We start from the raw sequence: 60948 nt of genomic DNA, 5'->3' as shown, positions 1-60948 counted from the left end.
CACAGAGAAACCCTGCCTCGAAAAACCAAAATAAGTAAGTAAATAAAAATAAAAATAAAATAAAAAGAAAAAGAAAAGAAAAGAAAAAAAGGATTTCAAGGGATGCATCCATGAAGCAGGCTTGGAGATGAGCTATCCTAGAAAAAAAGGGTGAGCAATGACTTTCAGCACTAAGATCCATCCCCAGAGAGGCCCCTCCCCCTTCCTGGTAATCCTACAGACCATGCGATTTAGGGGTTATTGCCCTCCGCCATGCCTGCTGCTCAGCAGTTACTTTGAGTTCCAGTTTGATAAGCTGAAACTTCCTGTGGTGGGAACTTTAGGGAAGAGGAAAGAGCTGGTCCATTCCTGTTTAGGAGGTTTGGGGAGGAGGATGGCTAGAGCTTCGTGTACATGGCATGCCCTGTGGCTCCTGCAATGGATACAACTGTTCTTGGGACCTAGTCCTGCTCCTCCAGCCTGGGCCTTGAACCTGGACCCTGTGACGCTCACCATCTATGCAGGTCCCAATGGCAGCCACTTTGGATTTTCTGTGGACTTTCACAAGGACAACCATGGGAGGTGAGTACCAGGGGAAAAAGGGGTGTTGAGAGAAGAATGCCTCCGATCATTGCCTCTGTGGCCTCTCCTTCCCTAGTTGAGCAAGGTGGAGTCTAGTGTCTGTTTGGGTCCAGCTCCTGTCAGGAATGCTGGGGAGGGACAGGTTCCAGTGAGGGAGCCAAGGAAGGATACCAATGGGGAGATGAACATTGAACAGAAAAGGTCAAAGCTTATGTCTTCTTTGTCCCCAAGGGTCAGTGATATGACTCACTTTACCCTCAGCCAGTCATCCAAAATGGATTGGCCAAGATACAAGTGCCCACCTACTGCGTCTTGCTTTTCTCCATTTTGAACCTCATCTCTTTCCAAATTATAGGTATTTGAAAAGAAGTAATAAATTACTAACAGTCAGCATTGATCAGGCTTTGAGATCAAACTGCTAAGATTCCTGGCTCATCTTCACAGCTGTGTTTAGCCTGAGTGACTTTACTGTGATGGACACTGGAATGCCCAGTGTCAGGGGAATAGTAATGACTGTTCTCAAGGACAGGTGTAAAGAATCATCTCCTCTGCCTAAAAGAGCCATTTCAACAAAAGCCAGGCCCCCTTCCCAAGATGGCTTGCATCCAGTTACTGTCTGTCCATGAAGGAAAGGGATCTGGGGTTGCCTCAACTCTGACAATTCTGTAGCTAGGTGTGGTGGCACATGCTTGTAAACCCAGAGAGGCTGAAGCAGGGCTTTACCACAAGTTAAACATCCAGGGACACATAACAAGAATCTGTCAAGTAAAGAAAGAAAAACTCCTGAGCTGGGTGTGGTGGCGCAGGCCTTTATTCCCCTTTAATGGGAGGCAGAGGCAGGCAGATCCCTGTGAGTTCGAGGCCAACCTCATCTACATAGTGAGTTCCAGGACAGTCGGAGCTATATAGTGAGACCCTGTCTCGAAAAAAACCAAAACCAACCAACCAACCAAATAAACAAAAATCTCCTGTCTTTGGAGCTGTTGAGTGTTCACACAGGGCCTGACACTCAGTTCAACTCCTTTCCCCAAGCATGGGTCCTGTGGGCACAATTTAATAAGCATCCTGTTGTTTATTAACTACACACTTTCACAAAAGCGTATGGCTGAGGACGTACTAAATACCTGTCATACATTTATTGCATCTACTCTTCCAACAACATAATTGCTTGATACTATCCCTACTTTACAAACGGCAGAACTGACTTAAACTTAGGTCTGCTAGGATCCTCAACACTGTCAGCACCACACATCCCCACCTGAGGTTGCAGCATCCTTCACCATTCAAAACAGTTCTACTAAGGGATCCATTAAGTTAGACAAGGCAAACAGTTTGTCTGGTTCTTGTTGGGAGGGAGTGGGGGGGGGACATCAGTGTATGAAGCATAGCAGGTGTTTTCAGTAAGGATTTTGTTGTTGTGGTGGTGGTGGTGGTTGTTTGGTTTTTCGAGACAGGGTTTCTCTGTGTAGCTTTGGTGCCTGTCCTGGATCTCGATCTGTAGATCAGACTGGCCTCGAATCACAGAGATCCGCCAGGCTCTGCCTCCCGAGTGCTGGGATTAAAGTCGTGCCCCACCACCACCCGGCTTCAGTAAGGATTATTAAACCCTTCCTGTCCAAAACAAACCAACTGGTTTAGTCCTAGGTGAATTTCCTAAGAATACAGTTTCAGCTGCCCCTAAAATGAAGAAGTTGGCCTTAATGGGGTAACTGTGAGGAAAGATGGTCCATAGGAGACCTATGCCACACCTCTTTCCTGGTACTGCTGGGGTGGTGGGTGGCAGGCACCGGGCAGGATAGAAAGACCCTGAGCCCTGCTCACCCAGCTTGCCTACACAGCGTGTCCATCGTGGTGGGCGCCCCCAGGGCCCTAAGCGAAAGTCAGGAGGAGACTGGTGGCGTGTTCCTGTGCCCCTGGAAGGCCAGTGGCGGCGAATGCACCTCGCTGTCCTTCGAACTAAGTGAGTCTCCGGCATGGAGGGGAAAGGGGGAGCCAGGTGGAAGTGGATGGTGGGGCTCCAGAAATCCACCCTTTCTGTGTCCTCCAGGGGATGAGACCCGTCACGTAGGCTTGCAGTCTTTCCAAACCTTCAGGACCGGGCAAGGACTTGGGGCATCGGTCGTCAGCTGGAATGACGTCATTGTGGTAGGCACTGTGGACAGGTCACAGGGAGCAAATCCAGGCCAGCGACACGATGGGGGAAGCCCGAATATCGCGCCCTTCCCCATTCTCCTGTGACTCTGCTCTAGGCCTGCGCCCCCTGGCAGCACTGGAATGTCCTAGAAAAGAACGATGAGGCAGAGAAGACGCCAGTGGGTGGCTGCTTCGTGGCTCAGCTACAAAACGGCGGCCGCGCAGAGTACTCGCCCTGTCGCACCAACATCATGAGCTCGGCTTACGCAGAAATTTTTGGTAAGCGCTGTTCCGCCTCTGGCTCCGCCCTCTGATAGCTGCAAACCCCGCCCCGCCACCAACCTCGCGCCCTGAGAGCCCGGCCCTCGGCTACGCCCCGCCCCCTGAGGTCACGCCTCCAGGCCCTCCCGGCACCCGCCCCGCAAAGTTTTGCTTGCCCACGCGGGATTCCTGGCTAAAGCGAGAGCTCCCGGAGCCGACCCTTGGCTGACCCCCCCCACTTGCCTCTTGTAGGCCCAGACAAGCGATACTGTGAGGCCGGCTTCAGTTCTGCGGTGACCCAGGCAAGTCGCAGGCAAGAGCAATAGAGAGCTCGGCCTGGAGGCTGAGGCAGGGGGATCGCGAGTTTGAAGCCAGCCTGAGCTACAAAGTGAGACTCCTCTTAAAAGGAGACGGGGTGGCGGGGAGAATGCGAATGGATGAATATGAGAACATCATGCAGCCCGGCAGGCGATGGTGGCACACACCTTCAGTTCCAGCACTCAGTTTGAGGCCAGTCTGGTCTACAGAGTGGGTTTCAGGACAGCTACGGCTACACAGAGAAACTGTGTCTCGAAAAACAAACAAAACAAAAGACCATCATGCAGGCAAAGTGATTTTGGGTTGTTCCAGAATAGGGGTCTCTCTCACCACCGGGACTTCCCTTTCAGGATGGCGAGCTAGTGCTTGGGGCCCCTGGCGGCTACTATTTTTTAGGTACGTGCCCAGTAATCCAACCCACTCTCATCTTGTGATTTGGGGAGACCCAGGCGTCTGGGGCCCCACACCTCCTGTCCCTGTGCCCTTCCCAGGTCTCCTGGTTCGGGTTCCAATTGCGAATATCATCTCTAGTTACCAACCGGGTACCCTTTTGTGGCATGTTCCCAATCAGCGCTTCACCTTTGACTATGGCAGCTCAGTGTACTTCGACGGCTACCGGGGTAACCTTGGCATCTCCTTTCTAGGCTTCCCAGAACCCAAAAAGTCAGGTCCCACCCCTGTCCGAGGTTTTCTGCCAATCTTAACTAGTCCCCAGCGCAAAAGCACCCCGCCCCCGGTTCCCGCCTCTTCCCCCACACCTGTCCAACTCCCATCCACGTTGGCTCTCCCTTCTCTGCTTGGACTCAAGTAAGACCTCGAGCACGCCTCAGTTTTTCCGCCTGCACAATGCAGTTTGTACTGATAACCTCGGTACTCATGACCCTCCTTCCCTGACCGAGGTCTTCCTCCTTGCTTTAAACGCTAAACTGTGCTGTTTTCAGGGTACTCGGTGGCCGTGGGCGAGTTCGATGGGGATCTGAGCACTACAGGCAAGGAATGCAGTTAGGGGCGGGTGGGGAGCCCTGGGGCAGGATCACCTCCGTACAATTTCTCCTGGGTCCCTGTGTGAGGATAGAGTAAGTGGTTTCTGAGGATCTGATTTGCTGAGCCTTGCTCTTCCCAGAGTACGTATTCGGTGCCCCCACTTGGAGCTGGACCTTGGGAGCGGTGAGTGACGGCTCTCCCACCGCTTGACATTCCGAACGCCCTGATCCTAGAACTTTTGTTTACCCCACACACACACTCGCCAATTCCCTGCCCTTTCTCAATGAGAGTGGGAAGTCACAGAGGGAGCATGAGTGACGCACTTGGGTATGTTTCTCCATGCAGGTGGAAATTCTGGACTCCTACTACCAGAAGCTGCACCGGCTACTTGGAGAGCAGGTGGGAGCAGCGGTGGCCCCATGGGAGTGGCCAAAGTCAGGGAACTAAGACACACCCCTAAAATAGTTCATAGGATCTGAGGGTGATGTCTAACAGAGGATGCTGAGCTCAGAAGCACAGACTAAAATTCTCTTCATCCTGTAGGTGGCTTCGTATTTCGGGCACTCAGTGGCAGTCACTGACGTCAACGGGGACGGGTAAGAAGAGGGAACGCCCCTTACCCAGTTGGGTCCTCAACTGCCAGCAGCAGGAGTTACCCTCATCTTGTCCCAAGGGTAGCCCAGAACTGCCCTCGTTCCTAGTACCTTCCTAGCTCAACGGCACCTAACCTTGCCCATCTGGTCCACAGGAGGCACGACCTGCTGGTGGGGGCTCCATTGTATATGGACCACAGGGCTGATCGCAAGCTGGCCGAGGTGGGCCGTGTGTATTTGTTTCTGCAGCCTCAGGGCCCCTATGTTCTGGGCACACCCACTCTCCTGCTGACTGGCACTCAGCTCTATGGGAGATTTGGATCTGCCATTGCACCCTTGGGTGACCTCAACCGGGATGGCTATAATGGTGAGTGGAAGAGCTGCTGTGTTTGGCCTTAAGAGGGTCAATAGCCCTAACAAAAAGATGAATTTAAGGCAGAGTACACCTGTAATCCCAGTACGAGAGAGGCTGAGATCTTGGGCAGCAGGAGCCAGGAAAAGCTTGACTGCTGATTAGAAAGTGGGTACCAGGGTTCAAGGAATCCAATTAAGGCAGTTTGTCTAGGTCCCAACACGATGACCCTTGCATGTAGATTGGGAGAATGGAGTTAGAGATGCAGTGACGTTGCAGTGTATTTAGGGCTTGGACTATTAAGGCTGGATGGGAAATGGAATATGGAGTCGGGATGAGAAGGGAGTTGAGTGGAAGTGGGGAGCAAGGAGGTCCGTGGTTCACTTCTGGGTTAGCTGGTTTTGAAGGGCTTGGGACTATTGGGTGGAAATATGGTGAGAACTGTGAACTGTCACAATTGACTTTGCACACTTCCGCTCGAGAGGGCTGAGGGTGAGATAGAGACCGGGAAGCGTGCATAGGATCCGGAGCCTGGGAGTTAAGAGGAGGCCCAGTGTAGAAGCCTGGGAAGCGAAAGAGCATTCAGGGAACACCCCGAGAAGGTGGCTCTGGGAAACAGTGTTCAGACAGATGGGAAGGAAATCAGGAGATTGGTGGCCCAAAACTCTGAGAGAATACTTTAAGCAGGAGGGAGGGATGGGCCGAGTGGCCCCCTCACTCCTGAAAGGTACAGTTAGATGGGACCAGGAAAACATCATGGGCTTTAGCAAGGATGAGCTCCTTAGTGGTGGTGTCAAGGACCAACCCAGGCCAGTATGGTGGTGTGTACCAGTAATCCTAGCACCCAGGAAGTGGAGGCAGGAGAGACAGAAGTCCTGCTACCTAAGACCCTCTGCTACCTAAGAGGCTGGAGAGCATCCTGGGATACATAAAACTCTCTGTCAAAAAACAAACAAACAAACAAACAAACAAACAAAAAAACCACTCAATAAGGGCACCTTAGGGCCCAGAAGATCACTGGGGCCAGGTCCAGGGCATGGACAGAGGTAAAGCACTCAGCAGGCAGTACAAACAACTCTCTCATCAATTTGGCTGTGGAAAGGGGAGCCATCATGGACTGAGGATGGGGACCGTGGGAAGATCATTTTAGGAAGAGTGGAAGTGTAATGAATACAAAGGAAAAATAGCCATGTTGGGAACTGGAGGGGGTCAGCCAGATGAGGGTCCCTATGATGCCTGGGGATGCAGACACTCCATCCAGAGGCAGGAGATACCAATTCGAAGGTCCCCTGGAGAAAGCAGGAAGACAGTGGGTCCCTTACCAAAGGAAACGGGGCTGACAGCCTGGCAGAGAGGAGACAGAACCAGGTGCTGTGGGGAAGTCCACAAGATGGTTGAGAGGCCCCAAGGGTCCCAAGGAAGGCTGGGCATTTGGAGGCCACAGTGCCCTTCTGCTCTGTCTCCTGCAACCCTGAGCTGAATTAGCTCCAGATAGAATCTGGCCAGGCGGACCCAAAACTGGCCATGGGACAAGAAGGCTGCAAAAATTAACAGTGAATCAAATGGTCAGTAAATCCATGAAGACCAAGACCAGGACAGAGACGGGGCCCTGGACTCCAGGACACCATTGTGGTCAGAGGCCTCTGTTTGCTTTTTGAGACAAGGTCTCACTGTGTAACCTTGCCTGGCCTGGAAATCTCCATGTAGATCAGGCTGGCCTCAAACTCGCAGAGATCCACCTGCCTCTGTGTCCTGAAGGCTGCGGTTAAACACTTTTGTTTGAATTATGATTATGGTGATCAAGACATACTGTAAACAAAATCAGAAGATGAAGGGAAGACGGTTAAAACACACAGACGTGATCTAAGTTAGTTATATATGAAAAGAGCTCATAAAATCATGAGGCTGCTAGCAGATGTACTCTCAAGGAGGGTCTTAAAGGCACTGGTGTTGATAAACTATGATATGGCTGTGAGTTTGTTTGCTCCCTGAAGGTGAAACAGAGTTACCGTCTGGAAAACAGGTTCCAGCTAGTTTTTATTTATTTTTCAGTTTGGTTTTGTGTTTTGAGACAGGGTCTGACTATGTAGCCCTAGCTGGCCTGGAACTCTGCCTTCAGCTCTGCAGGGCAGGCGAGCAGGAAGGATCCAGGTCTCCCTCTAGTGGGGACAGCCTGGAACTCATTATGTACATCAAGCTGGCCTTGAACTCAGAGAGATCTGCCTACCTCTGCCTCGTGAATGTTGATATTAAAAGTGTGCACTAGCATACCAGGCCTACTTTTTTTTTTTCCTTCCATTACTGGGAATTAAATCTAGGACCTCACACAAACTAAGAAGTTTGCTGGCCTGGTCTGGGCTCAGTTATTTAATCTTCTTCTAAAATGGGAATTAAGAGCAGGGTTGTGGCTGAGCTAATAGCTTGCCTAACATGCATAAGCATAAACCAGGTGTGGTGGCGCCGGTACCAGTCCTCCCAGCACAGAAGAGGTGGAGGCACGAGGGGCAGAAGTTCAAGGTCATCCTCAGCTACATGAATAATTAGAGGCCAGTTTGTGACACATACCACCCTGTCTCACGGGCATATTATTGAACACCTTTAATCCCAGCACAGGGAGGCAGAGGCAGGCAGATCTCTGTGAGTTTAAGGCCAGCCTGGTCTTCATAGCAAGTTCCAGAACAGCCAGGGATACACAGAGAGACCCTATCTCAGAAAAACCAACCAACCAAACAAACAAACAAAAAACCAAACCTGTCTCAAAGTAACAATACTACTCCTAATTGTCAGGAGTAAATGGAGTCTTAGTGCGTTTCCTTGATGTGGGGACAGTGAGGAGTGTTGGAGCTTTAATACCAATTGTTAATACTTGACTGATCTCTCTCCTGCCTCCTCCATACAGACTATGTACCCTTCTGGTCTCCCAGGGCCTCCCTAGAGAAGACTCAAGAGAGATTGGCAGCATCCCCTGGGGAGACCCGATCACAAACAGCCACACTCTTTCTCTCCTTCCAGATGTTGCTGTGGCTGCCCCCTATGGGGGTCCCAGTGGTCAGGGCCAAGTGCTGGTGTTCCTGGGTCAGAGCGAGGGGCTGAGTCCACGCCCCTCCCAGGTCCTGGACAGCCCCTTCCCCACAGGCTCGGGCTTTGGTTTCTCCCTCCGTGGCGCCGTAGACATCGATGACAATGGATACCCAGGTGCCTGTGCTTTGCATCCAGGCAGTCAGGACAGGCCTCTGAGCACTTGCTGGGAATGCAGAGAGACCAACAGCTGGAGCTTCATGTCTCACCTGGCACCAGCTGTGGGCTCTAACTTGTCTGTGTGGCTGGGATGCTGGGGTTCGGGGGCAGAACCTCGGGGGCGGGCAGGGGGGGGGACGGTGATGGTGTGGAGAACTTTTTGGAAGATAAAGACTCGCTCTATGCCGGCTCTAATGGCCACTTCTAACCCTTCTCCCTGTGTCTATAGACCTGATTGTGGGAGCCTATGGGGCTAGCAAAGTTGCCGTGTACAGGTGAGCACTGGCTGGGGGGAAGGACCACATCATCAGAGGAGGCTGGGTCAGGAGGGACACACTGGTGAGCCTCCTCTGATCCCATCAGAGCTCAGGCTGTGGTGATGGCCACTGTCCAGCTGCTGGTTCAAGACTCCCTGAATCCCACCGTGAAGAACTGCGTCCTGGAACAGACCCAGACGCCAGTCAGCTGGTGAGGAGGAGGAAGTCACAGACTTGGCAGGGTTTGGGACCTCAGAGAGGCCCCACCCCCCAAACCCGCCCTCATCTTTACAGCTTCAACATCCAGATGTGTGTGGGCGCCACCGGGCACAACATTCCTCAGAAGCTGCGTGAGTGGCCCGGAGGGAGGGTTGGAGGAAGGAAGGTCTGGCTGTCCCCACTAGAGGGAGACCTGGATCCTTCCTGCTCGCCTGCCCTGCAGAGCTGAATGCAGAGTTGCAGCTGGACCTGAAGAAGCCCCGCCAGGCCCGCCGAGTGCTGCTGCTGGCCTCTCAGCAGGCCAGCCTCACCCTGAGTCTGGACCTGGGTGGAAAAAACAGAACTATCTGCCACACCACCATGGCCTTCCTTCGAGTATGCTCAGGCTAGAACGGGCGGAGCTGGATGTGCAGGGTTCTCCCCGCCAGGCCGTTCAAACAGTCCTAGGACTCAAGCAAAGGGTGTGGGTGGGCGCAGGAGCAGGCTAGCCTGACTCTTGCCCTCTGCTAGGATGAGGCCGACTTCCGGGACAAGCTGAGCCCCATTGTGCTGAGCCTCAACGTGTCGCTGCCCCCGGGAGAGACTGGAGGAGCCTCTGCTGTGGTGTTGCATGGAGAGACCTATGTCCAGGAGCAGGTGGGGTCAGTGGGACAAGCAAGAACTGGGCAAGATCCCTGGTAGGGTGATTAAGATTGGGGAAGAGGCCGGGTGGTGGTGGCGCACACCTTTAATCCCAGCACTTGGGAGGCAGAGCCAGGCGGATCTCTGTGAGTTCGAGGCCAGCCTGGGCTACCAAGTGAGTTCCAGGAGAGGCGCAAAGCTACACAGAGAAACCCTGTCTCGAAAAACCAAAAAAAAAAAAAAAAAAAAAAAAAAAAGATTGGGGAAGAGGTTGTAACCATGAATCCCAAACCTTGAAGTCACCCCCAAATCCTGACGTAATTCTCCGAGTCTCAGTGACCCCCCCAACATTGTCGTAGATTGGTAAACCCTGCTATCCCAGAACTTGGGCATCGTCCCAAACCTTTATACACACTCCATCCCATGCTCCCTAAAGTCTGAAGGGACCCCTGGAGCCACTGTTGTTCTGAGCTCTGAGGTGACCCCTAAACCCACAAGCCCTCAGCTTGCCCACACATCCTATTGTGTCTCCTAGACCCGGATCATCCTGGACTGTGGGGAAGACGACCTGTGTGTGCCGCAGCTCCAGCTCACAGCCACTGTGTGAGAGGGTCTCCCACTCTACCCACCCTGTCCCTCCATGCCCCAGGAGACCCACGCCTTACCTGAGTCCCCTCTCCCCCTCCTGGCCTCTAGTCCTAAACCAAGCACTCCCTCCACACACAGGGGGAACTCCCCACTTCTGATTGGTGCTGAGAATGTGTTGGAGCTGAAGATTGATGCAGCCAATGAGGGTGAGGGAGCCTATGAGGCAGAGCTGGCTGTGCACTTACCTCCGGGTGCCCACTACATGCGGGCTTTCAGCAACATTGAGGTGAGGTGCTACCCCGGGCATAGCCAGCGGGCAGCAGGCGTGAGAGCCTTGACTCTGACCTCCCACCCAAATCTTCACTGTTCCTATGCTCTACTATAAAGATGTTTTCAGCTTTTAGATGCAATGCCTGTAGGTGTGACGTGCATATGACAAATGCTGGCTAATGGTACAAATTCGGAGAACCCTGTTACAAAACCACCAAAAGGCTCAGGAAGCCAGTGTTAATTAGAACCCCTTTAACATCTACTGGGGAGCTGGGGTGATGGCTCAGTTGGGAAGGTTCCAGCCACCCAAGCAGAGAACCTGGGTTTGGATTCCCATGGGAAAGTCAGGTATGGCAGTGTGATCCTGGAACCCTAGTGCTGGGGATTTAATGATGGGTGGTGCTCATTGGCCAGGCAGGCTAGCCACATCCCTGAGACCCTGTCTCAATAAATAAACATAGAGAACTACTGGGGAAAAATACCAATATCAAACTCTGGTTTCCTCATACACACACACACACACATACATACACACACACACACACACACACACACACACACACACACACACACACTTGCTGACTTAGTCTTTTCCCATAATATTGGCAGGCACTTACACAGGAATTGTTAAAACTAAGTTAAATTCAATGTTTGTGCATGCATGTGTGTGCACAGTGTGCAAGCGTGTATGTGATGTGTGTGCACATGCCTGTGGAAGCCAGAGGCCGGCCTTACGTGTCATTCACTTTGTTTTTGTTTGTTTGCTTGCTCGTTTTTTGAGACAAGTCTCTCACTGTCTGAACCCGAAACTCCCAGATTCAGCTAGACTGGTTGGTCAGGAGCCCAGGGAACCTCCTCTCTCCACCTCCCTGGCGCGGAGATGACAGGCATGTGCCCCCACACCCGCTTTTCCTGTGGCTTCTGGGGACCAGACTCAGGTCCGATTTCTCACGCAGCAGGTACTTACCCACTGAGCCAGCTCCCCAGCCCGCTGTTTTCATCTTCTGAGAAAGAGTCTCACTCTGAAGCCATACTGGCCTGGAACTCACTAGTTAGTCCAGGACAGCCTTGAACTCTTGATACTTCTGCCTCGGCCTCCCAAGTATTGGAATTGTAGGCATGAGCCACCACACTCAAGTATGTATAATGTATATGTGTGTGTGTATACTATGTATGTATATATACATATACACTTATATATATATATATATACACACACACACATTATGTTCAGTGTGTGTGTGTGTGTGTGTGTGTGTGTGTGTGTGTGTGTGTGTGTATGCATGCTTTCACCACAGTGAGCATGTAGAGGGGTCAGAGGACAACTCATGGGAGTTAGTTGTCTTCTTCTATCATGCAGGTTCCAGGAATTGAACTGAGGTTGTCAGGTTTGGTGGCAAGCCCCTTTAACCAACTGAGCCATCTTGACAGCCCTGAACAGATTTTTGTTTGATTTGGTTTATTTTGAGACAGGGTTCTCTCTGTGTAGCTCTGGCTGTCCTGGAACTTGTGCTGTAGACCAGGCTAGCCTCGAGCTCAAGAGATCCACCTGCCTCTGCCTCCCAAGTGGTAATGAAAGGCTGTGTGTCGCCATGCCTGGTTTTATTTTGTTAATGTCATTTATAGCAGACATATTGGACACCCCACCCCCACTGCTACTCTTTTCCAACTGTCTGTGAATCTCTTCCCCAGGGCTTTGAGAGGCTCACCTGCACCCAGAAGAAGGAGAATGAAACCAGGGTGACACTGTGTGAGCTGGGCAACCCCATGAAGACGGACACCCGGGTAAGGCCTCCATGATGTGGGCCTGGGGACAGCCTGGTGTGTGTGGGGGGCTCTCAGGTGGGAGTCGGGAGGTCTTCCAACTCTAGCTACATCTTAGGGTAGGTGGGTTCCTGGGGGTATGGAGGGGGGATAACAATGGTGGCTGTGGCGGGGGAGTCCTGGACCCAGAGTGCACACTGGGGTAGTGACTTCAGTGCTTCCCTCTTCCAGATAGGAATCACCATGTTGGTGAGTGTGGAGAACCTGGAAGAGGCTGGACAGTATGTGTCCTTCCAGCTCCAGATCAGGAGGTACTGAGCTGGGCAGCATGGCTGTCCACCACCCTTCCAGCTGACCCTCGTGCGGAAACCCTTCCGAACGGAAAGACCTTCCCAAGTCTGTCCCCTTTCTTCCTCCGTGACTTGTTTCTGAGTCTCGGGGTCCTAGAGGACATTCTTTTTTTTTTTTTTTTTTTTTTTTTTTTTTTTTTTTTTTTTTTTTTTTGGTTTTTCGAGACAGGGTTTCTCTGTGTAGCTTTGCACCTTTCCTGGAACTCACTTGGTAGCCCAGGCTGGCCTCAAACTCACAGAGATCCACCTGCCTCTGCCTCCCGAGTGCTGGGATTAAAGGCATGTGCCACCACCGCCCGGCTCCTAGAGGACATTCTTTCTCCATCTAACTTCAGTATAGCGTGCTGTTGGGGATGGAATTAACTCCCCCTGAGCTGTCTAAAATTCTGGATCCACTTCAAAGGGCTGGTGTCCCTCAATTTCTTCTTCTCCCCTTCTCCCCTCCAGCAAGAACAGCCAGAATCCAAACAGTCAGGCTCTGCTGCTGCCTGTGGCAGTCCAAGCAGAGGCCACCGTGGAGCTTCGAGGGTGAGAGACCATGCATGGGAAGGGGACAGGGCACAGGGGGCGATATTGCTCCCGGGAGGAGGTGGGGTGTAGTTTATGGGTACAGTTCATGATTAGCACATGGAAGACCCTGGGTCCCATCCCCAGTATCTTGTAAAACAAAAGGGTAAAGTTTGAGGGGTCCTGGAGGATCACCCCACTCTGGGGTCTTGGGCACTTGCAGGAATTCCATCCCTGCCTCCCTGGTGGTGGCAGCAGAAGAAGGTGAGAGGGAGCAGGACGGCTTGGACAGCTGGATCCCCAGGGTGGAACACACCTATGAGGTAAGGAGGAGCCTCTGGGTAAGAGTGGGGTGAGGGAGGTCCTGGGAGCTGCAGGCTGGCCTTGAGCCACAGCACCCCACTGTCTCCACACCCCTCAGCTCCACAACAACGGCCCCAGCGCCGTGAGTGGCCTCCGACTTGCCATCCACTTTCCCAGCCAGTCCCAGTCCTCGGACCTGCTCTACATCCTGGATGTGCAGACCCAAGGTGGTCTCCTTTGCTCCTCACAGCCGACCCCTAAGCCCCTTAAGGTGAGGCTCTGGGCGAGGGAAGGAGCCGTGAGGGGGACAGATCAACAGCCAGAGCAGGGTCTGGGTGTGGATGCAGACCCTGGAAGCGAATTCACTGCGCCCCTGTCCCCCCAGCTGGACTGGACGCTACGCACTCCCAGCCCTTCCCCGATTCGCCCGGTCCATCACAAGCGCGAGCGCAGACAGGCGTTCCTGCAGGGACCCAAGCCGCTGGGGCAGCAGGACCCAGTTCTGGTGGTGAGAAGACTCAGCGGGCACCGGCTGAGGCCCTCAGGATCCAGAGGAGATGGGAGGCAGGGGGAGTGGTGCGGGGGTGATGCTGGACTGGCGCTTGGCAGAATGGGCTAGGGGACACGTGGGTGTTTGTTTTTTAAGTTTTCTTCTAAAGAAAAGCCAAAGCAAGCCGGGCCTGGTGCATGCTTTTAATCCCAGCAGAGGCAGGCGGATCTCTTTGAGTTCGAGGCCAGCCTGGTCTACAGAGCGAGTTCCAAGACAGCCAAGGATGTTACACAGAGAAACCCTGTCTCGGGGGGAAAAAAAAATGCCAAAGCAATATCACAAAAGTACTGAATACTGCAGGCTATGGGTGACCCCTGCCTTCGGGCCTCGTCTAAGTATCCCTGGGAATGTTGAGCAAACAGTATGTAGGGAAACTATCTGAAGCTCGGCCGGAGACTGGCGCTCCCTGACCCTCCTGGTTCTGTGTGTTGAGTCCTTGATTGATGGCGGATGATTGACAGGAGGGCCTGGGGACTTACCACCCGTCTCCCTCAGAGCTGCAACGACTCAGCGCCCTGTACGGTGGTGGAATGTGAGCTGCGGGAGATGGTGCGCGGGCAACGAGCCATGGTCACAGTGCGGGCTATGCTGGGGCTGCCTAGCCTCCGCCAGGTGGGGGCTGGACGCCGGCGGCCGGGGCCCGTGGGGCGGGGCAGGAGTTTGCCCTGGGCTTCAGCAGGTTCACACTGGCCTTTCTCCCCCGGGCGGGGCGGGGCGGGGCAAAACCCAGGCAACTCAGAAGCTGGGAGTCCCGGGCTTGGATTGCTGCCACCTCCTGGACTGGAGTGGCTGCGGTAAGCGTCTGTCACCCCGCCCCCGACAGAGGCCGCTGGAGCAGTTTGTGCTGCAGTCGCATGCCTGGTTCAACGTCTCCTCCCTACCCTACTCGGTGCCGGTGCTCAGCTTGCCCAGCGGACAAGCTCTGGTGAGCAGCCCTAGATCTCTCGCTGTCCGCTACCAGCCAGCGTGGGGCGAGGCCTCTCCAGGGCTGAGGGGCGGGAAGTCTGTCTGAGGTTGAGGGGCGGGCTCTCAGCAGGACTGAAGTATGGTTACTAGGAGATGGCTTGGCTGGGCATCCTCCTCTCTGGTCACAGCCCCCCTGAAGTGACATCCAGTTTGCTCTCAGGTGCAGACACTGCTGCTTCGGGCCTTGGAGGACAGGGCCATTCCTATCTGGTGGGTGCTGGTGGGAGTCCTGGGCGGTCTGCTGCTGCTCACCCTGCTGGTTTTGGCCATGTGGAAGGTGAGGCTGGAATCGGGGCTCAGCGTTCCTAGGTGGTCACAAGCTAGGAGACCAGGGATACGGGACCTGTCTCATCTACATGTCCTTTATTAGAATGTCACTTTTCTGAGGACTTGTGCTGGGCACGTACCATCCCTCCCATCCCCACGAGCAGGACCCCTGAAATCCTCAGGTCTGCAGACCCCTCCCCCACTGTCAGGGAGTTAAAGGAAACTGAGACCTGCCCTCAGAATCAGAACTCCCTGACTGCTATGGGCGGGGCTCCTAGCTGGGTTTCTGTTGCAGTGATAACAATACCATGATCAGTAGAAACTTGGGGAGGAAAGGGTTTATTCATCGGACACTTCACAGTCAGCGACAGAAGCCGAGGCAGGAACTGAAGTCGAAACCTTGTAGGACAGATGCTTAAAGGCTTACTTCCTTACCTACCTTTCTTGGCCCAACTGCCCAGGCATGGCACCACCCACAGATGGCTGGGTCCCCTACATCAATTAGCAATTAAGAAAATGTCTCACAGGGGCTGTAAGGATGAGTGGGCTAAGAGTACTGGCTTCTCTTCCAGAGGACCAATGTGCGGTTCCAGCACGCACATGGCCACAACCCTGTTTAACTCCAGTGCCAGGGGATCTCACAGTTTCTTCATGTTTCTTTAGTGCCAGGCATGCATGTAGTGCACAGACACATGTGCAGGCAAAATCAAAATGCCCATACACATAAAATAAAAATAATTAAATTTTTATTTTTATTTATTTTTTATTTCTTTTTTAAATTACACTCATGATATTCATTAATTACACTCATGATATTACATCTGTGGTATTCATTGATTACATTCACAGTATTCATTCAATAACTATATTTATGATATTCATTAATTACATTAATTGTATTGATTTATTACATTCATGATATTATGCCCTGATACTACAGTCCATTTGTGGGGCTTTTCCATCACACAAAACAGAGATTCTGTACTTAGGAAATCATTGTTCTATATTCCTTTCTTCTCCATCTTGAGAATTAACTTTTTAAAAAGGAAAATGCTTCAAAGACATGGCTACAGGCCAGTCTGACCTGGGTAATTTGTTTGTTTGCTTTTTGAGGCGGGATTTCTCTGTGTAGTCCTGGGTGTTCTTTTTTTTTTTTTTTTTTTTTTTTGGTTTTTCGAGACAGGGTTTCTCTGTGTAGCTTTGCGCCTTTCCTGGAACTCACTTGGTAGCCCAGGCTGGCCTCGAACTCACAGAGATCTGCCTGGCTCTGCCTCCCGAGTGCTGGATTTAAAGGTGCGCGCCACCACCGCCCGGCTCCTGGGTGTTCTAGCTCTGTAGACTAGGCTAGCCTCAGACTTAGAGGTCGGCCTGCCTCTGCCTGCAGAGAGCTGGGTTTAAAGGCGTGCGCCACCAGGCCCTGCTGACCTGGGAAATTTTTCAATTAAGGAGATCTTATCTCAAAAACAAAAACAAAACAAAACAACAACAACAACAACAAAACAGAGGCTGCTGAGACAGCTCAGGGGATGAAGGTACTTGCCAACAAGCCTAATGACCCAAGTTCTAACCCTGGGATCCGTATAGCAGAAGGAGAGAACCGTTGACCCCCAAAGATACACACACATCAATAAATAAAATGTGATTTTTTTTTTAATTTATGGGGGAAACATCTCCCAATTAAAAAAATCCCCATTCTCATGCTGGGGCTGCAGCTCCACTGCACGGGTTTTGAGGCAGCTGGGTTTCTAGCAGATGTGTCCTCAGTGGTTGTCTGGGGTGTGTAGCCAGTCTCTGTGCCTGACTCCAGCTCCTGTGCCCCTCCCCTCCAGGCTGGCTTCTTCAAGCGGAATCGACCACCTCTGGAGGAAGATGACCAGGAGTGAGGACACCAGTGCTCAGTCATGGGAGGAAGCTGGGTGCCTGCTTCACCCCCTGTTTCCAACCGCTTGGCCCTGCTCAGAACTCCATGGGTTCAAACTCTTCCGTGGGGTCTTCCCTTCCCAGCAGAGCGGGCACATCCCCTTTCCTACTGCCTAATAAAGAGGTTGATATCAGTAGCCACCATGCTGCCTTGGATCTGAGGAGAAAGTGGGGAGTGAAGGGATGTCTGTGGGGACTGAGAGTTGGAGCAGAATGAGTCTCTACCAACAAGGTAGCAAATGGAATAGAGAGTAGGGTAGCAGGTGGAGGGAGCGGGAAGGAATGAAGGAAGAGCCTCCCATGAGACTCAGTGCGTAGGAGCACCACAGAAGAAAGGCTGGGTTCCTGGTAGGCAGTTTTGTATCTCTTTCATTTTGTTTTGAGACAGAATCTCACTATGTAGCCCTGGCTGGTCTGGAGCTCACTGTGTAGACCAGGTTGGCCTCAAACCCGAAGAGATCAATCTATTTCAACTTCCCAGGTGTTGGAATTAAAGGCCTGAGCCATCATGCCTGGCTCCCTGGTGGGCAGCTGTACGCTGTGTGTTTTGCATAACTTTGGAGGAACAAACCTCAAAATAGTCCAAGACTTGGGACATGGCATTGCTGTCTTCCTTCCCTTCCCCCAACAAAGACCTTTAAAGTGATGTTCTGGAGGAAGAGGGGCAGCAGAGAGCTGGCTGAGCTCAGCTTGAGGAGAGCAGTGTCTCACCAGGGGGGACAGCAGATGTTGTCCCCTGCAGTCATCCTGATGCCATTCCTTCTGAAGAAACAGGTCTTCTGCTAGGAAAGGGGATGAAGAGTAGAAGGCACCTGTGGGGACTGGAGTTGGGGGACAGAGGTCAGGCTATCCTCTAGGGGTTTGTTGATTCACATATTCCAGAAATGTTTTGGGTTTTTTGCTTTGTTTTGTTTTTCGAGACAGAGTTTCTCTGTGGTAGCTCTGGCTGTCCTGGAACTCGCTCTGTAGACCAGGCTGGCCTCGAACTCACAGAGATCCGCCTGGCTCTGCCTCCCTAGTGCTAGGATTAAAGGCATGCACCACTGCCTGGCCAGAAATGGTTTCTGAGCAAATAACAGAACTATTCCAAAGTGGGCTGAGGGCTGAGCAGTAAACAAAGCTAGCCTCTATCCCATGGGACTTACATTCAAGAAGATGAATGAAATAAACCAAGAAATAAAAGAGTAGTCGTTGATGTCCACGGCTGTGAATGAAAATAGGAGGAAGGGGCCGGGCTTGTAATCCCAGCTATTCTGGAGGTAGAGACAGGAGGATCGCAAGTTCACACCTGCCTGGGCAACTTATTTTGAGATGATGTCTCAAAAAGTAATAGTAGTTGGGTGGTGGTGGTGCACGCCTTTAATCCCAGCACTCAGGAGGCAGAGGCAAGTGGGTCTCTGTGAGTTCGAGGCCAGCCTGGTCTACAGAATGAGTTCCAGGACAGGCACCAAAACTACACAGAGAAAAACCCTGTCTGGAAAAACAAAAACAAAATAAGTAATAATAATATTATTATATATAATTAAATATCTATTATTATCATCATCATCATCATCATCATCATCATCATATGGCTAGAGATGCAGCTCTGTGCGCAAGGTGTTTACCTAGCATACAAGAAGCCCTGGTCATGTTCAGTCCATGGCCCTGTGTATAGCAAGAGCAGTAGCACATGCATGGTATACCAGAACTCATGAGGTGGAGACAGGAGGATCGGAAGTGTGAGGTCATCTTCAACTACATGGTGGGTTTGAGAGTTTGAGGCCAGCCTGGGTTACGTTAGACTCTGTCTCAAAAGAGAGGCTTTAGTGTTTGCCTTTTCACGGTGTACTACCCCACTCACGTCTCTTTCTTTCTTCCTTTTCTTTTATGTGCATTGGTATTTTGCCTGTATGTATGTCTGTGTGAGGGTGTCAGATCCCCTGGAACTGGAATTACAGACAGTTGTGAACCATGTGGGTGCTGGGAATTGAACACAGGACCTCTGGAAGAGCAGCCAGTGTGCTTAACCACCGCAGCCAGGAGCCATCTTTCCAAACCCCCCACCCCCATTTTTTTTTTTTTAAATAAAGGTCACCATTTCCGTCACATTAAAAAAAAAGTAAGCCGGGCAGTGGTGGCGCACACCTTTAATCCTAGCACTCGGGAGGCAAAGGCAGGCGGATCTCTGTGAGTTCGAGGCCAGCCTGGTCTACAGAGCGAGATCCAGGAAAGGCGCAAAGCTACAGAGAAACCCTGTCTCGGAAAAAAAAAAAAAAAAAAAAAAGTAAGAAAAAGAAAAGCTGAGTTCAGTGGTAGAGCAGATACCTAGTGTGTTCAAGACCCTGGGTTCAACCAACAGTGCTGAGGGTAGGGAGAGAGACAAAGAGGAGGGGGTGTGTGGACAAAGAGAAGGGAAAGGAGAGGAGATGGGGGAGGGAAGGGGAGGAGGAAAGAGAGGACAGAGTGCTGGCAGAGTCGCCTCTTTCCAAAGTTTAGTTGAAGGGTAGTTAGGTAGATAGGGAAGGGTCTCTGACAGTTGAGCCGAGGCATGAATGAGCCACACTGCCGCATGGGGTAGAGGGTCCAGAAGAGAAAGTTCTGCCGGTGACAAGGTGCTGAGGCTGGTCACTGTGGCTGTGCCTGGCTGGGGATGGCCCTGGGGCACACATCTGCTGGAGAGAGGAAGGGGTGGCCGGTGGGCAGACACACCTGGCAGCTGTGCCTTGAACATGAAGTGTCAAGTGTCCAGGGAAGCCACAGGTGAATCGATTGACCTCACAAGAGCCGATACTCGATTGTTCCTAGAGGGGTAAATGGTAAATTCTGAAAACAATGAGTTGACATCCATGTGTGTCGGGTTCCAGAACAGGTTTCTAGGTGCGTGACTGTGACTATTTGAGTAAAGATTAAGCTGTGATCATTGAATGCCAACCAAATTGCCTCTCAAGTCAATCATTGCAACTGACTGGTCCAGACCACCTGTCTTGATCCAGCATAACGCTCGGCATTTGTTCCTTACAAACAAGAGAAACGTGAGCAGGATTGTAGTGGCTGGGATTTGGACCTGACTGAGTCTGCTAAAATGGGGGCGGGGGTCCTCTCGGGGATGTCTCAGCTCCATCTCAACCCTGGGCTGCCTGCAGATGTCAGGAGCTCCTTGAATGGAGGTGGCCGAAGCCTCTCTGCCCCACAGATGGCTCCTGGCTGCAGTGGTAATGGTGCTGATACAACAGGCAAGTGAAGCAGATTCAAGGCAGCCCTGACAGATTGTAAAGTTGGGTTGAGACCAACAAGATGAAACTCACCAAGGATGAGTGCTAAAGCCGGTGTCAGGCTCCAAAAAAAATAGTTACATAAGCACAGAACCGGGGAATATGGTTAGATGGAAATGTCTATTAAAAAGGAGGAGATGTGTGCAATCCCATCTACTCCTGGCTAGCTACTCCAGTCTGAGGTGGGAGGGTTGTGAGTTCAAGGACAGCTTAGGCTGCATGTGAGACACTACCAAAAAAGGAGGAGGAAGAGAGAAACAGATGGAAGTGGGGGGAGGGGAAGGAAACAAGGAAGAGAGGAAGGAGGGAGGGAGGGAAAGACCTGCTGGGTCCTTTGGGGGTGGCCTTCCCTGTCCTAGGTCCCCTCAAGGGTAGTAGGTTGTGCTGAAGAGCTAACAGGGCGGGGGGGGGGGGGGGGGGAGTGTGGTTAGATGAGGACCTGCTCACGAACGGAAGGGGAATGATGGTAACAACCAGAAATAATGAGAGAAAGCTTGTTTGGGGCAAGTCTTCAAATGTGGGGTTCAGCGACTGCAAAAGATCCAGTGTGTCATTCATGAAGCCGGAACCCATGGGATGCTTTGTGGGAGGGAGATTTGCTTCCACCGAGACCTCTCTGGCCAGGTGACTCCTCCCGAAGAAGGGATCTGTTACTCCTCCCCCGACCAACAACAGCCCGTTTATTACACCCATGCTCCTGTCAGACTTGTGTTAGAGTTCCAGGAACTGGCTGTGTAGACCAAGGTGACTTTGAGCCCACAGAGATGAGTGCTGTGATTAAAGGTTTGTGGCACCACCCCCGGCATCTCAACCACTCCACTAGGAAGAGATTATTATAATTGTCATTTTAAAGGATAAGTGAGGTTGACCATGGCGGCTCACATTTGAAATCCCAGCACTCCGGAAACCAAGGCCGGAGGATCGCCATGAGTTCGAGGCCAGTCTGGCCAGTGAGTTGCAGAGCACCCTGTTTACAGAGTGAGGACCTGAAGGCTGTAAGAGACATGTCTTGCCTAGCTTGTTTCTGAATGGGAGACATGAGAGAGGCCAGACACGACCACAGGTCTACTCAGTGCTGGAGACTGCGGAGCTGTCCCTGTGGGAGAAGGGGATTCTCACCCTTTTGAACCACATACAGCCCTTAGGGGTAAGTAATAGCCATTCTCCAACACGGCCACCCCACCCCACCCAATCTGACACCATATCTCAAGAGCTCTCGAACCTCAACCCGGGTAATTGCCCCCTAATTGCTGCGCTCCCTTGCTGTTTGGAGTCTTGGGTTGCGGGGTGGGGGGCTGTCGGGTGGGCTGCAGGCAGAGCCGGGCCGCGAGGGGGCGGTGCCCGCAAGCCCGCCGTGCCGGGCGCCGACTGCAGGGGGCGCTGGCGGCCGCTCCGGGCGGAGACAATCGAGCCGAGCGGGCGCCGCAGCCGGAGCGGGAGCCCAAGCCCAAGCTGCACGGAGCCGTGCAGAGCTGGGGCTGAGCGGGGCCGGCCGAGCGGGGCCGGGAGGCAGCGATGGACCGCTAGGGCCCGGCCGAGCCCCGCGATGCCGCCGCCGAGTGGCCCCGGCGTCCTCGCGCGGCTGCTGCCGCTGCTGGGGCTGCTGCTCGGCGGCGCCTCCCGGGCTCCCGGCAAGTCTTCGCCGGAGCCCCCCAGCCCTCAGGGTGAGTCTCGGCCGCGAGGGGGAGGCGATCGTGGGCCCGCGCCCGGTGATCGGCTACCACCGCTGGCCCCCTCTTCACGGTGCTAGTGACTTGGGGTGCATTCTGCTCCCAGGATGGGGGGAAGGCGACCCGAGATCGGTGCTTCTGGGAGAGAGAACGGGGGGCTGTTTGCTGCGGGGGTCTTGGGGAGACACAATGGGGAGGGCGAGGGTCTCCAGGCTCGGCGCCACCGCCTCCTCCGACTTGTTTTTCTCCCTCCTGGTCCGCGAGGCGCTGCAGCCAGAGCTATTGTCTGCGGAAGACACCCGCCCAGGGGCGGGCTGGGGCGGGCGCCCGCTCCGCAGCCCCCCGCGGGTCCCTAGCCGCGACCCAGGCTGGGTGGGGGCGCAGGCATCGGCTGCCACCCTGGGCCGGACGGGGGCTGGGAGCTTAGAGCTGGGCTGCAAGGGAGGAGGGGAGAGGGGGAGTGGGTGAGGCTGTGGGCGGGATTGACTGCTCGAATGAGGTTTTCGCCCAGGAACCTGACAGCTTCCAGCCAGCCCCCCAGGTTTAGAATTTGGGGTGCATCAAACACTGATCAGCTCATACTGGAGGGAGGGACTGCAGTGGTGGGGGCGCTGAGGGAAGGGGGAATGGTGATTCCCAGCTTAAGGCGCATGGCAAGGCCGTGGTCGCGGAGCCATGCTGAGCTGGCTGGCCGGCTGTAGGCAGCACCAGCTGAGAGGGCAGGTGTCTGGGTCCTTGTCCAGCCCGTCTCTTGCCACTACTCTCCTCTGCCAGCTTCCAGATCCTCCCCTCTTCGTTTCGCTTCTCTCCCCAAAAGGAGGAGACCCTGACCCTCCTCAAGCCTAACCTGGCTCAGATAGGTGTGTGAGGTGGGGGTAGGGCTGGCCTCTGCGGTGAGAGCTGGAGACCCTGACTCCACAGCTCACTCCTGGATGCTCTGGACCTCCACCCTCCCCATCCCTGCTTCCGTCTCCCACATTTCAGGTTCCTGCGCCACCACCCCACTACTGCTGTTCCTTCCCCTGCCTGTGGCTCCGTCCTGAAACAGTGTTCGTTCCTTACACAGCCCCCCAACCCCCCCACACACACACACACCAGAAGCTAGCAGGAAAGGCGGCGGCGGGAGGGGGGTCTGGTTGAGGGAAGTAGGGTCCGGATGAAGGGAGGAGGTCGGATTTCCTCCTGGAATGAGGCAGGGCTAAAGTGGAGAGATCCAGCTACTGCACGGAATGTCAAGGTTTGAGGGTAGGGAGAGATTTCCCTCCCTGTGCCTCAGTCTCCCCTGATTTCCCTGGGAAGAGGCCCAAGCTTCTTAGGAAGCTCCGCCCACAAGACTCTGCACCCCAGGGGAGGGAAGGCCCAGGGAATTAGCTGGAATAGAGCCAGGGTGGGGGCTCTCTCAGGCAGCTGGCTGGGAGCCCAGGCTGTGGGGAAGAGGAGAAACTGCTAGACACCTACCCCACCTCCTTGGCACCGATGCCCCTCGGGTCTTACCTGCCCACCTCTGTATTGTTTCCCCAGGACCCCTCCCTCTTCTGAGGCTTTGACCCTTGAGCCCAAAGGCTTCCCTCGAGTGACGAAATTTCAGACTCCTGGACCCCCTCTCCCCAGCTGCTCTCTCCAGCTGTTCCTAGCCTAGGATAGGGCTGGGAGCAGTCAGGCCCTTTTAGCTTCTCAGAATTCCTACTGGGGCAGGAGGCTGCCACTCCTTGGAGAACCAGAGTGGAAGTGGGCAGAGTGGGTGCCCCACCCTGAAGAGCTAGACTCTGGCCTAGCCTGGAGAGGGAGGTGGGCTGCGGGAACAGCTGGATGGGATGCCAGGGACAGGCGTGGTGTCCTGCATTGGGAGCCTGAGATGAGACACCTGTCACTGTTGAGTGGTAGGCTCCAGGAAAGGCCTTCTTGGGGTTCTGTGGCTGCCCACACTTCCGCCCCTTGCCCCCTCGGCTCTCAGCTCCAGAGTCCTTCTCTACCCGGGATTTTCACCGAGCACCCAGTGCATTCCCCGCCAGCCTCCTGTGTCTGAACCTCCCCATCTATGGCACTCAGTGGGAAGGCAGGGGTGGGGGATGGTCTGGAGGGAGAAGTTGGTGCTGAGTGGAAAGGGTTAGGTGGCCGAGGCTGCCTGAGGAAATCCATGAGAGTAACTCAAGGCCTCATTACCCCATCCAAGCCCAGAGCACCTCACTTCCAGGGCCAATACCGCCGGGTTATCCTGGAGGCGGGGATCACAGATAGCCTGGGAATCTAGAAGTTGTATGCTTCCTTCCCAGTCCCCTCCACAGGATTGTCCCTTGGGCCTGGGTCCTCTTCCCATGCAGCCCTTCCTCACCAGGGCCCAGCTCCCTTGCCTGATCTCCTGGGAGGAATGAGGGCGTTGCCATGGTGACTGACTGTAGCTGACCAGCTAATAGACTTGAGGGGAGGGATCAAGATACTTGTTTGGGCTTAGGAGCTGGGGCAGGTCCCTAAATTTGAAGGGAAACAGATTTTTGGAAAGGATCTTGGAGAGAGGGTGAGTGATAGGGATGACCTAAGAGAGCTTAGCATATTAATTTTTTCTTTCTTTCTTGAGAACTCAAATGGGGACCCAGCTCCCATCCTCCCTCCAAGCTACCTCACCCTGACCTTTGCCCTCTTCACCCGAAGCTCCTCATTCTCCCCTGACTCATTCTTGACCTTTCTTCTCCTCTCCATAGACACTGGTCTCTTAGGGTCAAGTGGCCAAATATTTATATTCTAGAAGTAGACTGCAAGGTTTGAAGCTCTGATTTCTCACTTAACTGTAGCGCAAGAACTTACACTTTCTGAGCCTCGCTGTCTTTATCTGTAAAATGGGCTGAGGGCATATTTTAGCAAATAGAGCATTTCTTTGGCTGTAAGATGTATTGTTATTTTGGAAACCAGTAAGAATGGGGGAAATGCTGTCAAATTGTAATGATGACATCATTTATCACAGACACCACCTGAGCTCAGAAAGTGTGCATGGGCTAGAGCTGGTGAAACGGATTGACCCGCTCGGACTGCTAGCTTTGGCAGAGAGCGCCGCTCACTGATTGAACTCGGTGCTGAGAGCCTGGATTTGATACCCAGCACTGCGCTGGAGTCAGCCCCCAAACCTCTCTCCCCCAATATCCCCCCTTCTCATCCTCACTCCCTTCACCCCATCTTCCCACAGAGATCCTGATCAAGGTACAGGTATATGTGAGCGGGGAGCTGGTGCCCCTCGCCCGGGCCTCGGTAGACGTGTTTGGGAACCGCACTCTGCTGGCTGCTGGTACCACGGACGCAGAGGGCGTGGCCACGCTACCCCTCAGTTACCGCCTGGGCACCTGGGTGTTGGTCACTGCTGCCCGCCCCGGTTTCCTCACCAACTCCGTGCCGTGGCGTGTTGACAAGCTGCCGTGTGAGTGCAGGGGCAGGTGGAGTGGGTGGGGATAGAGCAGCAGCTGACCCACCATCAGCCCCTTCCCAAAATAGTCCTTAGGGGTGGAGGGGGCAGCTTCCCAGCAGCTGCTGCCTGGGCTGGGGCATAGAGAAGGGGCCGGGGAGAAGGAAGCTACGGGGATGCAGATGAAGGCGGCATCTAGGGAGTGCTTCTTCTAGAGCTGACAGACCACCCTTCTTGCAGTATACGCATCCGTCAGCCTCTACCTGCTCCCAGAGCGCCCAGCCACCCTCATCCTCTATGAGGACCTTGTGCACATCCTCCTAGGCTCTCCAGGTAAGCTATACCCTGCTGTTCATTCCATCGCTCCTCTCTCCCTTCCCTGACCTGTACGCAGAGACCCTCTGCTTCTTCACAGAGTAGCTGGGTGTCCTTGGGCAAGTACTCCTCACCCTTTCTGAGCAGTACTTGATGTATGTATAAGATGTGGAAAGATAATACTTACATCATCAAATTAAGGTTTAAAAAATTGCATCAGATGTGCTAAGAGAAAAAAAAACAGATGTTCAATAAATATTTATAGTTTTTTTGGGGGGCTTTTTGTAGTTTCTATTCTCCAAGTCCCGCCTCCCTGACCTCTTATCTCCAGTGGATCTACATGTATTTGTCGTGCACTTACCTGGTGCCTGGCTGTTCTGAGGCCATGAGGGCCTTCCACAGCAGCTCAGCATCCATCCAGTGGCCTGGAGCAATCCTCAGTGTTCCTTGTCTCTATGCACAGGCCTTCCGTCTCAGTTCATATTCTGCTCCGTGCCATGCGGATGGCTGGTGCTGGGACACAGGGTGAGGGAGAACACACCCACAGCCCACCTCACGGTCATAGGCAAATGGGAAGACAGACAAACGCCACTGCAAATCCTGGGAGAGTTTACTGAGCAGGCAGACAGTGGCCAAAACACCCCTCACCTTTGGGGGAAACCCGGTGGGGCTAATAAAAGGAGCAGCAGGCTGTGTGGCCTGGGGGTGGCAGGTGAGGTGAGGCGCCTGGCTGGAGAGAGAGTGTGGTGAGTAGGCAGGCCGAAGGGGCAGTGGGAGCTCAGTGTGCTTTCTGGCCAGTACTGCAGACCTGTACTACAGTGGGTTTGGGACTGGGAAAGGCCCCTCCACAGTTTAAATTCTTACAGAATCCTTATTGACAAATTGCCAGTTTGCCATCTTGGGCTCACTGGCGCCATATCAGAGGCCTCCAATGCCCCCCAGGGATTCCAAAATGCCAAATGGATCTTTGTCCCGGTACTTCTGCCTTCTCATGGCTTCCACAGCTCTCCGTGTGAAGTGCAGAGCTATTCAGAGCTGACAGCACCCTGCAGGACACAGCAACCACTACCCTCTTGTAGCCTGTGACCTCTGGGCCTTTCTCCTGCACGTCCCCACAAGCAAGCCCACTTCCTCCCTTACCCTACAAAACTCCAGAGGGTGGGCCAGGCTCCTAACATTTAGTTGGGATGGGCTTGTGTGGAGGGATGTGGGGTGACAAGGCCAGGCTCCAGGATGGTGGCCCTGATACGTTTCTGAAGTTCTGGCTCCATTTCTGCATCTATACAATGGAGTTGATACCTCAGGGGCCGCTAGGCTAATTAAGGGAGTTACTATACATAGCCTGCTTAGGACAGTATCCAGAATATTTTGAAGTTTAATAAATGTTACCTATGATCACACTGGATTGGAATTCTGTTTATATGTCTGCTCCCTTGGCCCCAACACACACACACACACACACACACACACACACACAGCACTGTAAGCTAATGTGTGTCTACCTAAATGGAAATTATCTGGGGCTGAGGAGATGGCTCACTGCTTAAGAGCACTTGTTACTCTTCCAAGTACTAGGGTCCTATTGGATTCCTAGTACCTGCATGGTGCCACACAAACTACCTTGTCCCAGGAAATCTGACACCCTCTTCTGGCCTCTGAGAGCACTGCACACATGTGGTGCACAGACATACATACAGACAAAATACACATAAAAATAAAGGAAAAATATATACTTCTTTTGTCTGTTTGTTTTTCAAGACAGATTTCTTTGTATAGGCGTGGTTGTCCTGGAACTCACTCTGTAGACCAAGCTGGCCTTGAACTCACAGAGAGCCACCTGCCTCTGCCTCCCCAGTGCTGGGATTAAAGGTGTGCACCACCACCACCTGGTAAGGAAAAATATTTTCTTTAAATATTTATTTATTTATTATATATACAGTATTCTGTCTACATGAATGCTTACAGGCCAGAAGAGGGTACCAGATCGAATTATGGATGGTTGTGAGCCACCATGTGGATGCTAAGAACTGAACTCAGGACCTCTGGAAGAGCAGATAGTGCTCTTAACCACTGAGACATCTCTCCAGCCCTATTTAAAAAAAAAAACAAAAAAAAACAAAAAACAAAACAAAACAAAAAAAACCAACAACAGGGTCTCTCTGTAAAACAGCCCTGGCTGTCCTGGAACTTGCTCTGTGGACTAGGCTGGCCTCAAACTCACAGAGATCCGCCTGCCTCTGCCTCCTGAGTGCTGGGATTAAAGGCGTGCACCACCATCACCTGGCCGGGAAATTTAAAAAAGATAAAATTCCTCAGTTCCTCAGCCGCACACTTTGGCCACTTTTCTCTTTTTCTTTAATTTTTGAGACAGTAGCTCAGAACTCTAGTTCAGTCTAGCTTAAGACTTCTGCTGTAGACGCCCGAGTGCTGATATTACACTTGTGTGCCTCCGGGCCAGGCTCACCAGCCATGTGTATCCAGTGGGCACTAAATGGGCAGCATCCTAGCAGAAGGTTCTAGAGAAACTGTAAAGAACAGCACACACTATACTGTGAGAATGGAGACGGGATCTTCTCCTAGTCAGCTCGGCATCCCAGGACCTAACTCAAATGCCTGCCACTCAGAAGACGCTGTTAGCCCAGGACATGATTGTCGTTAGCATGTGTGTGAGTGTGTGTGTGTGTGTGTGTGTGTGTGTGTGTGAGTGTATTTCTGCACACCATGTGCATTCAAGAGCCTATGGAGGTCAGACGAGTTACAGATGGTTGTGAGCTGCCATGTAGGTGATGGGAACAGAACTCAGGGCCTCTGCGGGAGCAGTCAACTCTCTAAGCCACTGTACCTTCTCTTCAGCCCCATGACCCTCATCGTTTCATAAGTTTATAAGGAAACTTAAGAGAAAGGAAGTGATTTGTGGAAGGTCACACACATAGTCGCCAGACACGGAGGTTTCAGTACCACATCCCTTCAAGCTAACAATCCATGGTTACCCGCTTCTCTCTATCACCACCCTGGCCTTTTCAGTCGGCCTAACCCAGTGGTTTCCTTTTTTGGATGTTTGTATTCTGCGGTGGTCCGGGTCAGGCTGCCATAGTGCCTGCTTTCCATCCAGGTGCCCGCTCCCAGCCCTGGGTGCAGTTCCAGCGCAGAGCGGCCCGCCTGCCTGTCAGCTCTACCTACAGCCAGCTTTGGGCTTCACTCACCCCTGCCAGCTCCCAGCAGGAAATGCGGGCTTTCCCTGCCTTCCTGGGCACTGAGGCCTCCAGCTCAGGTAGGCCCGTGTCCCGAATGTACAGGGGAGACTCCTTCCTTCTCTAGGGACTTAGCCCTCAGTGCCAGTGTCCTCTTCCCTCAGGCAATGGCTCCTGGCTGGAGCTGATACCCCTGGCTGCTGTGAGCGTACACCTGCTAACGGGCAATGGGACAGAGGTGCCGCTCTCGGGCCCCATTCACCTGTCCCTGCCAGTGCCCTCAGAGCCTCGTGCCTTGGCTGTGGGCACCAGCATTCCAGCCTGGAGATTTGACCCTAAGAGTGGTAAGCGTTAGGGGCAGGGCTGCAGGAGGTTGGGGAAGGAATGTGGGGCTTAGGCTAGCAGAACACCGAGTTTGACAAATGAACCCCTCTGGCCTCTTCCAGGGCTGTGGGTACGAAATGGCACCGGTGTGATTCGGAAGGAAGGCCGACAGGTCTACTGGACTTTTGTCTCCCCACAGCTGGGGTACTGGGCGGCTGCCATGGCCTCCCCTACGTCTGGTGAGATTGGTGGGGCAGTGGGGCCGTAGGCAGTGGTGGGAGGAGCGGCTGGGAGAGCTCAGGCCCTGTGAAAGGCAGGAAGGGCATCCTAAGCCCTTGCCTGGCACAGGGCTGGTTACCATCACCTCAGGCATTCAGGACATCGGCACCTACCACACAATCTTCCTGCTGACCATCCTGGCCGCCCTAGCACTTCTGGTTCTCATTCTGCTGTGTCTACTGATATACTACTGCCGGTGAGTGCTCCCGGGACCCACCCGCCTTCTCTCCCAGGATCCCTGCACTGGGGTCCCAAAGATGCAGAAAGCACAATTCTGATCCTCAATGGGCTTCCAGGAAAGAACAGCAATACAAGGGCTAAGACCCGAGAGGCCGGTGGCTTTACTGGGAGGGGTGACCGATGGCAGGACCTGCGGGCCTTGCCCCTTGCAGAGACTATCCAGCTGCTCCAACCAACCCAACTCTCACTGCCAGGGGATCCCCCCCCCCCCCCCCCCCGAGCAGGCACTCTGGCTGGTTTACATGCCAAAGCGTTACCGAGTTTACCCCATGAAGTTGAATAGATGAAGCTCCTGGATGTGTTATCGTCTTTCTGCAACCAGCTTCCAGTCATCATCTAGCGTCCCCCTTCCCCCATCTATCGCGAATGTTCCAAGCATCGTCCACTATCCATCCACTATCCATCCCTTGTGTTGGCAACTGTGGGGTTTAAGGAGACCTTTGCTTTCAGCATTCCTGAGGTCTTGTCTCGTTCCTCCTCTCCAGGAGACGCTGCTTGAAGCCGAGACAACAGCACCGCAAGCTGCAGCTCTCCGGCCCCTCGGACAACAAACGAGATCAGGCCACGTCGATGTCTCAACTCCATCTCATCTGCGGGGGACCCCTGGAGCCTACGTCCTCGGGAGACCCCGAGGCCCCGCCCCCAGGCTCTCTACACTCGGCCTTTTCCAGCTCCCGGGACTTAGCATCCTCCCGAGATGACTTCTTCCGTGCCAAACCGCGCTCCGCCAGCCGTCCGGCCGCCGAGCCGCCCGGTGCGCGCAGCGGCGACGGTGCCGGGCTCAAGAGCGCCCGCTCCGTCGAGGGTCCCGGAGGGCTGGAGCCCAGCCTGGACGAGTACCGGCGGGGTCCCGCGGGGGCCGCCGCCTTCCTGCACGAGCCTCCCTCGCCGCCGCCGTCCTTCGACCACTATCTAGGCCACAAGGGGGCGACCGAGAGCAAGACCCCTGACTTTCTGCTGTCGCAGTCGGTGGACCAGCTGGCACGGCCGCCGTCCCTCAGCCAGCCCGGCCAGCTCATCTTCTGCGGCTCCATCGACCACCTCAAGGACAACGTGTACCGCAACGTCATGCCCACCCTGGTGATCCCCGCACACTACGTGCGCCTGGGCGGCGAGGCGGGCGCCGTGGGAGTGGGCGACGAGGCCACCCCACCGGAAGGCTCGGCCTCGGGCCCCGCGCGCCCTTTCCCTCAACCCGACCCCCAGCGCCCGCTGATGCAGGGCCACGCGGGTGCGGGGGGAGACGGCGGCGGCGGCGGCGAGGGCTGGGGCGGCGGGCGCTCCGCACCGGTCAGCGGCTCGGTCACCATCCCGGTGCTGTTCAACGAGTCCACCATGGCGCAGCTCAACGGCGAGCTGCAGGCTCTGACCGAGAAGAAGCTGCTGGAACTGGGCGTGAAGCCTCACCCGCGCGCCTGGTTCGTGTCCCTGGACGGGCGTTCCAACTCGCAAGTGCGCCACTCCTACATCGACCTGCAGGCGGGCGGCGGCGGCCGCAGCACCGATGCCAGCCTGGACTCGGGCGTCGACGTGCACGAGGCTCGGCCGGCGCGTCGCCGGCCCCCAAGGGAGGAACGAGAGCGCGCGCAGCCGCCCGCGCCGCCGCCGCCCGCGCCCCCGCGCCTGGCGCTCAGCGAGGACACGGAGCCCAGCAGCAGCGAGAGCCGTACGGGCCTCTGCTCGCCCGAGGACAACTCGCTAACGCCCCTACTGGACGAGGTGGTGGCGCCCGAGGGTCGGGCGGCCACGGTACCCCGGGGTCGGGGCCGCAGCCGTGGGGACAGTTCCCGCAGCAGCGCCAGCGAGCTACGGCGCGACTCGCTCACCAGTCCGGAGGACGAGCTGGGGGCGGAAGTGGGCGACGAGGCTGGCGACAAGAAGAGCCCGTGGCAGCGGCGGGAGGAGCGGCCGCTGATGGTGTTCAACGTCAAGTAGCGCGGCCCGGGGATCGGCCGCCGCCCCTGCCGCCAGTGCAGGTCCCCAGAGTGCGCGCCCCGGGGTGCTGCGGGGGCACGCGCTCTTAGCCGGGAGAAGGGTTCTGAGCCCACCTGGGGTAGGTGCTGGGGGAGTGTCTTGGGAAGGGACCCTGGATCGGCCTCTAAGCAGAGGGAGGTGGGAGGGGCCCGGTCCCCCATGGGAGGGGCTGGGGACGAGGGCTGGGGTGGGGAGCCGTGCCTGGATAAACCTGGCTGTACATAGAAAGATCTATTGTGGGCGAGCAGGAGGGGCGACCCAGCTTCAGCGGCTAGGGTGAGGGCTGGGAAGGGAGGGGCAATCTCTGTGGACCCTTGGGAGGGGAGGGGTGCTGCTTGGATGTCACAGGGCTGGTGGCTGGGGTGGTTGGTCCTGGGGACTAAGGGGTAATGTGATGGTGACGCTCTAGACACAGAAATACAAAGTTGATGAGGTTACAGATGTATGTGTGTGTGTGTTTCTATGGGGGATGCTGACACCGGGGGACCCCAGAGCACCCAATCAGACACCGCTAAGAAAGTGTACAAGCCGGGCGGTGGTGGCGCACGCCTTTAATCCCAGCACTCGGGAGGCAGAGCCAGGTGGATCTCTGTGAGTTCGAGGCCAGCCTGGGCTACCAAGTGAGTTCCAGGAAAGGCGCAAAGCTACACAGAGAAACCCTGTCTCGAAAAACCAAAAAAAAAAAAAAAAAAAAAAAAAAAAAAAAAAAAAAAAAAAAAAAGAAAGTGTACAAACTTTATTGGAGCAAACACACGCACACGTGCGTACATACACACAAGCAAGCTCACGCAATACCTGTGGATCGGGAAGAGCACCTGGCCACAAGGTCCACAGAAATCTGAAGAAATGGCAGTTTGAAATGGGGCTTTTTCCACAGCCTTCTTTGCATAAAAGAAGGTCTTAGTTTGAGGCCCCATCTCCCATGGTGATGGGGTGACTCAGAATGGGTAGGTCTAGAGGAAGAGGTGCTAGGGAGGCCTGAGTGGTGGATACCCTCTGATCAGGGTCCCCAGGGCTGTGGAGTTCCTTAGTCTTTAGCCCCTCCTTACAGCAGCGGTCTTGGGGCTGGACTCCTCAAAAACATGTCCCAGCGAAAGGTCTTCTTTTGCAGCAAACACTTGGTTCCCTTAGATGAGCAGTGGAAGCCAACAGGGCAACAGTGACGCCCATCTACACAGCAGGTGCCCTGGATGGCCAAGGGAGAGTGAGTACCGGACAAGGCAGAACCCAGCCCCCGGCCATACCCAGCTCCAGGGTCAGGGACAGCACTGACCTTTAGGTAGGGACAGCAGGCCCACTCTCCTACGTGGTTTCTACAACAGGTCTGGTCATCGTGGCAGAAATGCTCGTCCCCACACTCCACACTCCCAATGTGAGGGCCGAGGGTCAGGGGGGCAGCAGGCTGGATGGAGTCCACCTCCTTCTCACAGGTTCTGGCCTTCACGTTGCAGGTGTATCCAGCCGGGCAGCAATGTTGGTGATCCTCACAGCACACGGCCTAGGAGCAGTGAAAGGGTATCACCCTGCTTAGCCCAAGAACACAGCCCCCTTCTCCCAGGGCAGTGGGTGGAAACTCACATGGGGTAACTGGCAGCAGGCCCAGCCCTCCTTCAGGCTAGGGCAGCAGGTCTGCCCTATTGGGCAGCTGGTGTGCTGGTCACAACTGTTATCGTCACTTAGGGACACGGATGTGTGGTGGGCGGGTATCTTCTCCAGGCTAGCCACTATTCTGTCTCCATCTTGACAGTACCCCTCAGTTGTACATGTGAAGCCGTGTGGGCAGCAATGTTCGTGGTCTAAGCAGCAGACAGCCTAGGGGTGGTGGGCAGAGAAGAGTGTTCTACCAAGGGACTCTGGGAGGCCTGCCCACAGCTCCTCCAGCTGGGGACAGACCACAGCCCAGGGGACCACCCTGGACTAGGCGGAATGTGGACAAAGAACAGGACTCCGGCCACCCACCCGCCTAGGTCAAGATGCTCTCCCCACCCCTACACTGCTGACCCCCTATCCTTGTACCTCTGGGACAGGACAACAGCCCCAGTCCCCAGAACTGAGTCTGCAGCAGGTGTTGCCAGGAGGGCAGGTGGTGAAGTCGTCACAGGGGACGTCACTCGTGAAGACTTGTGGGTGTGGCGGGCTGGGAAAGGCTGTGATCTTCTTCATCCAGGGTAGGTGGAGGGCTCCCATTTCACAGGTGCCCGTCTCTGTGTGACACTCGAACCCTGTCGGGCAGCAGTGGACATGGTCGTCACAGCACACGGCCTACGGTGGACAGAGAAAAGGCCGAAAAGCACTGGAGCCAAGCTGGCTGCCCCCTCTGCTGGGACCCATGTGCCCGCTGCCCCCGGGTACCTTGGTGAAAGGACAGCAGCCCCAGGCCCCAGTGGTGAGGTGGCAGCAAGTGTATCCATCCGGGCAGCTCACCTCCATGTCGCACTTCACCTCTATCACTGTAGGCAGAAGACATGTCATCAAAGGCGCCGGAACCCCGTGTTGAAGACGGAGTGCTTAGCTATGTCAACCCACAGTGAACCTCAGACAACACCGGTGGGGATGGGGTAGATACACTTGCCAGGTCCCTCCACGCAGCCATTGACAACCGCCCCCACCCCCGTTTCCGGACCTGAGCCGAGTCCCCCTTTATTGAGCAGATGAAATGAGTCTGCCCCTGTACCTGGATATCCATGCAGCCTGGTCAGGAAGTCCGTGGTGTAGTCCTTGGCTAGGCACTTACTCTGGATCAGGTCACATACCGTGTCGTGGGGACAGCAGTGCAGATGGTCGGAACAGCAGATAGCCTAGGTCGGGACAAATAGGGGTCTCTGGATTCCAGTCTCTAGTGAGCACAGGGAGCACGCCAGGCTGATGACTGACACTACCCCAATCTCCCACCAGGGGGCAGCATGGGCCTTGAGGCGCCCAGCAATCAGCCCCGTTCCTGGAGGCCCCTTGTAAGGCTATGTCCGGGGTCCCGTTGGCTCCAGCCCTTTACTCACGTTAGGCATTGGACAGCAGCCATACTTCCCAGTGGGCAGCTCACAGCAGGTAGAATCATCGGGGCACTGGGTCTGTGCATCCGGACACACCACGGACTCATGCCAATCCACTGAAAGAGGAATGAGGCATGAGGCAGGAGAAACTGCCAGGATGGAGGGGAACTTCTTTCCAACCAGGAGTTAAATGTGGCTTCACCCCCAAGTGCTAGCTGGATGGCCTCCCACCTCCTCACCTGCCCTGTCGGTCCTTTGTGCAGGGAATTTCCTTAATAGCTCGTGGGTGCCCCCAGAACTGATGCATCGTGTATGAGCCAGGTCACAGGTGGACCCTTGGGGACAGCAATGTACTCTGTCTTCACAGCAAGAGGCCTGAGAAGAGATAGATGGTCCATAATCCATCTTCTTCAGCCCCAGCTCCCAGCTCTACCCCCACTGCCCGTGAGTCACCCCCACTTCCCCACACCTGTACCTGGGGAATGGGGCAGCATCCCCAGGAACCGTCGATCATAATGCAGCAGGTAGAGGAGTCGGGACATTCGAATTTGCTATCCGGACACTGGATAGCACCCACGGAGTTACCTGCAGATGGGAGAATCCAGGATTCCACCAATCCAGTCAGTAAAGGTCACTCCCAGCATCATCACTAAAGGAACTGCAGCCTCAACTACAGTAGGTCTAACAGCTGGGACCAGGGCTTAGGTGATCGCCCAAGATCCCAAGCCACACTTCCCACAAGCTAGACCCCACTTCGGAGAGATGATAGAGGCACCCAGTGAAAGTGGGCGGGTGTGAAATCACCCCAGCGTGGCCTCTCCAGGTCCCACAACACCTGGAATTCTGCATCCTTGTCTGTCCCCTTCTGCTCTCAGAACTGCCCCTCTGTTCAGAGCAGAAAAGGATTCAGGACCACCCAGGCAGCTGGGCTCCTGGGCATTTCAGGTACCACACAATGCCCCCATCCCGTGCCCCACAGCACCTGATTTTTGGAAGCAGGCTGTCCCATTTGTACTACAGTGGAAGCCCGGGGGGCAGCAGTTGTGGCCATCACCACAAGATATACCCTGTGGGACACAGAGAAGCCTGTGTGAGCAAGACCCTTTTGCCTGGGACTAGGAGAGTGAAGGAAAGCGGTCAATGCAGACCTTAAGCCCCGCCCCCTCGGGCCAATAGCACCCTCACCTGAGGAAAGGGGCAGCAACTGGAAGTCCCGGACATAGTGAGGAGACACGAGTAGCCAGAAGGACAGTGGCTATGGCTCTGACAGGAGCCACTGAGAGGATGGCTCATTACTACAGGCAATGTTTCCTGGAAAGAAGAGATGACATAAACCAGAGTATCTGTGCCAGCCCTCCTCTGGCCAACCCAAGGTAGCCCTTCGGAAGGCTCAGGCTGCCAGCTGGGGTGTGAGACACTCACCAGGAGAGGGTTGCAGCAGCTGTATTTGGCTCCTCCCGGGTCCGGGCAGCAGGCAATAGAGCAGAGCTGACCATCTGGACACTGTGTTCCAGCCACCAGTCCTGCCACCAAGGCCAGCCAGCTTACCAGGATCCACATGATCGGCCTGCAAATGCCAAGGGAAGTCTGGCAGCCATCTTAAGCCTATGCCACCTTCTATTCTGAGGCCATGCACTTCCCTGTGCCCAGGCCAAGGCATGACATGCATTGGGTTTACTGAATCCTCTCAACAAGTGAACAGGAAGGCAAGTCGATGCGCTGCGGGAGTCAGCGTGTCCGGCCCTGCGTGCGGCACACCTGCACCAGCTTGCACACACTGTGAGCATGAATGCTGGCAGGAACACAAGTGTTGATTCACGTCCTCACACACGGCCTAACACCTGACACTAGGGGTGAGTGGAGGGGAGCGGAGTTGTGACAGTCAGGAAGGCACGTGGCTTTGACCTGAGACCGTGAGCTAACTGGGAGGCAGAGGAGACTTCAGTGGCCGCAGGACAGCCAGCCTCACCTTCCTGCCTGGTGCCAACTCCCACATGTACCTTCCAAAGGCCTTTGGGGAAACAGTTGTCAGTCACATGATCATACGGGAAACCAAAGGGGTGAGAAAGTTGTGAAAACGGAACTGCAGTGGCCAGAGGTGTCTGGGCTGCCGTCCCCACAGGCCAGCCACTGCCGGCCCACAACTGTCCCCTCCCCTCCCAGGGGAAGGGCACACAGAGCTGGATTAGCCTCAAAGCTAACTTCATAATGACCCCTCCCCAGCATTAACAGCCTCCCCCCCCAAAAAAGGGGCCATCACCAGGGCCCCATTTGGACTCCTTGATCATCCCACCTGTCTCTCCCTCCTCAGAAATCGAAACTCAGCTGCAAGTGCCCCTGTGCCTCAGCAGGAGGAACTGGGCCTCTCACTTCCCTAATAAGCCTCTTCCCAGCTCAGCTGGCCTACCCAGCAACCGAGAGTAAGGCTACCCTGCCTGGGCAGCAAAAACAACAATATTCAAAGACCCTCTAGGGAGCCACTCTGTCTCTCCCTGCTGTATCTCTCTGCAACAATTATGCAAAGCAGTAATCATAATATTACTTTCACTTTTTAAATCCATGCCCAAGAATCAAGTCAGGGAAAACAGACTGAGGATACTGGACCTGGGTTGGTAAGTCAACTGACATCCCTGGACATTGCCAGGGAATGGACACTAAGTCTCAGTGGCCAAAGGTATAAACAGGGGGAAGGGGCAGAGTATCTATGTCGCCCGCAGGTTACCTATGCAGGATAGAAATAGGCTGGGTACAGCTGGGTGGTGGTGGCACATGCCTTTAATCCCAGCACTCGGGAGGCAGAAGCAGGCGGATCTCTGTGAGCTCGAGGCCAGCCTGGGCTACAGAGCGAGATCCAGGACAGCCAGAGCTACACAGAGGGATCTTGTCTCAAAAAAAGAAAGAAAAGAAAAGAAAAAAAAAAAATAGGGTGGGTATAGGAACTGTGTAGCATCTACACTTGAGTACTAGTCCTGGAAGTGCCATTGATTGATTGCCGAGGGCCTCAGAAATTGTTCCCTGTGTCTCAGTTCATCAATCTCTGTGTGAACCCTGGTGGCCATAGAAGGCGAGAAATCCCAACCGCCCAGACCTCAAAGCTTCCGCCAGGCACGTTAGGCTGTCTTTGATTCCAGCACTTGAGAGGCTGAGGTGGGCGGATTGCAAGTTCCAGGCCAACTTGGGCTACAGGGTGAAAATGAGGCCAGCCTGGGCTACACAGATCTGTTCGCCGCCGCCCCCAATCCCCCCCCCAACCCACCCCCCCCCCACCCGTTTCCTTCTCAAGTTTTCAAGTGCGCTCTCCCCTAACTCAAAGAATATCCCAGAGGTCGTCTCCTGGCCAGATTAGAATGGGGTAGGGGAGTCCTAATTCCCCTCATTAGGATTAGGGAGTGGTGACCCCCTGGCCACCTCTACACCACGCTGTCGAAACAGCCAAAGGACAGGAGCCGTTCAAGGCCCTAGCTTCGAAATCTTCCACTAGGTGGCACCCCCCAACTCTGAGTGTCAAGGGGAGATGAATTTCCCAAAAGGTGAGCCAATCGAGCTGCGGAGCAGGGAAAAGTGGCGGGGAGAGGCGGAAGTTAGCTCTCTCACCCTCCAGAAAGGAAGTACGGTTGACACAAGCCAGGGATTCGGCCACCACGCCCAGGTCCTGCTCCCAGTCCCTCTGAGCTCTGGGACCAAGGGCGGGAGATCCCCACCCACCGCAAGCCACCGCGGAGACCACTCGCCGCACCAGAATGAGAAAGAGCCAGGACCTGGAGACAGGTGGGAGGCACAGAGTAAAGCTGGTCCAAGAGTGGGGTGGTTCCTGCTCTGGAGAAAGGCCTTCGGCCTTCCGACATGATGGGTAAGGGGAGCCTTTTATTGGGGGTGTCTACAACTGCCCCCACTCCTCCCAAATGAAAAGAAAGAAAGAAACCCTCGTTAGTGCATCAGAAAACCCTCGGGGATTTTCAAGAGGCAGCAGGTCTTCTCTTGTCTCTGAGCTGAGACTCCAGGGGAGACTCAATTGTATAGCAGCCTGGCCAGGCCTCTGGACAGTAGCCGGGGAGATGTCTGCAACGGGCCCTCCTACCTGCTTCGGGGTCCGCGCTCCCTGGGAGGCATCTGGCGGTCAGCTCCTGGACTAGGGTTTGGCCGCGCGGTGGCCCGCCCACCTCAGTTTCCATTAGCCGAGGGTCGGGGATCCAGGGCTTCCATTGGTTACTTGTCTACATAGAGGCGGGACTCTCCAGGAATGCTGTGTTTCTTTTCTACTCAATTCTCACTCCTCCTCCCTTGCCTCTCTCTCCCCACACCCCGTTTCTAGGGATCATGTGACTAGACAATCATATGACACTATGGCCCGCCTCCCCCAGAGCAGTGCTTGCTGGTTGGGTTGCTTCCCACCCTCACCCCCCCCCCCGGGTCCTGGCGGCGCCTGGCGGGGTGTTCTGGAGATGGAGCTTCGCGTGCCTAAGGCCACCGACAGTTAAGAGGGCTGCCTCCAGGGCGCGTGTTCAAGGTCGTTTACAGGATAGCGTCCGCTTCTGGATCGGGACAGTTGCACATGCACTGTCTTTTCACGCTAGGCAGCCTGGGACTCGGAACAAGCTAAAAGATGGTTATGAGGGTGAAGATAAACAGTCCCTAGGTTTGGCTGGGAGACTAGCTTAGACTAAACCTAATAAACGTTCAAGGGCGAGTACCAGGCGCTATGGATGTGTGTAGGGAGGAGGCAGGAGATTGGCTCAAGGTGGGGGAAGAAGAGATGTAGATCGACGTTGAACTATCCAAGAGACAGCGCCACACAGAGCTGAATCTGGAAGAAATTTTAAGAGGCTGGTTAGGCGGGCCCGAGGTACTTAGGAAGAGGCTAGGAAACCAGATGGGAAGTATAGCCTCGAGCAAGAGTTGAAAGTCACATTCAAGGTGAGGGCATGTGGCATGGGCTGGTGACTGTCAAGGTGGAAGAGGCTTCCTAGTTTCAGCTGCCCCCACCTTCCAGGAATTGCCACGGTGGGTAAATAGATTTTAGCAGCAGAACAGACTAGCCATAAACAAGAGTCAGGCTGCTGAGTGCTAAAGGGCCTGGGCCAGACAGAGACGCCTGAAGAGGCGTCTGGCCAGGAAGAGGGCAGGCCCGAGGAAAGGCAGTGTTTGTGTGAAAGATAGGTCCCCCACGTGGAGCAAAGAGCTTGACTGGGAGGCCACTTAGGGGCATGGGGACATAAATCCATACACATAAATTCAGGACGGTGAGAGTCTTGCATAGAGCAGAGCAGAAGAGTTGTGGGATTCTGTGGTGGACTTCTTAGGCTAGAGCTACAGGAGTCCCACGAAGTGGAGACCAATGTGGAGAATCTAGGGTAATTCTGCACCCCGATGACATTCGTATAGGCGTCCCTTCTAGTATCCCCAGACTATAGCTTACACTTCAGTGAGACACATCCATGCTCAGGTAGGGGAGTTGCTTAACCAGGGCTTGGAAGCAAGCTCCAGCAACATTGCAGCTCTGAGTCAGGGTCTCCTGTGTTCCAGACTAGCCTCGGACTTGATATGTAGCTGAGGATGAGCCAGGCCGTCTCATTTCCCTTCCCCTACCTTCCAAGAGCTGGAACTTGGCAGCCATGATTAGTTTCTGTGGTGCTGGGATTAAACCCAGAGCCTTGTGCATGCTAGGCAAACGCTATCAACTGAGCTGCATCCCAGGCCCAGGACTGCCTCATAAGAAAGTGGAAAACGGAAAATTATATTCTGGGGCTACTAAAAGCCTATTTCTTTTTGTTTTTTTGGTTTTTTGTTTTTTTTTTTTGAGATAGGGTTTTGCTGTGTAGCTTTGGGGCCTGTCCTGGGTCTCCCTCTGTAGGCCAGGCTGGCCTCAAATTTACATTGATCCACCTGCCTCTGCCTCCCAAGTGCTGGGATTAAAGGTGTGAGCCACCACCTCCCAGCCAGGCCATCTTTTGAATGATTCAGGCCTTCCACTGTTTGGGTGAGCCCCACTTACAATCTGGTCTACCCAGAAATCACTGACCTAAATTTGTTTTCCTACATTTTCTCTTGTACTATACTATGTATGTGCTTATATATACTGGATATTACATAGTTTACAGACATTCCCTCCCAGCCTGTCACTCGTGTTTTGTGCTGTTACATCATCTGAAATCTATTGATCAATCCTTCCTTTCTGGCTTCTGCTTTTTTTTTTTTTTTTTTTTTTTTTTTTTTTTTTTTTTTTGGTCTTTCCCTTTCCTGGTCAGAATTTATAAATAGAGACTGGATGTTTCCATATCAAGTGCGTACGAGGTCCTGATTCTGTTAGTATTAACACATCCTGTAAGTTTCCAGCCTGATGTCCAGATGCCGGACCTGTGCTGTGTGGGTGACAGGCCATGCTGCCTTGTGATGGAAGTGCAGGTGTCCCCAGTAAAGTCACACCTCACACTGCTCTGCTTTCTGCGGGGCCTGCCCAGAGCTGCTTGGTTGGGTAAGGGATGTGGGGCTCTCCCGCCTGTGACCCTCCCCTTCCCCCCAGCCTCTCCCTGGTTTTTCAATAGTCCCTTCAGGGTTTTCCGCAGTCTCTACTCTGTTCCGCAGGGCCATGACTATACCAGCATGGGAGCTCCTCCAATCCGCAGGACCTTGACGTGCCAGATAAAATACAGAATGCCCAGTTAATGGATTTCCAGGTTTATTTGTTTGTATACACAGGGTCTCACTGTGTAGCCTTGACTGGCCCAGAACTCCATATGGAGACCAGGCTGGCCCCAAGTTCACAGAGATCCACCTGCCTCTGCCTTCTGAGTGCTGGGATCAAAGGCATGCACTACCACCACCCAGACTCTAAAGGTAAATTTCCTTTAGTGTAGATATGTCTCATGCACAAAAATAAAAATAATGACAATAACACCGCGTGTCCCGTGCAGCATTTGAGACACACTTGAAATTACCCACTGTGCAACCGAAACTGAAATTTCACTGGTGGTTTTGTGTTTTTATTTGCTCTGCCTGCTTAACCATGGAAGACCAAGGCTGGGGAGAGCACAAAAGCAACTTCCCATCCCCCACCTTGCCTTGCTTGCCTGAGTCAGCCTGTCACAAGCAGTTCTTGTTCTGGTTCCCCAGTCGACTGCCCTCCTCGTAGGTCACCCTTGACCCCAACAGCTGCCTTCCAGCTGTGGTCCCAGGACACACAGGGTGGGATGAGTCACAGCCCAAAGGACTAGCTTGACGGGGGGGGGGGGGGGGGGGGGGGGGGGGGCACCCCTGCACCCCCTATAGGAGCTGAGTCACTGGTCACCCGTCTTCTGTAGTCAGGGTGGTGATGGGCAAAGGAGACTGATTCTGGGAAAGTCATCCTGGAAGGAAGACCCGGTGTCAGAGAGACTCGGGCCAAGGCCTGGTGAGCTCAGGAGCTGTAGAGTGTCCATTCCAAGCTCTGGGTTGAGGTGGGGACCACCTACACAAGAAATGACCAGAGCCTGTGCTGAGAAGGCCGTGGTTTTGGTTGATTTTCTCCTATAGACATCTTTTTTCTTTTATTTTGGGCAGGGGGAGAGAGGGGGATCAGAGTCTTACTATGCAGCCCTATCTGTCCTAGAGCTCACTATGGAGACCAGACTGGCCTCCTAAGTGCTGATGGAAGCCATACCTCATTCATGCACACTGGACAGCACTCTACCCCAAACTACACCCTGCCCATGAAGTTCTTTTTTTTAAGATTTATTTATTATGTATACAGTACTCTGCCTACATGCCAGAAGAGGGCACCAGATTGAATTATAGATGGTTGTGAGCTACAATGTGGCTGCTGGGAATTGAACTCAGGACTTCTGGAAGAGCAGCAAATGCTCTTAACCTCTGAGCCATCTCTCCAGCCCACCCGTGAAGTTCTTAATACATCTATCTTTCTATCTATCTATCTATCTATCTATCTATCTATCTATCTATCTATCATCTACTTATTTATTTTATTTTTTTTTTAAACAATTTATTATCTTTATTTTTTATGTGCATTGGTGTATGCGTGTATGTGTGTGTGAGGGTGTCAGATTTTAGAGTTACAGACAGTTGTTAGCTGCCATGTGGGTGCTGGGAGTTGAACCCCCGTCCTCTGGTAGAGCAGTTGGTGCTCTTAACCACTGAGCCATCACTCCAGCCCCTACTTATTTATTTTTCCAAGACAGGGTTTCTCTGTGTAGTCCTGGCTGTCCTGGAACTCACTCTAGACTAGGCTGACCTCAAACTCAGAGAGGCGCCTGCCTCTGCACCATCATTGCCTGGCTTAAATTCTTAATACTTTTCACAAAGGGATCCTGTGTTTTCATTAGCCCTGGACCTAGAAAATGAAGTAGGCTGTCGTGACTTCCCAGCCCAGGTTCCTCTCGGACTCTAGTTCCTCTAATTTAACATGCAGTGCCAGCCACGTGTGCTGGTGAGAGCCTGCAATTCCAACATGCAGAAGGCTGAGACAGAAGAATTGCTTCAAGTTCAGTGCCAACATGAGCTACAACACCAACCTGAGGTACATAGCAAGACCTTGTCTCAATCCCTGGCCCTTAAGATGCAGTGTGAATTCCTGGGTTCCTGCCTCATCACAAAGGTCAAATGTGAACAGAGCCAGCTGCACATGCTCAGAGGCAGCATTAGTGCTTCTAAGGCAGGACTAGGAGGCTGGAGAGATGGCTCAGTGGTTAAGAGCACTGGCTGCTCTTCAGAGGACCACACACACACTTGCATGACATATATGCAGAAACAACAACAAAAACACCCAGATACATAAAGTTTAAAAAAAAAAAAAAAGATGGATTGGGGGTGTGGTGACTTACACCTTTGGTCCCAGCACTTAGGAGGCAGAGGCAAGAGGATCTCTGAGTTTGAGGCCAGCCTGGTCTACAGAGACAGCCAAGGCTACATAGAGAAACCCTGTCTTGAAAAACCAGAAAAACCAACAAATATCAACAACAACAAAAAGAGACGGGACTGGGATTTGAGCGGATCTCCAGAAGCCCCCCTGTTAGTCACTGTGATAAAATACTGAAATAGATTCAAAACAACAAAAACAAGCCTGGGCGGGAAGATGACCTAATGGCTGAAGGTGTGTTTGCATCAAGCCTGATGACCTGAGTTCAGTCCCTGGGGCCCATATGATGGAGGGAGAGAACGGACTCTCCTAAGTTGTCCTGTGACCTTCACATGCACACCATGGCACTTGCATGCTTCTATGCACACAATACACCACACACATGCAAGATAGAAATTTTTAAAAAAAGAAGAAAAAAAAACAGAAGAAAGGAAGAATTTGTTTTGGCTCAGTTTCAAAGGTTTCAGAATTCAGGGTTGGCTGGCTCCATCGTTTTGGGACTCAGAGGAGGCTGAACACCTTGGTAAGAGCCTTCGTGTGGCAGAGCTGCTCCCTTCAGACAGAAAGTGGGGACTGAGACTGCGTGTGTGAGGATAAGATACACCCTTCAAAAAGGCCCTACTTGCCAGGTGGGGGTGGGGGTGGTGGCGGCAGCAATCCCAGCACTCAGGAGGCAGAGGCAGGAGGATCTCTGTGAGTTCTAGGACAGCCTGGGCTACCAAATGAGTTCCAGGAAAGGCTCCAAAGCTACACAGAGAAACCCTGTCTCGAAAAACCAAACCAAACAAACAAACAAAAAGGCCCTACCTGCTAATAGTCCATTCAGCTATGATCTCATCAGTGGATTAAGTCTTATGAAATTTAGCACTCTCAACAGCCAACAGCACCACCAACCAGGGACCAAGCCTTTAACACAGGAGCCTCTTGGGGGTGACATATCAGATCCAAGGCCAACCTGACCCAGCTCTCCACAGGACTAATAGACAGAGCAAGCAGGGACAGAGAGGGTGTGTCCTTCCCAAGACCTCTGGCCTTAAGTCCTGCTACAGATGGAAGAAAGGGATATCAGAACTGGAGTGGTACCCCAGGCTGGAGCAGCTTAGCGATCAGGCTAGACACTGCCACAAAAGGGTTTTGGGGATGTAGGCACTAAACAGGGTGAGGAGATCAATGCTCCTGTTCCAGCATAAGCTGTCATCTTAGACAGTGAGAGTGGCAGGTGATGTTTACTCTCTTTTTAAAAAAAAATAATTTTTTTTTTAAATTTCATGTGTATTGGTGTTTTGTCTGTGTGTATGTCTGTGTGAGGGGCCCCTGGTCCCCTGGAACTGGAGTTACAGTTTTGAGCTGCCATATGGGTGCTGGGAATTGAACCAGGGTCCTTTGGAAGAGCAGTCAGTGTTCTTAATCGCTAAGCCATCTCTCCAGCTCCCCTCAATGTTTACTCTTTACCCATGACTGCGCCCACAGTGGCTGAGCGCTGGATGCTTGCTGGCATGTGTTGAAACTCCTGGTACCCAAAGCTGCACTCTCCTTCTTCCATTCCAATAGGCCCGGGTCAAGGCTCAGCACTTCCTGTAGAGCCTGGAGATGGGCTGGGGTCAGCCGCTAGGCTCTCTCCTGCTTGATGAGTCCCAGACTCAGCTCTGCCTCTCACTAGCTAGGTGGCTTGGCTTATCTGAATGCTTACAGGGTGCGTTCAGGAGGCCTGAACATGCCAACAAACCCAAGTAGGAATTTCTCAATAAACTGTCACCTCCTTCTCCATCACACCTTTGGTTGCAAGAATTTTCATAAGCAAATTATTTAGGTCAGTGGGATTCATTTTCTGAATAAATGCTATAAACTTAGCGATATAAAATCTGATTCCCGGGCTGGAGAGATGGCTCAGCGGTTTAGAGCACTGAACCCAGGTCCTTAGCGCTTGCTAGGCAAGTGCTCTACCACTGAGCTAAATCCCCAACCCCTGAGAACTAACTCTTGAAAGTGTTTCCCTGACGCAAGTACACACACACACACACACACACACATATACACACACACACATACACACATATACACACACACATACACACACACACACACACACACACACACACACTACATGTAATTTCAAAGATTAGAAAAAGAAATTTTCCTCTGATTGAGACTGGCAACAACAATGATCTACAAGGTGTAAGCACAAACATTTAGAAGGTAGTTTGGCAGGCACATCACATCCATTTAACAAAACAATAGCAGTTCTTTTCCCACTGGAGCCTATGGCTTCCCCAGACCCAGGTTTGTCCTGACTAACACTACCAGACGTGAATTTCTTCCTGTGAAGCAGACCTTAAATCCGGTCAGGAATGACGTTGTTTGCAACCAAAACACTTAGTGGCACCATTGCACCTGCAGCCACACCTGCTGTGGGACATTTGTACACTGTGTAAAAATGCATTGCTGTGGTTGACGTAATAAAAATCTAAACAGCCAATAGCTACGCAGGAGGTGTAGGTTGGACTTCCAGGTAGAGAGAGAAGTCTGGGAAGAAGAAAGTGTGATGTCTAGCCAGACGTGGAGGAAGAAGCAGCATGAGCAGTATGGAGAGGTGAAGTAACAAGCCACACGACAGAACGGAGATTAAAACAAATGGATTAATGTAAGTTAAGAGCTAGTGGGACAAGCCTAAGCTAAGGCTGATGTGGTGATACTTTGTGCTCTAACAAATAAAGCTTGCCTGGAGATCAGAGTGCAGAGCTAGGCACTAGTTAATCACAGAGGCCAGGCAGTGGAGGCACACACCTTTGATCCCAGCACTTGGGAGGTGGAGACAGGAAGTGACATGGCTGGTCCGAGAGAGGAATATAAGGTGGGAGGAGACAGGAGCTCACCTTTTTGCGATCTGAGAAGTCGTGGAGTTAACAGGTGACTGTGGCTAGCTCCTCTACTTCTCTGATCTTTCAGCATTTACCCCGATATCTGGCTCCGGGTTTTTATTATTAAGACCAATTAGAATTCATGCCACAGGCTGAACTTTCATAATTAACAATAAGTCTCCGCGTCATTATTTGGGAGCTGGTGGCCTACAACAAAGCTTACTACACACACAGTCCTTGGCATTTTGATCATGTAGCATGCAAGGGCCACAGCCGAATAGGACAGCCCGCAAGCACCCTCCAACATTAAGAAAGAAAGCCAGCCGGAAGGGAGTTTCCAGTTCACTCTCAGGCCGATTTCTTTAGGTATTGTAACCAATGCGTGTATTGTTTTCTGCATGGCTCCTTGCATCTAGTTCTGCTATGCAGCCAACAGCAGTGGCAATGGCCTTATCATTTCAGGGCTTCTGGGCCTCCCTGGGCAACTGTACATAGGGCTGTAGACCACCTCTAGAACTGGGGTTTTCATTTAATAACGTTACGATTTTGGTAGTGGTAATAGTATCTTTCCTCATGAAGGATGTATTTTTTTTTTAATTTTGCTGTTTTTACTCTTTTTAAAATATGTATATATATCTGCCAGGCAGTGGTGGTGCATGCCTTTAATCCCAGCACTTGGGAGGCAGAGGCAGGTATATCTCCAAGTTCAAGGCCAGCCTGGTCTACAGAGTGAGTTCCAGGACAGCCGGGGCTACACAGAGAAACCCTGTCTCAAAAAAACCAAAAAAAAAAAAAAAGATAAAATATGTATATAAATCTTTTGTAGAGGGTGGGTAGGGTCTCTAAACGCCCACCATCATTGGCTTCAGGTATGTACCAGCTGGTCTTGAGTGGTGAAGAGGATACTACCAGAGAAATGTTAAGGAAGTTCTGTACAATAGGAAAAGATTTTATCACTTGTGTTAACGATCTCAGTAAAAGAGTAACATTGGGTACAGTGGCATGGATGGGAGACACTACCTCCAGAACCTATGGACATTTCCCTTAGGTCATCCTGCCTCCTCATCCTGGGTACTGCTGTTGCTGCCCAGCTACTCTGATGATGTCAGCAGGGCCAGCTTGCCCAATTAGTCTGGCTCAGGCCCAAAGTCTTCCCTGTGACCTGTCATGGCTGCTGCTGGAGCCAGCTGCCTTTTTCAGGGAGGCCCTCAGCTAACACTGTAGCCCTCGCCTTCCTTTTAGCCTGCTGAAAGGGGCCTAGCCTGGGGTAAAAATCTCTGCCTCACCGCACCCTGCACCTCGTACCTGCTACCCCACCAGCCAGGGTACCGTACACCACATACTCTAGGGAAAATATTTTCCACCCCCAGAACAAACTTAATATCTTTAGGAACTGTTGATTAGGTTTTAAAGTCTTCCAGAAGCTCCTTACCATAGCACTTGGCTTTCTACTGATTTGTTTTGAGACAGACATCTTCTCATTATGTAGTGCTGGCTGTCCTGGAGCTTTCTATGTAGACCAGGCTGGCTTAAGTAGGGTTGGGGATTTAGCTCAGTGGTAGAGTGCTTGCCTAGCAAGCACAAGGCCCTGGGTTTGGTCCTCAGCTACAGTAAAAAAAAAAAAAAAAAATTAAAGTAACTCCAACTACATAGGAATCTTGCCACATCCGCCTTTGATGTCTTGTCATTCTCCCACCCCCATTTCACAAATCTAGTTTCCATACTGGCCTGCATTGTACAGGCTTGCCAGAGTTCTTTCTTCAAAGATCACATTCTCAAATGGGGGTTATAGTATCATTTTTAAGGTCCTGGCTGAATCAGTCAGTTAAAAACATTTTTTAAAATGAGTATGAGTGTTTTGTCTGTGTCTATACACCAATTGCATGCCCAGTGCCCACAGAGATGAGATTTGGGCGTCAGATACCCTGGAACTGGAGAGCTGGGAGCCGCCATGTGGGTGCTGGGAGCCCAAATGCAAGAGCAGAAAAGCTCTTAACCACTGAGCCACCTCTCCAGTCTAAATCAAGCAGGTGTTTGTTTGTTTGTTTGTTTGTTTGTTTGTTTTCTGTGTTTTTTGGAGACAGGGTTTCTCTCTGTGTGTAGCCTTGGCTGTCTTGGAACTTGCTCTGTAGATCAAGCTGGCTCTGAATTCAGAGATCTGGCTAATGCCTCCCAAGTGCTGGGATTAAAGGCGTGTGCCACAATCCGGCTTTTATCAACCAGTTTTTAAAAATCTCCTGTAAACACAGAGCCACCAGGCCCAGGGAACTGAGCACCAAGCATCTCCTCTCTCGGGCCTGATTCTCTTAATAACACCTCCTTCCTTTATCATTCCCCAGGGTCTGATATTTATGGGAACCTCAGCAGGCCATACGCAAGTGTCCCAAACGGCTCCTATGAGCCAGTCTGTCAGGGACTGATTTTTCTCAGATTATGCAGTCTTTGTCTCAAGGGGGATAAATAGTTTCTCCATTCCCAAGTCACTCAGATTAAGCCCATCTGCCTCCAAGTGCTGGATAGTTTTATGTCAACTTGACACAAGCTAAAGTCATCTGAGAGGAGAGACGCTCAACTGGGAGAATGTCTCCATATGATCAGGCTGTAGGCAAGCCATAGGGCATTTTCTTTCCTGTCTGTCAGTCTGTCTGTCTATCTATCTATCTATCTACCTACCTACCTACCTACCTACCTATCTATCTATCTATCTATCTATCTATCTATCTATCTATCTATCTATCTATCTTTCCCTCTCCTCCTCCTCTGATTTTCAAGACAGGATTTCTTTGTGTAGCCCTGGCTGTCTTAGAATTCACTCTGTAGACCAGGCTGGCCTAGAATTCACAGAGATAGGCCTGCCTCTGTCTCCTGAGAGCTGGGATTAAAGTGTACACCACCACCATCTGGCTTGTAGGGGATTTTCTTCTTTCTTTCTTTCTTTCTTTTTTTTTTTTTTTTTGTTTGTTTGTTTGTTTTTGTTTTTCGAGACAGAGTTTCTCTGTGTAGCCCTAGCTGTCCTGGAACTCACTCTGAAGACCAGGCTGGCCTCGAACTCACAGAGATCCACCGGCCTCTGCCTCTACCTCCCAAGTGCTGGGATTAAAGGCGTGTGTCACCACCACCACCACCACCACCACCACCACCACCACCACCACCTGACTCGTAGGGAATTTTCTTAATAGTGATTGATGGGGGAGGGCCCAGCCCATTGTCTGTGGTGCTATCCCTGGGCTGGTGGTCCTGGGTTCTATAAGAAAGCAGGCTGAGGGCTGGAGAGATGGCTCAGAGGTTAAGAGCACTGACTGCTCTTCCAGAGGTCCTGAGTTCAATTCCCAGCAACCACATGGTGGCTCACAACCACCTATAGTTCGATCTGGTGCCCTCTTCTGGTCATACATGCTGTATACAAAATAAATAAATAAATCTTAAAAAAAAATGCCCTTCCCCCACACCCACGCCAGCATTTGTATTCTTGACGTTGGCCATCCTAACTAGGGTGGGATGGAATTAAAAAAAAAAAAAAAGAAAGAAAGAAAGCAGGCTGAGCAAGCCCTCCATGGCCGCTACATCAGCTCCTGCCTCCAGGTTCCTGCCATGACTTCCTTCGATGATGAACAGCGATATGGAAGTGTAAGCCAAATAAACCCTTTCCTCCCCAACTTGCTTTGGTCCTGGTGTTTCATCTCAGCAATAAAATCCCTCGCTAGGATACTCCATACCCTACAGCCTCATGAGTCAGGCTGCCACAGATTCTGTCCTTGCTTGTTTCCCACTCTTCCAAGTAAGCAATCGAGACAGAACACTCTGTGCTCCCGCTGTCTCTTGCATCAAGCCATTTAGAATGTTCTCTTGCCTCAGTCTGAGTGCTGAGCTAGGATTTCGCTTTCTGTATGCTGCAGGTCGAACAGGATCTCTAGCACCTTTACCTTCTCTCTTTCCTCCTCACCATCCGACTCTTCGCACAAGCTCCAACTCTTTGGATCCAAGTAAGGGCTCTTTAACATCTATCTAAGTAGTGTTCACTTTAGTCCCCTGGCTGTAAGCAGTAAGCCAACACCTTAATATCACCATCGTCACTTTTTACTTTATTTTCCACACAGGATGCTGATGTAGAGGTTAACGACTGCATGTCTTCCTTCTTTGGTAACTCCTCCCTTCTGGAGAGACATCTGAGCCTCACTTGAATGTCTCTGGCCAACAGCAGGGGCCACATAACTACCGTCCCAGCCTGCTTACTGTCTTCTCTTGTATGTGTTACTTTTAGGGACTATAATACATCCTGTACTCCATCAGCTGTTTGGGGGACATCCCTGTATTCATGAGATGGACCCTACTCATCAAGGAGGCCACTCCACACCAAGTAGAGGATGATGGCCATCCTTGGAGTCCCTCCACAGACATTTCATTCTTAGCTCAGCATTGGTTGCTGTCCTACCATCCACCACAGGGTGCATGTGACCACCACTCCAGCACAGAGGTCCTCCATGGCGGGCGGAGCACACAGGGAGAGGAGGCCATATTGGGGTTTCCCCTGGGGGAGCTTCAGTTGTTTGTCTCAGTGCTCATTGCAGGGACCATGCATCCACCCCTCTCAAACTCATCTTTGGTCCTGCCAGCACTGTCCAGGCATCCTTTGTATGGTGGGACGCTACTCCTGGAGAGGCACCAAGTAGCATTTCCTCACCCCGGATAGGGAGCACATGACAAGTCAAATTCACACCACCAAAGCACAACTCGGTAAACCAAGGAGTTCGTTGGCGTTGCCGGCAGGAGCATGGATGACTCAGTGGCATCACCGAAAGCCTGCCCAAGCATGGGTGATGACTCACAAAGCTGGAACCCTCGACCAAGCGCTCTGTATGACCAAAGGCACAGGTCAGCATCTCTCCCCCTCCCCTCCTTTCCCCTTCCTTCCCTCCCTTCCCCCTCCCCTCCCCTTCACAGCAGCCCTGACTGCTTATATAATTTTAGGGAGAGGGGAGCTTTGTGAATCTGTAAGTTTCAGGGGCTTCCTGAGGCTTAAGTAACCTTATTTTAGAACTTCCTGAGTCCTAGGGAGCCTCCAGAATGTTTCAACTCAGAGAAAATGACTACACAACACCTCTTAACTTCCTGGGAACTCAGTTTCCTCCTCTCTGGAATGGACACACATCAACCTCGGCACACCCTCCACACAGTCATGTGAAGTTCAGATGGGATAATGGATGTGAAGAAATCTTGTAAAATAGCGCATTGAAAACAGAGATAATTTTTTTCTTTAGGACATCAAAGGGTTCCTATGATTACCTTTATGATCTGTCTCTGACACAATGGGCTGCAGCAGCCCAGGCAAGGAAGCCACCCTTCCCAGAAGTCAACATCATCACCAGGAGCCCCATAAGAGCCCAGAAGTGAAGGCTGCAGGGACGGGGGGGGGGGGGGGGGGGGGGGAGTGACCAGGAGCTGCCCTCACAGGGCATCTTTCCGGGTCACAAGCCACCTTTCTCCACTGAGACTCAGCACCTCCAAGAAGGAAGCAAGTCTCCGGAATGTCAGCGTTCCCATCCTTAAGTTGAAGAAACTGGCGTTCTGTACCCCAGCCGCAGAGCACTTGCATAGCATGCACAAGGTCCTGGGTTCAGGCTGGTGTGTGTGTGTGTGTGTGTGTGTGTGTGTGTGTGTGTGTGTGTGTGAAGGTCAAAGGTCAAGCTACTGTGAAGCTTAGAAAGGAGATAGCTTGGCTTATTAGAGAAGAAACCTGTCCTCCAGCTTTCTGCAGCCGTCGAGGAAGGGGGCAGCCTCACCTTATTTCAGTGTTTGTAAAAAGTAGGGTTTGGGCACATGTAATGAGTTGTGCCTGTAAATCCCAGCATGTGCGAGGCATTCACAGGAGGACTTAAGGCTAGTCTACATAGCAAGGCTCTGTCTTTACGAACAAACAGAAAACAGGCTAAGGCTGTGGCTCCGTTAGTAAAGCTCTTGCCTAGCATATAGGGAACCCGGGTTCGATCCCCACCACCTCATAAACCAGGAGTGGTGGTGCACACCTGTAATCCTGGCACTTGGGAGGTAGAGGCAGGAGGATTAGGAGTTCAAAATCAGTTAGTTACACAGAGGCCAGCCTAGGCAAAAGATACAAATCAAAACCTCAAAGCCTAACCAACCAGAACAACAAATATGTCCTGCTAACACTGACCGTGATTTCCATCACAATAGCCTTGAATCATAACACAAACCTCTGTGGTAAGAACAGTTATTGTTCCTGTTTCTTGGCCCGTGGCGATCTGGTGGGTCATTTACACGCTCCCACCCCACCTCCTCCCCCAGCCTTACTCAAGAGGTCTTGTTTATGACAGCAGAATGCCCTTGGGAAAGGAACTGCTAAACTCATGATAGATCTCAAGACGACACACCACACTAAACTGGATTTGCAGTTCCCAGAGGCAGTGGGAATTGTGTGCAACAGTCTACAAAAGCCTGCTTTTGGTAAACCCCGTTCCCTAGCGCTCCTTCAAAGTTCAGCAGTGAACTGCTGGGCGTGGTAGCACAAGCCTACTATCCCAGAACTCAAGCAGAAAGGATGAGGAGGATCCAGAGTTCAAGGCCAGCCTCAGCTACATAGCAAGTTCTGGACTTGAAAGTCATACATAGATCCTGTGGTCTTCCTCCACACAACACTTAGAAACCAGGGTAAAGTTCAAGCTGTAATATAGTGATTTTTTTTTAAAGATTTATTTATTTATTATGTATACAGTGTTCTGCCTGCATGTATGCCTGTAGGCCAGAAGAGGGCACCAGATCTCATTACAGATGGTTGTGAGCCACCATGTGGTTGCTGGGAATTGAACTCAGGACCTCTGGAAGAACAGCCAGCGCTCTTAATTGCTGAGCCATCTTTCCAGCTCCCCTCCATAGTGATTTTATTCCTGGGAAATGCAATGATTTGCAAAAATTGTTATTAAAATTAAAAATATTTATTTTATTTATGTGTATGGGTGTTTTGCCTTTGCACCACAGGTGTGCATTGCCCATGGAGGTCAAAAGAGGGTGTCAGATATCCTGGGACTGAAGTTACAGATGTTGTGAGCTGCAATATGGGTGCTAGGAATCAAACCCCGGTCCTCTGGAAGAGCAGCCAGTGAGTCAGCTGTCCAACACTGGAGAAAAATATTAAAGATGGGGGAGGGGCACCAGGAAGTTGTATCAGTAATGAAAAACACTTGTTGCTCTTGCAGAGGACCTGAGTTCGATTCCCAGCATCCACATGGTGGCTCACAACTGTCTGTAACTCCAGTCCCAGGAGAATCGGAAGCCCTCTTCTGACCTTTGTGGGCACCAGGAATGCATGTAGTGCACACACATCCATGGAGACAAAATATACATTTAAAAAGATATATGAGAGTAGGGGCTGGGGAGAGAGCTTATTTGATAAAGTGCTTGCTTTGCAACATAGTATCCAGTTTGACCCCCAGGGCCTGCGTACAAAGCTGAGCATTATGACGTGCATTTATCTCAGGGTGGGGGAAATGGAGACAGGCAGAGCCCTGGTGTCACTGGATCTTAGTCTATACTGCTTTGGCAAGCTCCAGATTAGTAAAATGCCCCATCTCAAAAACTAAAGTAGACAGCCTTGAGGAATGATATCCTTGGTTGGCCCCTGGCCTCCACACATACATACTTGCACACACCTACATCACACACACAGAAAAAGTTGAGAGGAAGTTGTCATCTAGGTCTGTAATTATGAACAAGTTTCTCATGCATATGATTGCCTAAAAAGGGGGAAATTTAGAGATGTGGTTTTTTTGTTTGTTTAAATTTCATTTTGTGTCAGACTGTTCTGCAGACTACAGTTTAAAACTTTGATTTTTTTGGTGATCCAAAGTGGCAGCACTAGCTTCATATATTTCAAAAGTGTCCCCTAGGGGGCAGTGTCGTCCCTGCTAAGTGCAAGTGTCCAGTAACCTGCAGTTCAACTTTGGTTTTGATGCTGGGGATGGAACCTGGGACCTCTGGTGAGCTAGGCAAGCACCCTCCTACTGAGCCACATTCCCAGCCCAACCATCTTCCTTTGAGATTGTTTCACATTAGGATACAGATCTCTGCCTTTCATGGCGTGCGAGGTTGATCATAAGGACATCATGCACTTAGCACTTCTCTGACATAATTTTGGGCTGCTGCAAACAAGGCATAGATGAAGAAAACCGACTCTATTATTTTGTTCTTGTGATATCGATTGGGTAGAAGGAATTCTTGGAAGATTCCAGGCTGGGTCAGGGTTTAGGCCATTAGAATATCGACAACTATTATGTGTCCTTAAACTGCCTGGCAAAACAGACACTTCTAAATTCCCTCTAGCAGTTGGTACTCTGGAAGCTAGAGTGGAGGCTAGTTACAGAAGGTCTTCAGGACCCTCCTGGGGTCCATGCCTCTGCAGGCCACACTCAGGGTCTCTCAAATGAAGTACTGGGGACTCGGTCACACCCAGCACAGCTACTCAGGCCACTAAGTAGGAGAGGAGATAGCCAGGAAAGCCTGTTGCCAGCAGAGATAAGCTGGATAATTACATTTTTTGCTTCTTTGTTTAGTAGTGCTGAGGATTGAACCCAGGGCCTTTCGAGTGATAAGTCCATAGAGCCCCAGAAGCTATAGTTTTGTTTGTTTTTGTTTTTCGAGACAGGGTTTCTCTGTGTAGCTTTGGAGCCTTTTGTGGAACTCACTTTGTAGACTAGGCTGGCCTCAAACTCACAGAGATCCACCTGTCTCTGCCTCCCGAGTGCTGGGATTAAAGGCGTGCGCCACCACCGCCCGGCTGAGCTATAGTCTTAAATTCGCCTTAAAATTCAAAACAAAACGATTCTGGGGGGGGGGGGAGCATAGTGGTGCACATCTTTAGCTCCAGCACTCAGGAGACAGAGGCAGATGGATCTCTGAGAGTTCAAGGCCAGCCTGGTCTACATAGTGACTTCTAGATTAGCCCAGACTACAGAGTAAGATCCCTCCTCTTTCTCTCAAAATAAAAAAAGTTAAAATAGCCAGGCAGTCATGTGGCATGCCTTTACTCCCAGCACTCAGGAGGCAGAGGTAGGCAGATCTCTGTGAGTTCAAGGCCAGCTTGGCCTTGTCCTCTGGGTGATGGCCATGTGCTGCCTCCAGGGCCCCACTAGAGCCCCACAGGGGGCTCACTCAGTCAGGCAGATCAGTGGCCACCGCCTCCTCAGGCCTTCAGGCTTGCAGCTCCAGCCAGCGTGTCTAACCAAGGCTTGGGTGTTTCTAAGGTCATTGTCTCACCTTGCCAACCTTATGGAAGAGAAGCCAATGCCTCAAGACCTACACACAACCTCTCCAGGCTGCAGACTGCCTCGGACATTACAAGCCAGGAAATTGAGGTATGTGAGTGGTGTTACTGGGGCAGAGTGACCTCATGGAGAGCAGGTCCTTTTGAATGACTTCAGGGGACTGTTCTTGTCTGTAAACTTGGGAGCATGGAAAGTATTAACCACTGCTGGTCTGTGGTCACTCATGCCTGTATCTTAGCATTTGGAAGGCAGGAGGATTAGTTCAAGGTCATCCTTGCCTAAACAGGGAGTTTGGGGTTAGCCTGGGCTACATGAGACCCTGTTTCAAAAAAAAAGAAAAAAGAAAAACAGAAAGCCCCCAATCAAAAACAAGAATAATGAGAGAGAGAGAGAGAGAGAGAGAGAGAGAGAGAGAGAGAGAGAGAGAGAAATTACATGCAAGGCCTTCGGTTTTCTTCTCTACAGAATAGCAAAATAAATCTCTCCACTCCACAGCTTGGTAAACCATTAACTTTGAGGTTGAAAGGACTTTAGCGGGGTGGGGGAGGGGGGCTGAGTTCCCAACTTAACCGACAGTTTATGAAATGATTTTTGAGTCACTTTTAAACCAGGTTTGGCGTTAGAAGTGAATGGGAGGGGCAAGGCGAGGTCTACTATACAGCTCAGGCAATCCTCGACCCTTAACCGGTGGCTCCTCCCGCCTCAGCCTCTCCGCCAACCGATTACCGGGGCCTTTAGATCATTGGCTGCTTTCCTAACTACCCGCTTGCTCTCACTCCGCCCCCAAAACTGGAGGTTCCGAGCTACGGAAAAGCCGCCAGGGTTTTCTCAGGGAAAAGTTATGGTTGGCCACTTGGAATCCACGTGCTAGCCGGGCTGGCTGGGCGGCTCCAGCGCCGAGCACGACCAGTTGGAGCCTGAGGGGCGGAGAAGGTGGTGACGTTAGAGCCGCGGCCCATTCTTCTTAAAGGTGCAGGCTCACACCGCGTGGTCCCGTTTCTGTTAGAACGAGCACCACGCCACTGTGAAAAGTCTTAAAGGCGAGGCCGGGGTGTCGGGTGCTGAGCTGCGGAAGCACGGCTGCATGCAAGCCCACCCAGAACCTTGGACGGCAGAGGCTCAAGTTTTAACTTTGAGTGTTTTATATTCTCTAAAATGGGGGCGCCTATGTCAGCAATAACCTACTAGAAAAGTTCTGGTAAAGGCCGTCCTGGCCCACAATGGGAGCTCTAGGCCAAGCAAGGTTACATCGATCGTCTCCAAAAGAAAGTTTTGAGCTTTAAAGGTCATAACAGTTTGAGGCCAGTCTCGAAACACTAGTTTTCTTCCCTGTTCCACGCTCTCACTGGGAGTCCCCGGAGCCCAGACTCCCAAAGCGGTCCTGTAAAATTGCTCAGGCCCCACGCTCAGCTGACACGGCTGCCCTGCCCCTTATAAAGCGTTCTGGGGTTGCAACCTCGTTTCATCATCCATTAAGTGAAAAGGATGGTAATTCCTGCCAACACACTCGCCATAAATTGTCAACTCCCGCTGGGGAGCTCAGTGGGCGAACGTCTGCCATTGCTGCTCCATGCTCTGATGACCTTGAAGAACCGACCCTCGCGGCCGCTGCCTTATAAAGGTCGCGGAGCAGCAATACCCACGCGATCTGGAAAAGTCCCAAGGATCGCAGGTCCGGACTCCCCGGGCTGCGCTCCTGCGGGGCGCGGGCGGGGGACGCAGAGATACTGCAGCCAGGTGCACGCTCCGTGCAGTCGGCGACCTTGACCTGCTGGCCGCAAGGAGCGCTGGGCCGCGGGGACCCGCCCACGGGGCCGCGGCGCAAGGGCGGGACTCCGGTGGGAGGGGGCGGGCCCCGCTGCACTCCGCGCGCGCAGCCAGTCGGCCCACGGGGCGGGGCTTAGCCCTGCTGGGGGCGGGGCCGGCTCCCCTGCTCTCCCAGGCGGCCGCTGTGCGGAGCGGGTGCGCGCGGACCCTGCACCGGCCGCGGAGCCGCTATGGGCCCGCCAGGCCCCTGGCGCGGCGCGGCGCAAGCACCGACTCAGAGCCAGGTGGGCGGGCCGGAACTGGAGTGGGTTCTCCGAGGGTCCCCGGGGAACCCTAGTCGAGGCTGGGGGAAGGGGTGGGCCTCGCCAGGCGCCCCTTTGGCTGGGCCTGGCTATGGAGTGCGGTCGAATCTCGGAGAGAGGGTTTGTTAGCGGGTCTCTGCTTCCATCTCGGTTGAGCCCGCGGCTTGTAGTTAAGAGAGAGAGGAGGCAGAGAGTGGCCTCCGTCCAGGCCTCCCGGCCGGGCCCGTCTGGCCGGGGCTGGCAGTGTGGGGGAGGGCCAGCAATCTCGAGAGGGAAGATAGACCTTCCTCTCTATCACCAGATTTGTTTACACGTTTCTCTTGATGCCCAACTCCACCTCTCCTGCCCAGGGCGCTCCTGTGCCCGCCCAGATGTTGGGTGGAGGGACAAGGCTCAGGTGTTTCGATCTTTTGGCCTCTGAAGTCCAGAGGTGCATTGTAAGCATGTGGCGGAGGAAGTGGCTTTGGCCGTCACTGCCATTGGCCAACGGCTATTCTAGCTTCTTTCCAAACTAATGACGTAACCTTGAAGGTCACCGCATCTCTTGAGCCTTAGTTTCCCCTTTGACAAAGTGAAGACGTTTACAACAATTTCAAAGGTTATGGAGGCAGGCTCTGCATGTGCCCTGAGTTCCCTGCTGGTGAAATCCCAGCGTGCCTCACCTCGTGTCTGCCTCTCCCCAGGCAAAGGTAAGGAATGTCAGAGGGTTAGCCCCATTTGACTGCAGTTTGTTTTTCAGGATTGAAACTCCAAGATGGATGATCAGGATCCTGGGGGCATTAGCCCCCTTCAGCAAATGGTGGCCTCGGGAGCTGGGGCTGTGGTCACCTCCCTCTTCAGTAAGACCTGGGGAGGTGGGATGTGGGCAGCTGGGGGTTGATGTGGGCTGGAGGTTGGAGGCAGTTTGGTTCTGATAATGAAGAGGGTGAGTGGGGTACCGAAGGAGCCTTCAGATCTGCCTCCTTCCCCAGTGACACCCCTGGATGTGGTGAAGGTCCGCCTTCAGTCTCAGAGGCCCTCAGTAGCCAGCGGTGAGTACCTGAACCTGGAGCCAGATAGAGGGGGGCTGCCTGACAAACTATGGATCTCCCAGAGATGGGATCCCAGTGTGTGGGGCAGTCCTGATCACTATGGATGACTTGTGTTTCAGAGTTGACACCTTCCAGATTCTGGAGTCTCTCCTACACCAAATGTGAGTGTCCCGAGGCACAAGAGCCTGGAAGGGTCCAGGAAAGAAGCGTTCCAGTGTCCCTAGAGTACCTGGGGTGCCCGTGGTCATAGACTAGTATATACTTTTAGGTCACATTAGCCAGCCTTGTGTCCTGCGCAGGAATATCCACATAGTGACCCAGCTATATCACCCAGCAAGGTTCCAGGCCCTGCCACCCTAATGCCCGTCCCCTTCTTCCAGCACCCTCTGCTCTGCAGTCCCCAGGGAAGTGCCTCCTCTACTGTAACGGCGTCCTGGAGCCGCTGTACCTGTGCCCAAATGGTACCCGCTGTACCACCTGGTTTCAGGATCCTACCCGATTCACCGGCACCTTGGTAAGCAGCAGCTGTGTACCTGGGGGACTCGGTTTGGTTAGGCTGCAGGTATGGGGAATTCAGAGCAGGTAAGGGGTGGACTGTTCGGTGTAGAAAGGGCTTGCCTGGGATTCATTCAGGATTTTTGGTCCTGATGCTGAGAATCAAAACAATAACGGTAATATCTTAATATGTGCTAGTCGGGCACTCTGCTACTGAAAAGTGCACCCTAGCCCTCCTTAAGGGTTGTTTTGTTTTGTTTTTTTATGGTTTTTTCAAGACAGGGTTTCTCTGTGTAGCTTTATGCCTTTCCTGGAACTCACTTGGTAGCCCAGGCTGGCCTTGAACTCACAGAGATCCACCTGGCTCTGCCTCCTGAGTGCTGGGATTAAAGGTGTGCGCCACCACCGCCCGGCTTGTTTTTGTTGTTTTGAGACAGGGTTTCTGTGTAGCTTTTGGCGCCTGTCCTAGAACTCAATTTTGTAGACCAGGTTGGCCTTGAACTCACAGAGATTCACTTGCCTCTGCCTCCGAGTACTGGGATTAAAGGCGTGCACCGCCACTGCCTGGCCCCTCCTTAAGTCTTTAAAGGGTGACTAGGAGTCCACCTAGAACAAGATGGGGAGCTGCATGTGTGGAAGCCTGAGGGGCTAACTAGCTCTTAGCAGGACTCAGGACTGTGGGCAGAGGCTGAGGGCATCCAGCCAGGCCCTGCCTGAGATATCACTGACCTTGCTCATGCCTTCTTCTTTCCCCTGGGCTGGTGCTGACCTGGTCAGGATGCCTTTGTGAAGATCGTGAGGCATGAGGGCACTAGGACCCTATGGAGCGGCCTCCCAGCCACCTTGTGAGTACCTCAGTCTTTGGGGTGTTTCCTTCCCTTGACTCCTATTGGCTGGGTGAGGGAGGGAGTGTTTGAAAGGTTGGGAGCCCTTAGGTGATTTTTGTGGCCCCTTTTCGTGCTCCTAGGGTGATGACTGTGCCAGCAACTGCTGTCTACTTCACTGCCTATGACCAGCTCAAGGCGTTCCTGTGTGCTCAGTCCTTAACCTCTGACCTCTGTGCACCCATGATGGCTGGTGCCCTCGCCCGCAGTGAGCACAGCCCTGGCCCTTGATCTTCTCTGTCCCTCCTGGGTCCCAGCAGCATCTTCTGCCAGCCTGGGGGTGGAGAGATATACTAAACCCTCAGACCCTGGGGTCAGAGCTGGGTTTTGATGCCTGGCGTCTGTGGCCTGACCTTCCACTATCTTACCAACCGTAGTGGGCACCGTGACGGTGATCAGCCCCTTGGAGCTTGTGCGGACCAAGCTGCAGGCTCAGCACGTGTCCTACCGGGAGCTAGCTACCTGTGTTCAAGCTTCGGTGGCTCAGGGTGGCTGGCGCTCACTGTGGCTGGGCTGGGGTCCCACCGCCCTTCGAGATGTGCCCTTCTCAGGTAGGCACTTGGGTTCAGGGTGTAGGGTAAAAGAGCCCTTAGTGTTCGAGGGGTCTGCAGCCAAGTCCCTCCCTTGTTACTAATGGCCATGAACCCACATCACTTCTCTGAGCCTGGGGTTCCTAGTTTGTGATGTGGACTGGCTGGGGGTGGGGATGGAGTGTGTGTTTGCGGAGGTTCAGAGCAGGCAAGCCTGCACCCAGGGTGGTCTGGCTGGGGTGGGAGAGGAGAAGTCTGGAGCCCACTCCCTGCCCCCCCTTAATGAGTGTATCTGCTTCCCAAGCTCTG

The 60948-nt window shown here is 52.9% G+C and overlaps 4 protein-coding genes across 6 annotated transcripts in view; 3 read left to right on the top strand and 1 right to left on the bottom strand.

The window, feature by feature from the left end:
- Positions 1 to 223: 223 nt before the first annotated feature.
- Itga2b (integrin subunit alpha 2b) lies at positions 224 to 17158 on the top strand. The gene is made up of 31 exons (XM_059270731.1): positions 224 to 359; positions 459 to 561; positions 2400 to 2521; positions 2609 to 2706; positions 2811 to 2973; positions 3208 to 3257; positions 3624 to 3669; positions 3765 to 3893; positions 4215 to 4262; positions 4397 to 4440; positions 4603 to 4656; positions 4801 to 4853; positions 5006 to 5217; positions 8215 to 8397; positions 8669 to 8714; positions 8803 to 8907; positions 8991 to 9046; positions 9139 to 9290; positions 9426 to 9551; positions 10072 to 10139; positions 10263 to 10410; positions 12087 to 12179; positions 12390 to 12469; positions 12956 to 13036; positions 13239 to 13338; positions 13437 to 13589; positions 13704 to 13826; positions 14364 to 14480; positions 14692 to 14793; positions 14995 to 15111; positions 16931 to 17158. The coding sequence occupies exons 1-31, from the start codon at positions 224 to 226 to the stop codon at positions 16982 to 16984; spliced, it is 3162 nt and encodes a 1053-aa protein (XP_059126714.1). The 3' UTR covers positions 16985 to 17158.
- A 4663-nt stretch (positions 17159 to 21821) lies between these two features.
- On the top strand, positions 21822 to 32014 carry Fam171a2 (family with sequence similarity 171 member A2). The gene is made up of 8 exons (XM_059270730.1): positions 21822 to 21939; positions 25124 to 25351; positions 25577 to 25669; positions 28764 to 28922; positions 29007 to 29186; positions 29289 to 29405; positions 29515 to 29641; positions 30171 to 32014. The coding sequence occupies exons 1-8, from the start codon at positions 21822 to 21824 to the stop codon at positions 31618 to 31620; spliced, it is 2472 nt and encodes an 823-aa protein (XP_059126713.1). The 3' UTR covers positions 31621 to 32014.
- Positions 32015 to 32380: 366 nt separating this feature from the next.
- Positions 32381 to 39037, bottom strand: Grn (granulin precursor). The gene is made up of 13 exons (XM_059271886.1): positions 38728 to 39037; positions 36072 to 36216; positions 35835 to 35960; positions 35632 to 35716; positions 35125 to 35234; positions 34889 to 35024; positions 34656 to 34765; positions 34334 to 34457; positions 34012 to 34109; positions 33676 to 33921; positions 33238 to 33471; positions 32933 to 33157; positions 32381 to 32845 (listed from the first exon to the last, which is right to left on the bottom strand). Exons 1-13 carry the CDS (start codon positions 38757 to 38759, stop codon positions 32705 to 32707), a joined length of 1812 nt encoding a protein of 603 aa, XP_059127869.1. The 5' UTR covers positions 38760 to 39037; the 3' UTR covers positions 32381 to 32704.
- Positions 39038 to 57550: 18513 nt separating this feature from the next.
- Slc25a39 (solute carrier family 25 member 39) overlaps positions 57551 to 60948 on the top strand; it is a 4403-nt gene continuing 1005 nt past the window's right edge. Inside the window, exons 1-9 of one of the 3 annotated variants that reach the window (XM_059271900.1) lie at positions 57551 to 57681; positions 58439 to 58538; positions 58671 to 58730; positions 58850 to 58891; positions 59111 to 59244; positions 60003 to 60070; positions 60193 to 60317; positions 60487 to 60660; positions 60944 to 60948. The exon at positions 60944 to 60948 is cut by the window's right edge and continues 105 nt beyond it. In XM_059271900.1, coding sequence (XP_059127883.1) covers positions 58454 to 58538; positions 58671 to 58730; positions 58850 to 58891; positions 59111 to 59244; positions 60003 to 60070; positions 60193 to 60317; positions 60487 to 60660; positions 60944 to 60948 — 693 coding nt within the window. In that variant the 5' untranslated portion in view covers positions 57551 to 57681; positions 58439 to 58453. Of the gene's footprint in view, positions 57682 to 58426; positions 58539 to 58652; positions 58731 to 58849; positions 58892 to 59110; positions 59245 to 60002; positions 60071 to 60192; positions 60318 to 60486; positions 60661 to 60943 lie in introns of all 3 variants that reach the window. The other 2 variants (XM_059271898.1, XM_059271899.1) reach the window with 2 other exon arrangements.

Source organism: Peromyscus eremicus, chromosome 8a (assembly GCF_949786415.1).
Source record: "Peromyscus eremicus chromosome 8a, PerEre_H2_v1, whole genome shotgun sequence".
Taxonomy (NCBI): domain Eukaryota; kingdom Metazoa; phylum Chordata; class Mammalia; order Rodentia; family Cricetidae; genus Peromyscus; species Peromyscus eremicus.
Note: the sequence above shows the minus strand (reverse complement) of the source record. Positions and strands in the feature narration are given on the sequence as shown.

Coding starts and splice junctions, on each gene's coding strand:
- Fam171a2 (XM_059270730.1), top strand. CDS start 21,822: ATGCCGCCGCCGAGTGGCCCCGGCGTCCTCGCGCGGCTGCTGCCGCTG. Junction 25,670..28,763: donor CATCCTCCTAGGCTCTCCAG/GTAAGCTATACC, acceptor CTTTCCATCCAG/GTGCCCGCTCCCAGCCCTGG. Junction 29,187..29,288: donor GAGATTTGACCCTAAGAGTG/GTAAGCGTTAGG, acceptor GGCCTCTTCCAG/GGCTGTGGGTACGAAATGGC.
- Itga2b (XM_059270731.1), top strand. CDS start 224: ATGCGATTTAGGGGTTATTGCCCTCCGCCATGCCTGCTGCTCAGCAGT. Junction 10,140..10,262: donor CTCCAGCTCACAGCCACTGT/GTGAGAGGGTCT, acceptor CTCCACACACAG/GGGGAACTCCCCACTTCTGA. Junction 13,339..13,436: donor GGGTGGAACACACCTATGAG/GTAAGGAGGAGC, acceptor CACACCCCTCAG/CTCCACAACAACGGCCCCAG.
- Grn (XM_059271886.1), bottom strand. CDS start 38,759: ATGCCTCCCAGGGAGCGCGGACCCCGAAGCAG. Junction 34,766..34,888: donor ACAAAGGACCGACAGGGCAG/GTGAGGAGGTGG, acceptor TTCCTCTTTCAG/TGGATTGGCATGAGTCCGTG. Junction 34,110..34,333: donor CAGGCTGCATGGATATCCAG/GTACAGGGGCAG, acceptor TTCTGCCTACAG/TGATAGAGGTGAAGTGCGAC.